The 72,089-nt window shown below is 37.7% G+C and overlaps 2 protein-coding genes and 3 pseudogenes across 3 annotated transcripts in view; 3 read left to right on the top strand and 2 right to left on the bottom strand.

Annotated features, from left to right (window-relative positions):
* Nucleotides 22,823-23,772, bottom strand: Or6c6d-ps1 (olfactory receptor family 6 subfamily C member 6D, pseudogene 1; annotated as a pseudogene).
* On the bottom strand, nt 36,267-36,390 carry LOC120093984 (small nucleolar RNA SNORA17; annotated as a pseudogene).
* A 9,237-nt stretch (nt 36,391-45,627) lies between these two features.
* Or6c3b (olfactory receptor family 6 subfamily C member 3B) lies at nt 45,628-46,566 on the top strand. Its single transcript, NM_001001075.1, has one exon. It carries the CDS (start codon nt 45,628-45,630, stop codon nt 46,564-46,566), a length of 939 nt encoding a protein of 312 aa, NP_001001075.1.
* Nucleotides 52,769-53,904, top strand: Olr1021-ps (olfactory receptor pseudogene 1021; annotated as a pseudogene).
* Or6c211 (olfactory receptor family 6 subfamily C member 211) overlaps nt 67,963-72,089 on the top strand; it is a 6,041-nt gene continuing 1,914 nt past the window's right edge. The window contains exon 1 of one of the 2 annotated variants that reach the window (XM_017594695.1): nt 67,963-68,879. In XM_017594695.1, coding sequence (XP_017450184.1) covers nt 67,963-68,879 — 917 coding nt within the window. Of the gene's footprint in view, nt 68,923-72,089 lie in introns of those variants that run through there. The other variant, NM_001000069.1, reaches the window with a different exon arrangement.

Genomic DNA, 72,089 nt, shown 5'->3' with positions numbered 1-72,089 from the left:
ACAAATTAATGTACAATTATCTTTATCTAAATACATTGGACAAACTAATGTAAAGGGAACTACAAGAAACACAATAGTGAATATTTCCCCCCTTAATCTTTTCCCCTATCATTATAATTTTAAATGCATATGCAAACAGTAATGGATTTCATTATGGCATATTTATAATACATATGTGCAATTATAGGTTTTCATAATTAATCTCCACACTGCTCACCCATGCTTTTGCCTAGTCTCCCTCATCTTCACAAATAGTCCTGTATTACTTAGGATTTCTATTGCTTTGTTAGAAACGCCATTACCAAAATGCAAGTTGGATGGTTAAGTGTTTATTTCTGTTCTATGTCCACAGCACTGTTCCTCACTGAAAGAAGTCAGGACAGGAACACAAACAAGGCAGGCTTCTGAAGACATGGGTTGATGCAGAAACCATGGAAGAATTCTGCTTACTGGTTTCACATGGCTTTCTCAGTCAGCTTTCTTATAGAATCCAGGACCCCCAACCCAGAAATGGCACCACTCATAATGAGCTGGATATCCCCCAACTGATTGCTAGTTGAGAAAATGCTTTAGAGCTGGAACTCATGTAAATATTTCCTCAACTATAGCTCCTTCCTTTATTATGACTCTAGCTAGAGTATACTTGACACACAAAACCAGCCAGTACATGTAACCCCTTGTCAACTTAACACACAAACACATCACTATTAAGCTACAGTGCTTCATTTATTATTCAGCCAAAAGTTCTCACGTTGAAAACATAAATAACTTTAAAAGGCATTAAATTTCAGTCCCTTTATAATAGGGAATCTTTTTACAATCCAAAGTCTTATAGAATTAAAATTTCCTAACTATGGTTTAAGCAATCCTTCTGGGATTCATTCAGGAAATCTGGAATCATCCAAATGTTTAGATGACCACTCTAATTCTATACTCTACACCACACAGAGCTGTTTTCCGAGGGCCCTGGCAGGTTCCACTCCACTGGTATTGCTACTTTTGGTAATTGTCGCATGGTAGTGGCATCTCCAAAACTCTGAATCTTCTGCTGCAACTGATTTGCACTTTCCTCAATAACTTCTCATAGGCTCTCTTCATGATGCCAAGCTTAGATATCACTTACTTTTCTTTTCTTTCCTTTTCTTTTCTCTTATTTTCTTTTTTTTTTAAGCTGGGGACTGAACCCAGGGCACTCTACCACTGAGCTAAATCCGCAATCCCTAGATATCACTTTCAAACATGGCTGCTTCCTTGTACAAAATAACTTTACCTTCATTGTTAGAGATTAAAGGTGTGTACTAACAGTGTGACTGTGTTCCAGGCAGATCATAGCAAAATTCTGGGCATGCCTACATTCTGGCTAGATCATGTCTTTATATGTTATCATTCTCCAGAGTGGCCTGTTGCTGTATTAAATACTTCTACAGAATTTTCATTCCCTGCTGACCAGAATGACAGAACCTTAATGCGAAATAGCAGATGGTCACGATAGAGTCTTTAAATTTCACTCTGAAGCTTCACACTCTAGGCCTCCATCTCCTGCACTACTCTCAAAATTCTTATCTTCCAAGTTTTTAAAGAGCATCCCACTTAGCTCTCAACACACAGTGGACTTTCTAGCCCAAAGTTCCAAAGTATTTCCACAATTCTCCCCAAAATGTGGGCAGGACTGTCATAGCAATACACTACTACAATAGTACCAATTTGTTTCAGGGTTTTTATTTCTGGAATGAAAAAGTGAGTTGGAAGGGAAAGGCTTAGTTTTCTTATTCTTTCACAGCACTCTTCATCATGAAGAAAATCAAGATAGGAATTCATACAGAGTAGGATCTAGGGAGCAGGAGTTGATGCAGAAGCCATAGAAGGGTACTACTTACTGGCTTGTTTCACATGGCTTTCTCAGCATCCTTTCTTATAGAACCCAGGACCAATACCAAGGGATGACACCACTCACAGTGGGCTTGGTCCTTCCTCACTGATCACTAATTGAGAAAATGCCTTACAGGTGAATCTCTTGCAAGCATTTCCTCAACTGAACTTCTTCCCTTCTGATGACTGCAACTTGAGTTATATTGTAACACACACACACACACACACACACACACACATCTCTCTTTTGTTTTCAAGGCTCCCGTTCTTTATTACTCATTTTTCCCACTTCACGTAAGTTCTCAAAATCTTTTCTCCAGTCACTCCACTGATACTCTCATGTCCTTTAGTAATGAAATGAAATATCTACATTTGATATTTCACTCACTGTAGATACTCTTGTCCCTTATGGAAATTTAATTGAAAGAAAATGTTCAATTTTCATGTTATATATAGAGTTACTGAGTTTACATAAAAATTTGAGAAATCCTATTGGGACCAAGCAGACACCACACAACCCACACATATACCAATCTCAGTCTGAGCTGATCCATCAGAGACGCATACCAGACTCAAGAGCTGACTGTGATCAAAAATATTTCCCCGAGGCAGTTTATAAAAGTAAAAACCACTATAAGCTTATGTGCAGGTTCAGGGAGTGCTTCCCAGTGGTCAGCTCTGACTCAAGCTATTTGGGCTAGGTATACATAATGGTTCTAACTGACCTTTATTTTGATTGACCCTAAGTGGAGCTTATGGTTGTGGAATTTCTTAGGATTAGCAAACACCTGAAAATAGCAGGGTAGGTGATTAACCTGACCCTGCTCTGAGTCAAGCTATATTTCTTTGTCAATATCAATATGAAATTATTGGCATCTATGGAACAAAATGGCTACAGCTAAACTTTGGGAGCAGGCTTCAATCCCTTCCATGATATATTTGATTCCCTGTGCTGATTGGCTGTGTTAGCCTGTGTGTTGCACCTCTTTGTTTGACAGATCTCTTTACCTTTTGGCACTATATTGCTTTTTCTTCTTTCAGAAAATCACAATGATTAATATTACTTCAATTGTAGAAAATAGTTATAATGCACTGTCAACTCTTTTAAAACTTTATCTTTCCAGAATGTACCATTGCAGGGGTATGAATTGATTGTCTGCCAAGCAGGGTTTCACTCAATTCTTCTACAAAGTTTTAGAAATAATCCCTAGAAGGAAATGGAAGTCATGGAAATGAAGAGGACAGTATGGGCAGTAATGGCAGGCTAGGAAGCCAACTGTGAAAAGGTGAGAATGAAAACTCAATTTAGATGGTACTAGCTTAAGGGCCACAGGAAGGGTCTAGCCTGATCTCAGTCATAAAATAACAAAGAGAACATTTGTGCTATTATGTATATCCAGTAAGGTTGTGTAGCTTTGGGAATCCTCAGATAATATGAGGGTAATTTAGATATTCTATTTCAGTCCTTGATTATTGGAGCTTGGGGAGCCCCTGACTGTAAGGATCATTTGAATTAGTAGCCACTTCCAGTCCTGGTTGTAGGATCTTGATATGGCCTGGCCCAATCGGCGATATTAATCAGTTCCAATTCCCAGCTTTCTGGATGGGAGAATGGGTTTTCCATTTTTTGCATTGGAAATAATCTTTCACTGCCATTGCTTAAGACCCTTCCAGTGTAGGGGAATGTCAGGGAGATGGGAAGGGGGTGGGGTGGTTGGGAAGGAGAACACCCTTATAGAAGAAGGGGTGGAGGATGGGATAGGGGTCTTATGTCCGGAAAAACAGGGAGGGCAATATCATTTGAAATGTAAATAAAAAATATCCAATTAAAAAATATTTATGGTTTCTCTAGAAATCTGTGGATGCAAGTATCTTCATGCTGTGCTCCCAACATGAAAGGACCCATTCCAATTCTGTCGCTGATTATAAGAACCCATCCCATTGAAATTGGAAAGTGATTTGTTTGTTACTACAGTAGACAATGTTCATCCTCCTTTTGAAGAACTCCTGGGTGTGGAATCTGAAAAATTTTGACAATGTTTAGGATTTGGACTAGAACTTTGCCAGGGAGTGAAGTGAGATTATTGGGAAATGACAGTGATATTCAGTAATGTCTGAGTGTTTGCTAATAATTTTACCCCAAATATAAATGCTTCCCAAATTGAAAACGCACCATGGATGTTATATTAACTCATCACCCTGGATATAAAAAGCAAGTCTCCTCTCTATCTATCACTACCAAATTATATACCAAATGCACCATCTGAAAAGACTGGCAGAGAAGCACTAGGAGAAATAGATGCTAGGAAATAGCTTTCAAGCTCCTCCCCCTTCTTTAAGAGGAAGTTCATAAGTGACACTGATGTGTTAGCATGAAGTTAAATACAGGGTCTGTGAAAATACCTCAGGTTGTAGTATCAGAAGTTACAATTCATACTTCTATCATTGATCATGTCTATGTTGGGGAAGGGCAAAAAATATGGACTTAATTTTTATTTCTCTACAATTTGCTTCTAATAAATAGGAACATTTGAAATTCAAACCATTATGATTAGTCAAATTCAGAAGATGCAGTTACAATGCTTCAAACCCCTTTGAAGCCTTGATTGAAAGACCAGATTCTACAAGATGTCATCTATAGTTTATTGGAAAGAATCATTACAAAAGTATAACACATATATTACATCATTTCATGTTTCTTTTACTTATCTGGAGATAAACCACATTCATACTATAAAATCTCTCAACTCCCAGAGAAAATAGGATTCATTTTCAAGTTCTACAACAGATTCTTTCCAGTCAGTAATTTACATACCCTGTGGAGAAATGTATAGGTTTATGTTTGATATTTTTATTTGATACTTTAATATTCCAAAGCATTGAGATTTGTAATCTTTGCACATATTGACATAAAAATTCTCTGAGAGAGTAAATCCTTATAATTTCATTGATCATAGAATGTGGTCAAAACAAAGCTATAATACTTGTAGGTATATATTAGGATACTAAATGCATAATAATGGCCTCGATAGGTAGCTCAGTAGGTACAAGACTTGCTTTGCAAGTTTGAGGAACTGAGTTCAAATTACCATCACCCAAATAAAAGTTGTGTTGGTACTGGGGGAGTAAGGACATGTGGAACACCAGTAGCTTGCTAGCCCATCATCTGCCATAAACTGTAAGCTGCATATTCATTGAAGAAACTATTTCTAAAGATAAGGTTAAAAAAGACTAGAAGACACCTGACTTCTAGCCTCTCTTTATACATGCTCAGGTGAGCACAGTCATACTTAAAAGTAAACACAAATATGAAGATCCTCCTCACACACACACAGTCAAAATGTATAATACAGGATTTTGCATCTTTAAAAGACCAATGAGATTTTTGTTTCTTTTTCTGAGAAAGAATTTATTTATATCTATTATATTAACTTTTACTGAATTATACATGTATAAAGAATATTCTAATTAGTATAATTCCTTTCATCTTAATCTCCTTCCTACTCTTTTCTTAATGTTTACAAAAGTTAGATTCTAGTGTTTATTTATTCTCTCATAGGAATAAGCAGTTTTTTTAATTGTTAAAATTTCTTCATTATTAAAAATCTGCCCCTTGTGAAAGGAGACCATATGTGCCTTCTGACCTCTTCTTTAGCTTCTTAAACACAAGGAGGAAGAATTGATATTTTATAAGGTTTTAATGACAAATCCTGATCTTCAATGAAGGATGCTGTGCATCTACCCTCTATCCCTGATGCCCAGTGAAATCATGAAGAAGGTTGTTGGAAAAAAGAATTGTTTGCACTCACAGGCACTCCCAGAACATGTGAATCTGGGCCTTGGCATGGAAATTTTGACTTTCCTCAAACTGCTTCTCCCATGGAGACAGGAGGAGAACCTACAGCAACATCCTGGGATCTCACAATTGCCAAGGACCCCTTTATTTCCAGTCAATGTCCTAGATTCTATAAACTGGAGGCTCTGTTTGAATGGGAGTAATGACTTGAGTTTGTGTGTGTGTGTGTGTGTGTGTGTGTTTACGTGTGTTTTTGTTGTTGTTACTGTTATTATTTTTGTTGTTGTTGCTTTTCTATTTATTAAATTGGGTATTTCTTATTTACATTTAGAGTGCTATTCCCTTTCCCATTTTTCTGCCCTTCAGCCCCTTAACTCCTCTCCCTCCCCTTCTATATTGGTTTCCCTCCCCATGCATCCCCCTCTCCTCCTTCCCCCACAGTCCCCTGCACTGGAGGTCCAACTTTGGCATGACCAAGGGCTTCCCCTCCCACTGATGCCCCAACAAGGCTATTCTGCTACATAAGCAGTTGGATTCCAGATTCAGTCCATGTATAGTCTTTTGGTAGTGGTTTAGTCTCTGGATGCCATGGCTGGTTGGCATTGATGTTCTTACGGGATCAAAAAGCCCCTTAAACTCTTCATGAAATTCATAGGCAAATAGATGGAACTAGAAAATATCATCCTGAGTGTGATAACCCAATCACAGAAAAAAAACACATGGTATGCACTCATTGATAAGTGGATATTAGCACCAATGCTTGAATTACCCAAGATGCAATGCAAGGACCACAAGAAACTCAAGAAGGATGTCCAAAATGCAGATGCTACACTCCTTCTTTAAAAGGGGAACAGAAATATCCATAGGAGGAGTTAGGTAGGCAAAGTTTAGAGCAAAGACTGAAGGAACAGCCAGTCAGAGTCTGCCGCACATGTGGCATATAACCCAGAAGATGTCCTGTCTATAAGATCTGTAGGGGCAAAGATGCAACAGACAAGGTGGTAATGGCCAATCAACGACCAGTACAAATTGAGAGAAATCCCATGGACGAGAACCAATCCCTGACACTGTCAATGATATTCTATTACACTTTCAAAAAGATACTAGCAAAACTGCCCTCTGAAAGGCTATACCCAGCAAGTCATGGAAGCAGATCCAGACACCCAGAGCCCACCACTAGATGTAGTTGGAAGTGTTGGAGAAATGATTGAGGAACTCAAAGAGGATAGGGACTCCACTTGAAGACCAACAGTGACAACTATGCTGGGCACTTAGGGGCTTCCAGAAACTGAGCCACCAACCAAAGAGCTAGTACAGGCTAGATCTATGCTCCCCACACATATGTAGCAAATGTGAAGCTTGGCCTTCTCCAACAACTGGAGTTGGGCCTGTCTCTGAATCTAGTGCCTGACTCTAGGTCCTGTTCCTCTAACTGGGCCACCTTGTCTGGCCTCAGTTCGACAGGATGGGCCTAGTTTCCTACATAAACGTGATATATAATGGCGAGGTGATACAGGGGGTAAATATCCCCCTTTCCCGGAGGATAAGAGGAGTAGGGAACAATTGGAGGTGGTATGGAAAGATGGGACTGAGAAAAGAAGGAGGACTGATAAAGGTATACAAAGTGAATAATAAACTAATGAAAATAAAAGTATACTTATTCAGTAAAATATATTTGTTAAATTAATAAAGAAATAGAAGTTTCAAAATACCTACACCCTGATCCCATTACCAACACATTTTCTTAAAATTAAAAAATAGAGACTAGAGTGAGAGAGAACATAAAGACCTCATATAATTTTGTTTCTATTATCAGTACACAAAAGATCATATTTTCAGTAATGATTGTAATCTTACATATCATATTTTTCCAATGTGATTATTACTAGAATTTTCTTTTTTCAATTTAATTTTACTGTTTTTTTAGTAAGTATTTTTTATTAGATACATTTCTTTACTTACATTTCAAATGTTATTCCCTTTCTTGGTTTCCTGTCCATAAGCCCCCATTTCCTCCCCCTTCCAATATGGGTGTTCTCCCTATCCATCCCCTTTACTGTCCTCCCACATACTCCCCTGCACTAGGCATCCAACTTTGGCAGGATCAAGGGCTTCCCCTTCCCCTGGTGCCCCAACAAGTCTGTTCTCTGCTACAAATGCAGTTGGAGCCCAGGGTCAGTCCGTGTATAGTCATTCAGTAGTGGTTTAGTCCTGGAAGGCCTGGTTGGTTGGCATTGTTGTTCTTACGGTGTTGCGAGCTCCTTTAGCTCTTTCAATCCTTCCTCTAATTACCCCCAAAGGGGTCTTGTTCTCAGTGCAGTGGTTTTCTGGTAGCATTGGCCTCTGTATTTGACATGCTCTGGATGTGTGTCTCAGGAAAGATCTACAACCTGTCCCTTTCAGCATGCCTTTTTTAGCTTCATCAATCTTATCTAGTTTTGATGGCTGTATGTGTGTGTGTGTGTGTGTGTGTGTGTGTGTGTGTGTGTATATATATATATATATATATATATATATATATATATATATATATATATATATGTCAGTCACATGCGGGGTGGGCTCTGAATGGCCATTCGTTCAGTCGCTGCTCTAAACTTTGCTTCCATATCTCCTCCTTTTCCTCCTTTAGTTATTTTTCCCCTTTTAAGAAGGAGTGGGAGCATCCGAATTTTGGTCATACTTCTTTTTGAGATTCTTGTGGTCTGTGTATTGCACCTTGGGTAATTGAGCTTTGAGGCTAATAGCCACTTATCAATGAGTGCATACCATGTGTGTTTTTCTGTGATTGGGTTATCTCACTCAGGATGATATTTTCTAGTTCATTCCATTTTCTTATGAATTTCATGAAGTCATTGTTTTTATTAGCTGTGAAATATTCCATTGTGTAGATATACCACATTTTTTTAATCCATTCCTCTGTTGAAGGACATCTGGGTTCTTTCCAGCCTCTGGCTAGTATAAATAAGGCTGCTATGAATACAGTGGAGAATGTGTCATCTTTGTATATTGGAGCATCTTATGGGTATATGTCCAGGAGAGGTATAGGTGGGTCCTCAGTTAGTGGAATTTCTAATTATCTGAGGAACCTCCAGATTTATTTCCAGAGTAGTTGTACCAGCTTGCAATCACACCAACAACACATACCTATTTTAAAGGGATTAGAATGAATCAGACATAGAGGAAGGAAAGACTGAAATTTTAAATGTATGATTTTGGAGGAGGTGGAATAGAGATTAGAAGACCTTTAACAAAATAAGAATCTCCAAATAAATCCAATCTAAAGCTTAGGATGTTGCCTTGTGACAAAATTTCAGGATGACAGTCCATAGAAATGCCAGATGAAGAGGCTCTGTTGTTGTAAAAATATATTAATAAAAAAGTATGGTTGTTTTTTATCCCACTAGGTCCCCACTATGGTGCCCTAGGTTATCTGCTAGATATCTTCGTGGAAACACATTCCAGCTGCACACTTTACTACACTCAAACCCTCACATAAAAGAACACACAACACAATAATCTTTGACCCAATTGATAAGATATAATTGCCCACTTAAACATACAAAGCCTGGTACCATCCATCCCTTGAGAACATTGATAACAACCTGTAAATACACAGAGCAGAATCTTAACATCACCTGCCATGGCTTCTCCCCTCTCTCCATCTCCTGTCTCCCTTCTGTTCTTGTCTCCTCCTCTTCCTTCAAACTTCTCTCCACCCATTCTTCCTTCTCCTCCAATGACAGGCCTCCTTCTGTCCTGTACCTGCCCCTCACCTGTACTTTCCAAATTCAATGGCAAGGTTCTGGTGAAGTCACCAGATTCTTGAGTATGTGACTAGGCAGCTGTCCTTGGGGCAGTGGAATTAGCATCAAAATACAGACAACTTCAGGACAAACCACAACATTTCCCCCTTTTTGTCCAGTTAAAAAGCCTTTTCACTTACATATAAATTGAGTACAATTATTACCATTCTACAATATATAAAGCATATGATTTTCTCAACAACCTAGTCCATCACTATATCAGTTAGACAGAACATTTATTTCTTCATTCTAGCTTAAGAAAGGCTTAAAATCTATATTATATCTTGGCTAGCTTGTAAACTATCTGATAACTCTCCAATAAAATATGTATATTCAGAGTTATACAGCCTGATAAGCTATGAGGCTATAATCAGTCTTCAACCCCATCAGAAATCTGAGAGTGAACAAATATTTATACACATAGGAAGCCTAACACGGCTTCTAGAACTGAGAGGTTGTAGAGACAAATCTCCACTAGCACAGTCCCCTGTTAGCAACATGTGAGTGCAAGTCTTCAGCCTTCTGGCCCAAAATCAACTGAAAGACTATTGAAATGTAGATTTTGAAGGGCTGATCACCCTGTCTTGGCAGGGTTTATCAATCAACTATTCTGCATAATTTGTCCTTTTCTGGACAGTATTAGTCTGCAGATTAAACAGGCAGATTTGTCCAGTGGCTGCCTCGCCACAAAGTATTGCCTCACCTGGAGGTAGAGATGTTCACATTCTTCATTAAATCCATCAAAGGGTAACGGCTAAGAGCAGATATGTCTCAACAAAAGATAAATAACTTTAAATCTCAAATTTTGTGGATTTCTGACGTTTTTGAAAAACATCTACCTTTATAAGACAATCTGTACTATTGTCTTTATGTCTTTTTTTTTCTTTTCTTTTTTTTTTTTATTAACTTGAGTATTTCTTATATACATTTCAAGTGTTATTCCCTTTCCCGGTTTCCGGACAAACATCACCCTTCCCCCTCCCCTTCCTTATGGGTGTTCCCCTCCCAAACCTCCCCCCATTGCCACCCTCCCCCCATAGTCTAGTTCACTGGGGGTTCAGTCTTAGCAGGACCCAGGGCTTCCCCTTCCACTGGTGCTCTTACTAGGATATTCATTGCTACCTATGGGGTCAGAGTCCAGGGTCAGTCCATGTATAGTCTTTAGGTAGTGGCTTAGTCCCTGGAAGCTCTGGTTGCTTGACATTGTTGTACTTTTGGGGTCTCGAGCACCTTCAAGCTCTTCCAGTTCTTTCTCTGATTCCTTCAACGGGGGACCTATTCTCAGTTCAGTGGTTTGATGCTGGCATTTGCCTCTGTATTTGCTGTATTCTGGCTGTGTCTCTCAGGAGCGATCTACATCCGGCTCCTGTCGGTCTGCACTTCTTTGCTTCATCCAACTTGTCTAATTGGGTGGCTGTATATGTGTGGGCCACATGTGGGGCAGGCTCTGAATGGGTGTTCCTTCAGTCTCTGTTTTAATCTTTGCCTCTCCCTTCCCTGCCAAGGGTATTCTTTTTCCTCATTTAAAGAAGGAGTGAAGCATTCACATTTTGATCATCAGTCTTGAGTTTCATTTGTTCTAGGCATCTAGGGTAATTCAAGCATTTGGGCTAATAGCCACTTATCAATGAGTGCATACCATGTATGTCTTTCTGTGATTGGGTTAGCTCACTCAGGATGATATTTTCCAGTTCCAACCATTTGCCTACGAATTTCATAAACTCGTTGTTTTTGATAGCTGAGTAATATTCCATTGTGTAGATGTACCACATTTTCTGTATCCATTCCTCTGTTGAAGGGCATCTGGGTTCTTTCCAGTTTCTGGCTATTATAAATAAGGCTGCGATGAACATAGTGGAGCACGTGTCTCTTTTATATGTTGAGGCATCTTTTGGGTATATGCCCAAGAGAGGTATAGCTGGATCCTCAGGCAGTTCAATGTCCAATTTTCTGAGGAACCTCCAGACTGATTTCCAGAATGGTTTTACCAGTCTGCAATCCCACCAACAATGGAGGAGTGTTCCTCTTTCTCCACATCCTCGCCAGCATCTGCTGTCACCTGAGTTTTTGATCTTAGACATTCTCACTGGTGTGAGGTGAAATCTCAGGGTTGTTTTGATTTGCATTTCCCTTATGACTAAAGATGTTGAACATTTCTTTAGGTGTTTCTCAGCCATTCGGCATTCCTCAGCTGTGAATTCTTTGTTTAGCTCTGAACCCCATTTTTTAATAGGGTTATTTGTTTCCCTGCGGTCTAACTTCTTGAGTTCTTTGTATATTTTGGATATAAGGCCTCTATCTGTTGTAGGATTGGTAAAGATCTTTTCCCAATATGTTGGTTGCCATTTTGTCCTAACCATAGTGTCCTTTGCCTTACAGAAGCTTTGCAGTTTTATGAGATCCCATTTGTCGATTCTTGATCTTAGAGCATAAGCCATTGGTGTTTTGTTCAGGAAATTTTTTTCCAGTGCCCATGTGTTCCAGATGCTTCCCTAGTTTTTCTTCTATTAGTTTGAGTGTGTCTGGTTTGATGTGGAGGTCCTTGATCCACTTGGACTTAAGCTTTGTACAGGGTGATAAGGATGGATCGATCTGCATTCTTCTACATGTTGCCCTCCAGTTGAACCAGCACCATTTGCTGAAAATGCTATCTTTTTTCCATTGGATGGTTTTGGCTCCTTTGTCAAAAATCAAGTGACCATAGGTGTGTGGGTTCATTTCTGGGTCTTCAATTCTATTCCATTGATCTATCTCTCTGTCTCTTTACCAATACCATGAAGTTTTTATCACTATTGCTCTGTAATACTGCTTGAGTTCAGGGATAGTGATTCCCCCTGAAGTCCTTTTATTGTTGAGGATAGCTTTAGCTATCCTGGGTTTTTTGTTATTCCAGATGAATTTGCAAATTGTTCTGTCTAACTCTTTGAAGAATTGGATTGGTATTTTGATGGGGATTGCATTGAATCTGTAGATTGCTTTTGGTAAAATGGCCATTTTTACTATATTAATCCTGCCAATCCATGAGCATGGGAGATCTTTCCATCTTCTGAGGTCTTCTTCAATTTCTTTCCTCAGTGTCTTGAAGTTCTTATTGTACAGATCTTTTACTTGCTTGGTTAAAGTCACACCGAGGTACTTTATATTATTTGGGTCTATTATGAAGGGTGTCGTTTCCCTAATTTCTTTCTCGGCTTGTTTCACTTTTGTATAGCGGATGGCAACTGATTTATTTGAGTTAATTTTATACCCAGCCACTTTGCTGAAGTTGTTTATCAGCTTTAGTAGTTCTCTGGTGGAACTTTTGGGATCACTTAAATATACTATCATGTCGTCTGCAAATAGTGATATTTTGACCTCTTCTTTTCCGATCTGTATCCCCTTGATCTCCTTTTGTTGTCTGATTGCTCTGGCTAGAACTTCAAGAACTATATTGAATAAGTAGGGAGAGAGTGGGCAGCCTTGTCTAGTCCCTGATTTTAGTGGGATTGCTTCAAGTTTCTCTCCATTTTGTTTAATGTTAGCAACTGGTTTGCTGTATATGGCTTTTACTATGTTTAGGTATGGGCCTTGAATTCCTATTCTTTACAGGACTTTTATCATGAAGGGGTGTTGAATTTTGTCAAATGCTTTCTCAGCATCTAAGGAAATGATCATGTGGTTCTGTTCTTTCAGTTTGTTTATATGATGGATCACATTGATGGTTTTCCGTATATTAAACCATCCCTGCATGCCTGGGATGAAGCCTACTTGATCATGGTTGATGATTGTTTTGATGTGCTCTTGAATTCGGTTTGCCAGAATTTTATTGAGTATTTTTCCGTCGATATTCATAAGGGAAATTGGTCTGAAGTTCTCTTTCTTTGTTGGGTCTTTGTGTGGTTTAGGTATAAGAGTAATTGTGGCTTCATAGAAGGAATTCGGTAGGGCTCCATCTGTTTCAATTTTGTGGAATAGTTTGGATAATATTGGTATGAGGTCTTCTATGAAGGTTTAATAGAATTCTGCACTAAACCCGTCAGGACCTGGGCTCTTTTTGGTTGGGAGACCGTTAATGACTGCTTGTATTTCTGTAGGAGTTATGGGGTTGTTTAACTGGTTTATCTGTTCCTGATTTAACTTCGATACCTGGTATCTGTCTAGGAAATTGTCCATTTCCTGAAGATTTTCAAGTTTTGTTGAATATAGGTTTTTATAGTAAGATCTGATGATTTTTTGATTTTCCTCTGAATCTGTAGTTATGTCTCCCTTTTCATTTCTGATTTTGTTAATTTGGATGCACTCTCTGTGTCCTCTCGTTAGTCTGGCTAAGGGTTTATCTATCTTGTTGATTTTCTCAAAGAACCAACTTTTGGTTCTGTTGATTCCTTCTATGGTCCTTTTTGTTTCTACTTGGTGGATTTCAGCTCTGAGTTTGATTATTTCCTGCCTTCTACTCCTCCTGGGTGTATTTGCTTCTTTTTGTTCTAGAGCTTTTAGGTGTGCTGTCAAGCTGCTGACATATGCTCTTTCCTGTTTCTTTCTGCAGGCACTCAGCGCTATGAGTTTTCCTCTTAGCACAGCTTTCATTGTGTCCCATAAGTTTGGGTATGTTGTACCTTCATTTTCATTAAATTCTAAAAAGTTTTTAATTTCTTTCTTTATTTCTTCCTTGACCAGGTTATCATTGAGTAGAGCATTGTTCAATTTCCACGTATATGTGGGCATTCTTCCCTTGTTGTTATTGAAGACCAGTTTTAGGCCGTGATGGTCCGATAGCATGCATGGGATTATTTCTATCTTTCTGTACCTGTTGAGGCCCGTTTTTTGACCAATTATATGGTCAATTTTGGAGAAAGTACCATGAGGAGCTGAGAAGAAGGTATATCCTTTTGCTTTAGGATAGAATGTTCTATAAATATCCGTTAAGTCCTTTTGGCTCATGACTTCTCTTAGTCTCTCTACGTCTCTGTTTAATTTCTGTTTCCATGATCTGTCCATTGATGAGAGTGGGGTGTTGAAATCTCCCACTATTATTGTGTGAGGTGCAATGTGTGTTTTGAGCTTTAGTAAGGTTTCTTTTACATATGTAGGTGCCCTTGTATTTGGGGCATAGATATTTAGGATTGAGAGTTCATCTTGATGGATTTTTCCTTTGATGAATATGAAGTGTCCTTCCTTATCTTTTTTGATGACTTTTAGTTGAAAATTGATTTTATTTGATATTAGAATGGCTACTCCAGCTTGCTTTTTCTGACCATTTGCTTGGAAAATTGTTTTCCAGCCTTTCACTCTGAGGTAATGTCTGTCTTTGTCTCTGAGGTGTGTTTCCTGTAGGCAGCAGAATGCAGGGTCCTTGTTGCGTATCCAGTTTGTTAATATATGTCTTTTTATTGGGGAGTTGAGGCCATTGATATTGAGAGATATTAAAGAATAGTGATTATTGCTTCCCGTTATATTCATATTTGGAAGTGAGGTTATGTTTGTGTGCTTTCATTCTCTTTGTTTTGTTGCCAAGATGATTAGTTTCTTGCTTCTTCTATGGTATAGCTTGCCTCCTTATGTTGGGCTTTACCCTTTATTATCCTTTGTAGTGCTTTACTTGTAGAAAGATATTGTATAAATTTGGTTTTGTCATGGAATATCTTGGTTTCTCCATCTATGTTATTTGAGGGTTTTGCAGGATACAGTAACCTGGGCTGGCATTTGTGTTCTCTTAGGGTTTGTATGACCTCTGTTCAGGATCTTCTGGCCTTCATAGTTTCTGGCGAAAAGTCTGGTGTGATTCTGATAGGTCTGCCTTTATATGTTACTTGACCTTTTTCCCTTACTGCTTTTAATATTCTTTCTTTATTTTGTGCGTTTGGTGTTTTGACAATTATGTGATGGGAGGTGTTTCTTTTCTGGTCCAATCTATTTGGAGTTCTGTAGGCTTCTTGTATGCCTATGGGTATCTCTTTTTTTAGGTTAGGGAAGTTTTCTTCTATGATTTTGTTGAAGATATTTACTGGTCCTTTGAGCTGGGAGTCTTCACTCTCTTCTATACCTATTATCCTTAGGTTTGATCTTCTCATTGAGTCCTGGATTTCCTGTATGTTTTGGACCAGTAGCTTTTTCTGCTTTACATGATCTTTGACAGTTGAGTCAATGATTTCTATGGAATCTTCTGCTCTCGAGGTTCTCTCTTCCATCTCTTGTATTCTGTTGGTGAAGCTTGTATCTACAGCTCCTTGTCTTTTCTTTTGATTTTCTATGTTCAGGGTTGTTTCCATGTGTTCTTTCTTGATTGCTTCTATTTCCATTTTTAATTCCTTCAACTGTTTGTTTGTGTTTTCCTGGAATTCTTTCAGGGATTTTTGCGATTCCTCTCTGTAGGCTTCTACTTGTTCTCTAAGGGAGTTCTTTATGTCTTTCTTGAAGTCCTCCAGCATCATGATCAAATATGATTTTGAAACTTAGTCTTGCTTTTCTGGTGTGTTTGGATATTCCGTGTTTGCTTTGGTGGGAGAATTGGGCTCTGATGATGCCATGTAGTCTTGGTTTCTGTTGCTTGGGTTCCTGCGCTTGCCTCTCGCCATCAGATTATCTCTAGTGTTACTTTGTTCTGCTATTTCTGACAGTGGCTAGACTGTCCTATAACCTGTGTGTCAGGAGTGCTGTAGACCTGTTTTCCTGTTTTCTTTCAGCCAGTTATGGGGACAGAGTGTTCTGCTTTCGGGCATGTAGTTTTTCCTATCTATAGGTCTTCAGCTGTTCCTGTGGGCCTGTGTCTTGAGTTCACCAGGCAGGTTTCTTGCAGGGGAAAAGTTGGTCCTACCTGTGGTTCCAAGGCTCAAGTTTGCTCGTGAGGTACTGCCTAAGTCCCCTCCGCTGTGGCAGCAACCGGGAAGATCTGCGCTGCTCTTTCCGGGAGCCTCCGTGTACCAGGGTTCCAGATGACGTTTGGTGTTTTCCTCTGGCGCCTGGATGTGCACAGAGTGCAGTCTCTTCTGGTTTCCCAAGCGTGTCTGCCTCTCTGAAGGTTCAGCTCTCCCTCCCACGGGATTTGTGTGCAGAGAACTGTTTATCCGGTCTGTTTCCTTCAGGTTCCGGCAGTGTCTCAGGCGCAGGGGTCCTGCCGCTCCCGGGCCCTCCCCTACGGGAACCCAGAGGCCTTATACAGTTGCCTCTTGGGCCAGGGACGTGGGCAGGGGTGGGCAGTGTTGGTGGTCTCCTCTGCTCTGCAGCCTCAGGAGTGCCCACCTGATCAGGCGGTGAGGTCTCTCTCCCACGGGGTTTGGGAGCAGAGAGCTGCTGCGGGCCGGGATCCAAGGGTGTGGGACTTCCGGTAAACACAGGAAGTGCCCGGTCTTAGAGGAATTTTGCCTCTGTGTGTCCTGAGTTCACCAGGCAGGTTTCTTGCAGGGAAAAAGTTGGTCCTACCTGTGGTTCCAAGGCTCAAGTTTGCTCGTGGGGTACTGCCTAAGTCCTCTCCACTGTGGCAGCAACCGGGAAGATCTGCGCCGCTCTTTCCAGGAGCCTCCGTGCACCAGGGTTCCAGATGGCGTTTGGTGTTTTCCTCTGGCGTCTGGATGTGCACAGAGTGCAGTCTCTTCTGGTTTCCCAGGCGTGTCCGCCTCTCTGAAGGTTCAGCTCTCCCTCCCACGGGATTTGGGTGCAGAGAACTGTTTATCCGGTCTGTTTCCTTCAGGTTCCGGCGGTGTCTCAGGCGCAGGGGTCCTGCCGCTCCCGGGCCCTCCCCTACGGGAACCCAGAGGCCTTATACAGTTGCCTCTTGGGCCATGGATGTGGGTAGGGGTGGGCAGTGTTGGTGGTCTCCTCCGCTCTGCAGCCTCAGGAGTGCCCACCTGATCAGGCGGTGAGGTTTCTCTCTTTGTCTTTATGTCTTAATAATATCTAGAAAGCACTCTCACAACGTCAGTAATATGTTTGCTATTTGAACCTTAACTCACAGGTGTAATCAACTCATAAGTATGTAATGAAACAATAGAAGGACTGGCTCTAAACCTTGTACTTTTAAACTTTTTTGACAAATAAATTCTATACCAAAATAATGATTTAAGCTTAGTTACCAAATGAGATTATGACTGTACAATTCAATCTAGCTAATTCCTCCCTGTTAAATTACAATCATTTCTAAATTTCTCATACAAACAACTTTAGAATAATCACTTTCTGCCCCCCAAATTCCAGGGAATTGGGGCAACAACTCCTCCATAACTTCTTCAAGCTGTACAACGGCGTTGAGATATTTTTGGGGGTAGGGGGTAGAAAGAATGAAGCAAATGCTGTAGCCGATGTGTCCTGACTGGACCCAGCTGAAAGACCTTGAGACCAGGAATCCAAGTAGGCACACTCTGTAAAATACAGCTCTCAAGATAAAAGTTTAAAATCAAGATATCTTTTTGTTTGGTTCTCCTGAATAAATTTTTCAGGCGGTCTACCTCTATCAAATCTGATCAGTATGACTCTGTGAGGTTTCCAGAGCCTAATCACACTTTTTAAAAAAACAAAGACAAAATCTTTCTCCCAAAATACTGTGTTCCTTAGTCTGAAACCAGAAAAGCTTGTATGTTGCACTCTCTCCCAGAGTAATAATATAATCATAAAACTCAAAGTCACACCCATCATGAAGACTAAACAAATTTTTGAAATGGCAGTAAGCTAAACAATGAGCCTGATAGGCTTTTGTACTCTATGACATTAGGAAATTAAGCCAAAATTTCCGTGTAGCCCACGTTAAGAGAATTTGCGCTTCCCGTTGTGGTAAGTATCAAAAGTAACCACAAACCCTCGCTAGCCAGCATCAACGAGCCATATGGCCTTTAGCAGGGTAAACAAAACAAATACCTTTTATGAATTACAGTATCAATAAGCAACACATCAAACCAGGCCTTTAGCCCAAAATATCTCAATCTGTCAAATTCTCTACTCGAAGCCACAGATTTTTATTTAACCTTAATAACTTCTATAATATATGCCTGCATTCACTCTCCCTGGTGTTACAGACATTAATCACAACTCTCTACTTGGAGTTAGTGACCAATTTTTCCCTATCTAAGTTCCGAACCACAGATGAAAATCCCCAAATGATTTCACCACGTGATTTGGGTAATCTCTGTACTCTCCTTAAAACAAACTTAAAAACCTTCTATCAGTTCTAAAACCAACAAAGAACTTAAAACTCAGGACTTTAGCCCAAAATATATGCATCTTTAAGCTCTCTACCCGGAGCCACAGATTTTTCTTTAACCTTAATAACTTCTACAATATATGCCTGCATTCACTCTCCCTGCTGTTACAGACATTTCATCACAACTCTCTACTTGGAGTTACTATTTTTAAAAATAGTCACTTGGAGTGACTATTTTTTCCCTAAGTTCTGAACTGTAGAAGAAAATCCCCTCCTGATTCAGGTAATCTCTTTACTCTCTTATTTCTAAAAACAAACTCAATCACCTTTTAATAATACCTGTAATTAAGAAGTAGCTTGTCTAACTAGGATTTCAACCCAAAATTCCCTTGGAGCCCACGTTAAAAAAAAATATGAGTATCCTGAAAGACTTTCTAAACAACTTTTTTAAAAATGCAGCTTTTAATCTCTAACTCTCTGATCTGCCATTTCTTCTCACACAGCAGGGGATCTACAGCCTGCTAGCCCAGGTGGCTTCCCCATTTCTTTGTTTGAATTCCTGCACTTAAGATATCACATGATCTAACATGGCACTGGCCTCCTCTTACTTAGAAAATAAAAACTTTCTCTCAACTCTCAGGATTACTAGTGGATATTTGTCCATCACCTTGGCTCGCCATCTGTTGTTGTAAAAATATAGAAATAAAATGGAATAGTTGTCTTTTATCCTGCTAGGTCCCACCGTGGTGCCCAAGGTATCTGCTAGATATTTTGGTGGAAACACATCCCAGCTGCACACTTTACTACACTCAAACCCTCACATAAAAGAACACACAACACAATAATCTTTGACCCAATTGATAAGATATAATTGCCCACTTAAACTTACAAAGCCCAGTACCATCCATCCCTTGAGAACATTGATAACAACCTGTAAATACACAGAGCAGAATCTTAACATCACCTGCCATAGCTTCTCCCCTCTCTCTATCTCCTGTCTCCCTTCTGTTCTAGTCCCCTCCTCTTCCTTCAAACTTCTCTCCCACCCATCCTTCCTTCTCCTCCAATGACAGGCCTCCTTCTGTCCTGTACCTGCCCCTCACCTGTACTTTCCAAATTCAATGGCAAGGTTCTGGTGAAGTCACCAGATTCTTGAGTATGTGACTAGGCAGCTGTCCTTGGGGCAGTGGAATTAGCATCAAAATACAGATAACTTTAGAATAAACCACAACAAGGCTCCAGCTACAATCCAATATAATTTGACTTGATATTATATTTATATTGTCAAGGATCAATCGCTAGGTGAATGCCAATATTCTTAAGAATGCAGATTATATTTGATAATGGCACATTGGAGTGATGTAACACAATAGATTGTGTGTTTTATTTTGCAGAGATTAAAATTTAAAATATGTTCATCTGTTAGTACATCATACAATTGATTCCTATTCAGGATTTTAATGGGCTTCTGCCTTAAAGTTCTGACAAGGAATATTATGCAATTTCATATTTAATGGAGATGATGGTTATCTTGAAGATGATTTTGTAGATTGAAGCTGATGGTGTTCCAACATATGTTTTCAGTAGACTGAAACACTTTTTTAGACATTATGACATAAAGCTTGTTACAAATATATCCTACAGATCAAACAATTGTAAATATCTAACTGTAGGTGTAATGTTATTCACTGTGTAAAAGTTATCCTTGTGTTACTCAAATGCTGACTTCTCTCTCATCATATCTTGTTTCAAATCAGACAAAGCATTGCAATGCATTTTTCTGGAATCTCCTATCTTAAGTTTGTGAAAACAATTCTTACCATGTATTCTCTGTCCTGTCTTAAATGCTGATAACCCAATGGTTGGGCAAAATAAAAAATATGGTAGAAACTTCTGCCATCCACGGGAAGTTCAGATGAGCCATGAGGAAAGGGTGTGAGAAGACACCATGGGGAAGAACATCTGACGCTAGAACAATATTAAACTGCAAGTATCATGAGGATCAGAATGGTAGAAAATCAGATTCGCTTAGATGTTAATGTAAATCAATAACTGTCCAGATATTGAGGTGAAGCTTGAAATAAACCTTGGTTTATCTGTGTGGTTCTTGGGGAATACAGCTTCTAGATTAATTTATAATATAATAATCCATTTACATCTAACTACACTATTAAAGAAATGTTCATAGAACAAAAGGGGAATATGGGTTCTCCCAGAAATGGATCAAAGAATGTTTTATTGACTTTACATTTTTTATATGACAGTGAGACAGGAAGCATATGTGTTGTAAAACACTGGTTTTGAGGAAGAACTGCTGAGTTAAATGAGCCTATATTTGATCACCTCAGAATGTAAGTCAGGAACTGTGTTGCATTAGGGAATAGGTTTTTCTCTTTTTCCACAGGAGAAGAAAAGTTGTGAATTCCTTCAGAATTAATAAAGATTAAATTTGACTAGAGAAGACCTCCTGAAAACCTTGTCTGTACACATGAAGAATGAAGCTAAGAACAACACAATAGAAAGCATGAATGCTGATCAAACTACATTGGAAAAGCTCTGAGAATGCTGAGACATATCATTTTACAGTCAACAAATCTTTTGGCTATAACATCCTCAGGATATATTATTACATGTCACCAGTTTATACAGCATAGATGGAAATTTATATTATAGTTTGGCTATGCATCTAAATGGAGTTACAAATTTGATGCCTTCCAGCTGCTCAGAGTGAAGAGATTTATCTTTAGTGGATATATGCACATTGCCCATTTCATACATATGTTAATGGAGATATATATGTTATATTTAAAAATTTATAGATTTTTCAGAGCAAAATGACAAGAGACCAATGATCTAGCCTCACAGAGTGACTCAGTAGCTGTTTCGTCAAAATTCTGAATCCAGGACAACTTCAAAGTGCTAGCTCAATAGTTCAGCCTTACAAACCAAAAATGATTTGATTCAATAACTATCATGTGAACAGCTTCATATTTTTAATCTTAATTAAGCTTTGATTTATTTCTCCTAGTGATCTGACTTTGTTTGTATGCTTGTTCCACCATGGTTTACATACTCCCTCATAAAAAGACAGATGCTTTAGAACTATGACCCTCTTCATCCCTACCCATTCTAATACGACTACATATGATTTTATTTTGCAGAGTAATCACTCTAAAATTAAGCGGGTAACACTGATATGTCAATCTTTCACACAATTTCAGTAGCTTTTCTAGAAAACTAGATACAGAACATCTTTCTAGATATAAGGTACATATAAAATATACATACATTGATGATGCCTCAACAAGAAAAAGTAGAAATGAAAATTTGAAATGCCAAAAAGAAATGAAAAATGTATGAGGTAATAAATATATGATTTGATGATTTGCTGCCAATTGTTCACATTTAATATCATATCTGTACCAAAAAGCAAATGCACAACGGTTTACCAATTTAAAGCAAAACAAGAATAATTCAATTTTTTGGCAACCTTTTACAAATATATGTGGACATTATTGACATGATTGGTTTAAGTCTGCACTCTTCTGAATAGCAGATCCTGTCATGATTTGATCTGTCCATCTCTCCTGTCTTGTTGCTTTAATCTTCATTAACACATTAAGGGAACTGTGAGACAGATTATCTATGTGTCTTTACATGTTCACCTATATTATCACATCAAGGGAGTTGTGAGACAAGTATCTCTATGTCTTCAGATGTTCAGGTGTTATCTTTATTGACTGGTCCATAATCCTAATAAAGTGTACTCACTAAACAACACTGTGGGCTACTTTTCTCCTATGTAATACATGAAGAAGCTAGGGCAGAACTGGTTGCCTAATTTGTACTGTGTGTCTGGTAAGGTGAAAAGAGTGGAATGTGTGATGTGGGGATGTTAAGTGCATGTGCACCCATGTATGGAAGTCAGAGGAAATCTCCTGGGTAAAGTTCTCACCATGGTTTCTGGGAATCAAACTCAAGTGCAATGATTTCTGCAAAGAGGTATGCAACAAACAATAATATATACCCATAGAGGTACTTTTAGGAAGTAATTGGAGGAAGATAGTTATTGCAGACTACAATATTTCATGGGAAAGTAGAGGGAAAGGTAGAATAGAGTTAGAGGGCTCCTCCAAAAAAACATATTATTTATAAAATAACTGCTGACATAGGAAAACAATCATGAAAATAGATGAACTAGAGTTTCATTTTTAATGCATGGCTGCAGTTTATAATACAATTTTAAAAGTTGTTTTTTAAAGATCCCATAGTCTTTTGTAATACATCCCAGAAGACTTCTTTCACCTGATGGTTTCTTAGTGTATAAATGAAGGGTCTCAGAAGAGGGGCTACTGAAGTATACAGCAAAGCTACACCTTTAGACATGGCCACTCTCTGCCTTGCAGATGGTTTAATATACATGAAGATGCAACTACCATATGTTGTAGAGACAACAATCATGTGGGAAGTGCAGGTGGAGAAGGCTTTGGTTCTTTGCTGTGCAGAAGGGAATTCATAATAGTCTTAATGATGAAAGAGTAAGAGAGACTTACTAGTACCAGCGTAACTGTGAGTGTCACCACTGCTAAGGCAAAGAACATCATTTCTAGGATATGAGTGTCTGTGCAGGAGATCTGCAAAATAGGAGAAGTTTCACACATAAAATGATCAATTACCCTGGAATCACAGAAATCCAGCTTCAGACCCATTGCCACTGGGGGAAAGATGATCAAGAACCCAGTCATCCAGGAACTGAGGACAAGTTGACAACACACACTGCTGTTCATGATGATAGGATAGTGTAATGGTCTGCAGATGGCAACATATCGGTCATAGGACATGGCAGCCAGGAGATAAAATTCTGTAATTCCCACGAAAAGATAGAAAAACAACTGAGATTCACAACTATTATAGGAAATAGTTTTGTCTCCAGTCACAATGGTTGTCAAGAATCTGGGAATATACACTGTTGTGAACATGATTTCCAGAAAGGAGAAATTATGGAGAAAGAAATACATAGGAGTTTTGAGGCGAGGGTCCACCAGAGCGAGGAGTACAATGATTAAGTTCCCCAAGAGGCTGGTTATGTAATTGAGAAAGAGAAAGAGAAAAACCAAAATTTGCAATCCCAGGTCATCTGTCAATCCCAAAAGAATGAAATCAAGTTCCATTGATTGATTTTTCACCCTCATCTGTGAGCCTTAGCAAACAAACATAGGAAACTAAAAGCAAAATATTTGTGTGCATTAGAATTTATATACTTACACTAAAGCAGAAAGGCTATATGTCATAAAATCCATTTTCAAGTGTTTTCTAGCCTTAAATTTCAGGTAAGACATAATTAGACATAGGTCAATTATAAACTTGTCCTAGTCTGTTTTTTTTCTAAACATTGTTCAAATAAGCCCCATATCTCCCCCTAAAAAACAGATAGTGTTTTTTCATTAATTTGCATGAATGCTAATTAACAGGTTTACTTCCAAATGGCCCCTACTATCAAGCAGGCCAGAAGATTCTGACCCCTTTCTTTTGCTTGGGGCTCTGAAGTAACCGGGATTATAGACCTGTCCCACTGCTTCTTGCTTATTTATGGAATTTTAAAAACACTTTATTTTTGAAGTTATAATTTAATTACAATGTTTCCACTTTCTGTTTTCTCTCTCTAAATTTATAATGTACCCTGTACTCTTGCTCCCTTTCAGATTCATAGGCTCTTTTTTCATAAATACATGTATATACATGTATTCCTAAATATATTAACTACAACCTGCTTAGGTTTTATAGTGTTACTTGTGTATGGTTTCAGGGGAGACAGTTGGTGTTGAATAACCAGTTGGTGCTCTCTTGCCTTTAATCTATTAGCATGCCTTCTTTCCTATATTTATTTCTTTTTCATTTATCTTATCAAAATTGATTTCCTTTCTATATGCTAACTTTAAAAAATAATTTTGTGGAAAAGCAACATAATAGAATTTTACAAAGATCAGTATTAGTGAATAATTTTAAGATTGAATTCTTAAGATGTTCAGGTTTTAGTTACTAAGTACTTATAAGATTTCTTCATTTGTACATATTTAATGTTTTCCTGTTATCCATAATGCATATTTTTCAAGATGGCTAGATAGTTGCCTTTACTGATTGATGTAGGCTTAGCAGAATTAGAATTATGGTATCACCAAATCACAATAATTGCATATTAAGCATTTTCACATTATTTTATAGAAAAGTCAAGGAAAAATAATTATAGATATAATAGCATAAATATAAAATATCAATTTTTTAAACATAATCTCAAAATACCTTACACTCAGAACATTTTATAAAATATAAAAAATTCAGTGCTCCAAACACAATTACCTTAATTGGGCTTACTTAGTTTCACATTATAAAATTAATTTAAAATTACCACAGACTCACTTTTTTGTGTACATTAACCATTCTGCTTTGTTAAAGATAATTTCAGTTTGTGTGATTAATTTTGTCACACAAGGCACAATACATAGTACACTTCCATGAAGATTGTCCACATTCCTTCAAACTCACATTTACTATGGAATGTTGTGATTATGGTGATAATTTTATCATATGCCATCTGATAGGCTGAATTTTCTAAAATTTAGCTTTCAGTGTTTAGATTGCTGTCACTCCAGTGCTACAATTAGATGTTGTTCTATATCTAAAAAATCTGGATTAATAAGAATATGAACTCATTGCTGAAGTGTACAGAGCTCTTAGATCAAAGAGATGCCTCATAGCCAACTCCGTACTTAAAAATGTACTAGTTTCACTGCCTCCTACTTCCAATTAACTGAAGGGATCTACTGAATTTACAGCAAACTACTCTAGGGATGCCTGCTACAATGTACTCATTAATAGTAATAAAAAAAACACCAAGGTCTATCAGAACTTTAGGAAAGCATCCCGGAGGACTGTCACAAATGACTTAGAAAAGTCAAGAAAATGCTTTTCAAAAACATAAACAGTTCACTGTAGTTGCAACACAGTTCAAAAATTAGTCACCTTTTGGGGTTTATATATTTTTTTAACTTAATTAACTTGAGTATTTCTTATATATATGTTTCGATTATCATTTCCCTTCCCGGTTTTCAGGCCAACATCTCCCTAACCACTCCTTCACCCCTTCTATATGGGCTTACCCTTCCCATTCTCCCACATTACCATGCTCCCCCCAAAAATTGCATTCACTGGGGGTTCAGTCTTGGCAGGACCAAGGGCTTCCCCTTCCACCGGTGCTCTTACGAGGCTATTCATTGCTACCTATGAGGTTGGAGCCTTGGGTCAGTCCATGTATAATATTTGGGTAGTGGTTTAGTCCCTGGAAGCTCTGGTTGGTTGGCATTGTTGTTCATATGGGGACTCAAGCCCCTTCAAGCTCTTTCAGTCATTTCTCTGATTCCTTCAATGGGAGTCCCGTTCTCACTTCAGTGGATTGCTACTGGCATTCACCTATGTATTTGCTGTATTCTGGGTGTGTCTCTCAGGAGATATCTACATCCGGTTCCTGTTGGCCTGCACTTCTTTGCTTCATCCATTTTATCTAGTTTAGTGGCTGTATATATATGGGCCACATATGGGGCAGGATCTGAAAGTGTGTTCCTTCTGCCTCTGTTCTAAAATTTGCCTTCCTATTTCTTCCCAAAGGTATTCTTGTAATCCGGTTTAAGAAGGAGTAAGGTATTCGCATTTTGGTCATCCTTCTTGAGTTCCATGTGTTCTGTGCATCTGGGGTTATTCGAGCATTTGGACTAATATCCACTTATCAATGAGTGCATACCATGTGTGTTTTTCTGTGATTGGGTTACTTCACCCAGGATGACATTTTGCAGTTCCATCCATTTGCCTATGAATTTCATAAAGTCGTTATTTTTGATAGCTGAGTAATATTCCATTGTGTAGATGTACCATATTTTCTGTATCCATTCCTATATTGAAGGGAGTCTGGGTTCTTTCCAGCTTCTGGCTATTATAAATAAGGCTGCTATGAACATAGTGGAGAACGTGACTTTGTTATATGTTGGGGCATCTTTTGGGTATATGCCCATGAGGTACAGCTCGGTTCTCAGGTAGTTCAATGTCTAATTTTCTGAGGAACCTCCAGATTGATTTGAAGAATGGTTGTACCAGTCTGCAATCCCACCAACAATGGAGGAGTGTTCCTCTTTCTCCGCATCCTCGCCAGCATCTGCTATCACCTGAGTTTTTGAACTTAGCTATTCTCACTGGTGTGAGGTGAAATCTCAGGGTTGTTTTCATTTGTTTCCCTTATGATTAAAGACTATGAACATTTGTTTAGGTGTTTTTCAGCCATTCCTCATTCCTCAGCTGTGAATTCTTTGTTCAGCTCTGAACCCCATTTTTTAATAGGGTTATTTGTCTCCCTGCAGTTTAACTTCTTTATTTCTTTGTATATTTTGGATATAAGCCCTCTATCTGATTGGTAAACATCTTTTCCCAATCTTTTGGTTGTTATTTTGTCCTAACAACAGTGTCCTTTGCCTTGAAGAAGCTTTGTAGTTTTATGAGATTCCATTTGTCGATTCTTGATCTTAGACCATAAGCCACTGGTGTTTTGATCAGAAAATTTTCTCGAGTGCCCATGTGTTCAAGATGCTTCCCCACTTTTTCTTCTTTTAGTTTGAGTGTATATGGTTTGATGTGAAGGTCCTTGATCCACTTGGACTTAATCTTTGTACAGGGTGGTAAGCATGGATCAATCTGCATTCTTATACATGTTGACCTCCAGCTGAAGCAGCACCATTTGCTGAAAATGCTATCTTTTTTCCATTGGACAGTTTTGACTCCTCTGTCAAAATTCAAGTGACCATGGGTGTGTGGGTTCATTTCTGGGTCTTCAATTCTATTCCACTGGTCTATCTGACTGTCTATGTACCAATACCATGCAATTTTTATTACTATTGCTCTGTAATAGTGCTTGACTTCAGGGATAGTGATTCCCCCTGAAGTCCTTTTATTGTTGAGGATAGTTTTAGCTATGCTGGGCTTTTTTTAATTCCAGAAGAATTTGCAAATTGTTCCGGATAACTCTCTGAAGAATTGGATTGGTATTTTGATGGAGATGGCATTGAATCTGTAGATCGCTTTTGGTAAAATAGCCATTTTTACTATATTAGTCCTGACAATCCATGAGCATTTTTCCATCTTCTGAGGTCTTCGTCAATTTCTTTCTTCGGAGGTTTGAAATTCTTATGATACAGATCTTTTACATTCTTGGTTAAAGTCACACAGAGGTATTTTATATTATTTGGGACTATTATGAGGGGTGTCATTACCCTAATTTCTTTCTGGGCTTGTTTCTCGTTTGTGTAGAGGAAGGCTACAGATTTATTTGAGTTAATTTTATAGCCAGCCACTTTGGTGAAGGTGTTCCTCAGGTTTAGTAGTTCTTTGGTGGAAGTTTTGGGATCACTTAAATATGCTATCATACCATCTGCAAATCATGATATTTTTGACTTCTCCTTTTCCAATGTGTATCCCCTTGATCTCCTTTTGTTGTCTGACTGTTCTGGCTAGAACTTCAAGAAGTATATTGAGTAAGTAGGGAGAGATTGGGAAGCCTTGTCTAATCCCTGATTTTAGTGGGATTGCTTCAAGTTTCTCTCCATTTAGTTTAATGTTAGCAACTGGTTTGCTGTATATGGCTTTTACTATGTTTAGGTATGGGCTTTGAATTCCTATTCTTTCCAGGACTTTTATTATGAAGAGGCATTGAATTTCTCAAATGCTTTCTCAGCATCTAATTAAATAATCATGTGGTTTCATTCTTTCAGTTTGTTTATATAATGGATCACATTGATGGTTTTCTGTATATTAAACCATCACTGCATGCCTGGGATGAAGCCTACTTGATCATGGTGGATGCTTGTATTGATGTGCTTTTGGATCCAATTTGCCAGAATTTTATTGAGTATTTTTGTGCCGACATTCATAGGGGAAATTGGTCTGAATTTCCCTTTCTTTGTTGAGTATTTGTGTTGTTTAGGTATAAGAGTATTTGTGCCTTCATAGAAGGAATTCGGTAGATCTCCATCTGTTTAAATTTTGTGGAATAGTTTGGATAGTATTGGTATGAGGTCTTCTATGAAGGTCTGATAGAATTCTGCACTAAACCCATCTGGACCTGGGCTCTTTTTGGTTGGGAGACCTTTAATGACTGCTTCTATTTCCTTAGGAGTTATGGGGTTGTTTAACTGGTTTATCTGTTCCTGATTTAACTTTGGTACCTGGTATCGGTCTAGGAAATTGTCCATTTCCTGCAGATTTTCAAGTTTTGTTGAATATAGGCTTTTATAGTAAGATCTGATGATTTTTGAATTTCCTCTGATTCTGTAGTTATGTCTCCCTTTTCATTTCTGATTTTGTTAATTTGGACACACTCTCTGTATCCTCTCATCAGTCTGGCTAAGGGTTTATCTATCTTGTTGACTTTCTCAAAGAACCAACTTTTGGTTCTGTTAATTCTTTGTATGGTCCTTTTTGTTTCTACTTGGTTGATTTCACCTCTGTGTTTGATTATTTCCTGTCTTCTACTCCTCCTGTGTGTATTTGCTTCTTTTTGTTCTAGAGCTTTTTGGTGTGCTGTCAAGCTGCTAACTTATGCTCTCTCCTGTTTCTTTCTGCAGGCACTCAGCGCTATGAGTTTTACTCTTAGCACAGCTTTCATTGTGTCTCATAAGTTTAGTTAAGTTGTACCTTCTAAATTCTAAGAAGTCTTTAATTTATTTCCTTATTTCTTCCTTTACCAGATTATCACTGAGTAGAGCATTGTTCAACTTCCTTGTATATGTGGGTGTTCTTTATTTATTTTTATTGAAGACCGGCTCCAGCCTGTGGTGGTCTGATAGGACACATGTGATTATTTCTATCTTTCTGTGTCTCTTGAGGCCTGTTTTATGACCAATTATATGGTCCCTTTTGGAGAAAGTACCATGAGGTGGTGAGATGAAGGTATATCCTTTTGTTTTATGATAGAATGTTCTATAGACATCTGGTAAGTCCATTTCGTTCATGACTTCTTTTAGTCTGTCTATATCTCTGTTTAATGTCTGTTTCCTTGATCTGTCCATTGATGAGAGTCGGGTGTTAAATCTCCTACTTTTACTGTGTGAGGTGCAATATGTGCTTAGAGCTTTATTAAGGTTCCTTTCATGTATGTAGGTGCCTTTGTATTTGGAGCACAGATATGTAGGATTGAGAGTTCATCTTGGTGGAATTTTCCTTTGATGAATGTGAAATGTCCTTCCTTATCCTTTTTGATGACTTTTCGTTGAAAATCGATTTTATTCGATATTAGGATGGCTACTCCAGCTTGCTTTTTCATACCATTTGCTTGGAAAGTTGTTTTTCAGCCTTTCACTCTGAGGTAGGTCTGTCTTTGTCTCTGATGTGTGTTTCCTGTAGGCAGCAGAATGCAGGGTCCTCATTGCATATCCAGATTATTAATCTATGTCTTTTTATTGGGGAGTTGAGACAATTGATGTTGAGATATATTAAGGAATAGTGATTATTGCTTCCTGTTATATTCATATTTGGAGGTGAGATTATGTTTGTATACTTTTCTTCTCTTTGTTTTGTTGCCAAGACGATTAGTTTCTTGCTTTTTCTAGGGTGTAGCTTGTCTCCTTATGTTGGGCTTTACCATTTATTATCCTTTGTAGTGCTGGATTTGTAGAAAGAAATTGTGTAAATTTGGTTTTGTCATGGAATATCTTGTTTTCTCCATCTATGTTAATTGAGAGTTTTGCAGGATACAGTAACCTGGGCTGGCATTTATGTCCTCTTACGGTCTGTATAACATCTCTTCAGGATCTTCTGGCTTTCATAGTGTCTGGTGAAAAGTCTGGTGTGATTCTGATAGCTCTGCCTTTATATGTTACTTGACCTTTTCCCCTTACTGCTTTTAAAATTCTTTCATTATTTTGTGCATTTGGTGTTTTGACTATTATTTGATGGGAGGATTTTCTTTTCTGTTTCAATTTATTTGGAGTTCTGTTGGCTTCTTGTATGTTTATGGGCATCTCTTCCTTTAGGTTAGGGAAGCTTTCTTCTATGATTTTGTTGAAGATGTTTACTGGTCCTTTGAGCTGGGAGTCTTCACTCTCTTCTATACCTATTATCCTTAGGTTGATGTTCTCATTGAGTCCTGGATTTCCTGTATGTTTTGGAGCAGTAGCTTTTTCTGTTTTATATTTTCTTTGACCATTTTGTTTTTGATTTCTATGGAATCCTCTGCTCCTGAGATTCTCTCTTCTATCTCTTGTATTCTGTTTGTGATGCTTGTATCTATGGCTCCTAGTATCTTCCTTTGGTTTTCTATATCCAGGGTTGTTTCCCTGTGTCCTTTCTTTATTTCTTTTATTTCCATTTTTAGTTCCTTCACCTGTTTGATTGTGTTTTCCTAGAATTCTTTCAGGGATTTTTGTGATTCCTCTCTATAGGCTTCAACTTGTATTTTGTTTGTTTGTTTATGTTTTCCTGTGTTTCTCTAAGGGAATTCTTCATGTCTTTCTTGAAGTCCTCAAGCATGATGATCAAATGTGATATTAAATCTAGATCTTGCTTTTCTGGTGTGCTTGGATATTCAGTTTTTTCTTTGGTAGGCGAATTGGGCTCTGATGATGTCATATAGTCTTGGTTTCTGTTGCGTGGGTTCCTGTGCTTGCCTCTTGCCATCAGGTTGTCTCTGGTGTTACCTTGTTCTGCTATTTCTGGCAGTGGCTATACTGTCCTATAGGCCTGTGTGTCAGGAGTGTTGTAGACCTTTTTCTTGTTTACTTTCAGCCACTTATGGGAACAGAGTGTTCTGCTTTCAGGTGTGTAGTCTTTCCTCTCTACTGGTCTTCAGCTGTTCCTGTGGGCCTGTGTCCTGAGTCCACCAGGCAGGTCTCTTGGAGCAGAAAAGTTGGTCTTACTTCTGTTCCCACGGCTCAAGTTCCTCGTGGGCGGCTGCTTTTGAGCTCTCCCTGAGGGCGGCAAGAAGGATGGCCTGCGCCTCCTTTTCCCGGAGTCGCTGTGCACTGGGGTCCCAGATGGTGTTAGGTATTTTCCATTGGAGTCAGAAATGTGGGCAAGTGTATTCTCTTTTGTCTTCTCAGGCGTGTCTGTCCTTCTGAAGTTTTAGCTCTCCCTCCCATGGGTTTGGGTGCAGAGAACTCTTGACTGGTTCCTTCAAGTCAGGGCAGTGTCTGGACTTCTTGGGACCTGATGCTCGAGGGCCCCTATATTCCAGTTCCCAGAGGCCTTAAACAGTTTCCTCTTGGGCCAGGGATGTGGGCAGGGGTGGGCAGTATTGGCGGTCTCTCCCACTCTGTAGTCTCAGGAGTGACCACCTCTCCTGGCAGTGAGCTCTCTCTCCCAAGGGGTTTGGGAGTAGTGGGCCAGGATCAGCGAGGTTGGGGCTCCAACTAACAATGGGAAGTGTCTGGTCCCAGAGGAATTTTGCCTCTGTGTGTTCTGAGTCCACCAGACAGGTTGCTTGGAGCAGAAAAGTTGGTCTTACCTCTGTTCCCGCAGCTCAAGTTGCTCGTGGGGTGCTGGTTTTGAGTTCTCCGTGATAGCAGCAACCCCAGAGGGCCTGTGCCACCTTTTCCAGGAGCCCCTGTGCACCTGGGTCCCAGGTGGCATTAGGTGTTTTCCTCTGGAGTCAGAAATGTGGGCAGAGTGTAGTCTCTTCTGGCTTCCCAGGTGTGTCTGCCCCTCTGAAGTTTCAGCTCTCCCTCCCATCTGGGTGCAGAGAACTGTTGACTGGGTCCCGTCAGGTCTGGGTGGTATCTGGACGGCAGGAGACCTCTGGGTTTTAATTTATATAAGATATGCTTATATGCACTATCTTCTTATTTTGTTGGGGTTTTTGTTTGTTTGTTTGTTTTGTTTTATGTTGGTGTAATCTTATTTGCTTTTTGTTTTTGCTCTGTGTCTTTGGTATCACACCTTTCTAATCATCAATGAGAACTGTGTAACTAGGATTAGAAAGATTGCTGTATGATTAAGAGTTTTGACTTTCTTATGCAAGACCTGCATTCGAATCCTAATGCCCATATGACATCAAAACAGCATGCAACTCCAGTCCCCGTAAATATAACACCTTCTTCTGGTCTCCACAAGCCCAGAACATATGTGGTATACAGACACACATGCAGACAGAACATCCATACACAGAAAATAAACAAAAAAATTAAAAATAAAAAATAGCAATGTGAAGTTGACCTCCAAGTTTTCTTCCAAGATTTTAAAATTATCAAGTATTATATTATTATATTTATATAACTCTCCTAAACTTGAGTTTTTTTGTGATATAAATCAAGTATATATTAATTTATTTCTTTGTGAATATTCACATTTATATCTCCAAGGTTCCCAGAGGTAATAATGTATGAGAAAAACCATAAATATCCAAGAGAAATAAGTTTAAGAGATGCATTATATTCATTGAACAAACCAATAGCAATTACTTTCTTCCTGGTGCCTGTGACTTCATTTGCCATGAGAGTTTGTCTGAGTTCACAATAGCAATTTTAAAGCATGCCCTCTGTCTTCCTCCTTGAGTGATTACTAAACCCATAATAATTCAAGCCACTATTGCTATAGCTATTATACCTTGTGTGGCACTTTTATAATATCATGCAGGGTCAATGGCTGAAGCTTTGCTTTCCTTGCTGCTTTCATTTGGATGTTCATAGTATAGCTTCTAGTTGTACAGATTAGGCATGGCCATATAGGTCTTGCTCTTGATATTTATAACTACAAAGCCATCGTTTCTGATAGTATTTCTATTGTCTGCCCCTATTATCAAGAAAGTAAAAAAATCTGAACCATGGTGATGAGAACAGGCTTTGTTGGAAAAATTTTAACATTCTCTAAAAGTTAATATGTGTTGGTATCGTAGCAGCTTCCACATTCATCCTAGTAACTGCAAAACTATGTTTTACTATTTTTGTTTTATTATTTCTTTCTTTATTTCATTTAGTTAGCTTTGGAGTGTGTGTATGTGTGTGTATCTAAATGTAAGTGAGTGTTTCCAAAGCCCACATATGAAGGTCAGTGGACAACTTTTGGTTGTCATTTTTTTCTTGCTACCTGTGAGATTCAAGGGATTAACTTAAGTCATCAGGCCTTCACACAATTAACTCTAATTACTGGACAATGTTGCTGGCCCCACCAGTATTTACAATCAAAAGATGTGACACCATAGACTTACTCTCTTCCCAACTCCTTTATTGGTGATCCTTTATTGGTGAAAAGGAAAATATTAACTATTGTAACTGTGTTTACAGGTCAACAGAATAGGCTGTGAACTATTGTTAGGGAAATACAACAAAAGAAGAAGACAAGGATATTCATCATGTAGATAAGATCAAGATTCAAAAGAAATAATGGATAGAAGAACTTTCAGTGATCATAGATTAGTAGAACTGATGTTGATTTAGTTATATTGCCAAAAGCAGTCTACTGACAATACAATCGCTCTCATAATCCAAATGACATTCTTTGTGGAACTTGAGAAAAAAAAAACAAATAAATCCATACTCCAAAATGAAACATAAAAGAACTCTCTGAGGGATCTAGCTCTCATCAATTGTTATATGCATAGTGTCCCATCTTTTATTGAAAGAAGAAAATGTATTTTTGTATTTCCTGTACACCTATAGCTTTGCAAATGTGGATATAATTACATAAAACATCCTATACACAGGATTTCTAGGCTAGGACTATATTCATCGTAAATGCTGCTGGCTTCTACTCGTGCAAACTATCTGTTTCCATATCTGTTACAGTAATCTGGTTAAAATATAATGTTCTTCAAATCTGGATTGATTTAAAGAAGAACAATTTACCAGTCATGGGTAGTCTACTGTTTCCCAGCTATAACTGAAATTAAGAGGACATCTTGACTTAAAGATGTCCTCTTAATTTCACATCAACTTTTATACAGATTGCTCATATTTTTTAAAAAGTAAACTAGAGCATAAAAGGAATGACTATGGAACACGGGACATGAAAGCTGAAGGAAGACTGTCTTGTGAAATGGTAGGGTAGAAAGGGACTAGAGGATAGTGGGGGAATGGGATGAGAATTGGAGTGTATGGATGAGAAGCAAGAATAATGACATGTATTCATAAAATTTCCATGATGAAACCCATTACTTGTGTAATAGCATACAAAATTTACAAATTTCACACTAATGTTCAGAAATAGCACTTACTATTAAATAACACAAAAACAATTGAAGAACAAATAGAACAAATAATAAAATATACTCAGTATCTCTTCTGGAAATTAGTCCTCCCACTCTTATGATCCAAGGACCAGCTCTCCTGCCTGCTATAGATGGTAAATGATGAGACAGAGGTGTGCCACTGCCCAGTAGACAAGAGGCAGAACCAGCTCTCCCACACTCATACACTTAGGTCAGTAGTCACCCATTACTCAGCCATTGGGGTCAGTTCTACTCTTCTGCCCAGTTAAGTTCATGGAATGCTCTCCCACTCTCATGACCCATTTCAGCCAACTCTTTGCCAGTCTTTGGTGGTTATGACAAAAGTCGGGGTAGGGGATTCCTCTCATACTCGTGCAGACAGGCTTGCTCACCCACAACCCCACATCAAGTCCCAACTGCACTGTGCATTCCAAAAGATGTGCATGGTTTGCTTCTCCAAGTTCTGCAACAGGTGAGGGGCAGGGGCAATTCTCCCATTTTGATAACCCAGGGGCCAGCTCTTCTTTGTGCTAAAGGTGGCAACTGGCAGTAGGCTCAGGAAGATATTTTTCCCTGGTCTACATCACTGCCCAGATGAGTGATAAGAACAGCATTCCTACACTGATATCCCCAGAGTTTGGCTCACCTGAACTCCCAGTGGCTCTTCTGAGTACAGCAACTAGCTAGGGGCAAGACCAGCTTTCCCACAGTGCTCATAAGGGGGTGGGACCAGTTCTGCATAGCACTCAAATATCAACATGTCCCCAGATGGCAGCCCAGACCAGGGGTATCTGCCTGGCCCTTGGTGATAACAGATCCCCACTGTCTCAGGGCCAGAGACCCAGATGTGGCAGCACAGGCTAGGACCGCACCATGGTTCCAGGTGACATACCTGTTTACTTTATCACAGTGTTCCTCACTACCCTTGAGTCTCCAGATCTGCCATCTTAATAGTGTCCATGCCCTTTTGTTTCTCTTTCATTTCTCCATCACTTACTTGCTCCTCCTCATGGTCCCTGGAATCTCTGAATGTCTGGAGTCATATCAGGAGTGGACTCAGGAGTGCTAAGCACTGCTCATGCATTATGGCACCTTGCAGAGTCCATCTTGGGAATGATCTGAACCCCACAACCCAGGGCTCCAGTAGTGGGCAACTTGTGGTCGGTCTCAAGCTAGTTTCCTGTCCAGGCCCAATGGCAACATTCTGATGGTCATCTCAGGCTTTCTCATCACTTGGCCTCCCCATGTGACCACATGGAACAGTCCTTGGTCTTGGACTTACTGCCACCGGGACTCACAGTCTCAAGTTCGGTTTGTCTAGCCTCTAGCTTGCTCTTGGTCATGGGAATTGTCTGGGCGTACCTGGCACCAAACTGGTCATCGTCTCAGGATAACTCCTTGTCCAAGCCTCCTGGTGCTGAATTGATACTCTCAGGTTGCTCTTGTTCAGGGATTGTTAGGCTATTAATCATCCAGATATTCATAGATCAGAACACTGAGTGTAGAAATAGCCTTTCTCCTCTCTGTCACTTACATGTGACACAGCAACCACACCTGGAACACTTCTAGAAACAGGCAGAAAATACCAAATTTTAAAAATGTATAATATGCTAAACTCATATTCTCTGTTGTCTTGACAGATGTCATCTGCCATATCTACACTAAGATATATATATATATATATATATATATATATATATATATATATATGCACACACATATGGAGAGTGAGATGGAGATGATAGAAACAGAGATTAAATATATTTAGGAACTGTAAAACCATTCTATATGTCCCTCTATGCTACTATAACTATTTTGTATTCACTTTTATAAATATGTGTTAGTTTAACATTTTATTTTTTAACTTAAATATTCTATTTGATGTTTTGTGTTTTTAAATTAGAACACCAGTAATAGTGTTCCGTCCTACTTCTCTCCCAACCAACCCCAAACTGTACACTTTCTTGCCAAGTAGTTTTCTTCATTTTATGTTATATGTATTCTTCTATGTCTTTAAAGCCTCTTTTCTGACATCAAGTTTTACGGCCTAGACTCATAATCACAGCCTCATATGCATATATGTGCCCTAGACATCTGCACCCATATAAAAATTAAAATAAAGTATGCCTAAAAATTCAATTCTTTTTTTTATTTTCTGAGCCTAAGTTACCTTATCCAGTATAATAATTTTCAGATCAAGTTATCTTCCTACAAACTTTACTATTTAATTTTTTTGTTTATGGTTACATAAAATTTCAATTGTGAGTGTTCTACACATTAATCTGTTATTGAACAACTAAGCTGGTCCCATTTTCTTGGTATTGTGAATTGAGCAAATGCAACAAGAATGCTTCAAGTCAGACCCAGAAATGAACCCACACACCTATGGTCACTTGATTTTTGACAAAGGAGCCAAAACCATCCAATGGAAAAAAGATAGCATTTTCAGCAAATGGTGCTGGTTCAACTGGACGGCAACATGTAGAAGAATGCAGATCGATCCATGCTTATCACCCTGTACAAAGCTTAAGTCCAAGTGGATCAAGGACCTCCACATCAAACCAGACACACTCAAACTAATAGAAGAAAAACTAGGGAAGCATCTGGAACACATAGGCACTGGAAAAAATTTCCTGAACAAAACACCAATGGTTTATGCTCTAAGATCAAGAATCGACAAATGGGATCTCATAAAACTGCAAAGCTTCTGTAAGGCAAAGGACACTGTGGTTAGGACAAAACAGCAACCAACAGATTGGGAAAAGATCTTTACCAATCCTACAACAGATAGAGGCCTTATATCCAAAATATACAAAGAACTCAAGAAGTTAGACCGCAGGGAAACAAATAACCCTATTAAAAAATGGGGTTCAGAGCTAAACAAAGAATTCACAGCTGAGGAATGCCGAATGGCTGAGAAACACCTAAAGAAATGTTCAACATCTTTAGTCATAAGGGAAATGCAAATCAAAACAACCCTGAGATTTCACCTCACACCAGTGAGAATGGCTAAGATCAAAAACTCAGGTGACAGCAGATGCTGGCGAGGATGTGGAGAAAGAGGAACACTCCTCCATTGTTGGTGGGATTGCAGACTGGTAAAACCATTCTGGAAATCAGTCTGGAGGTTCCTCAGAAAATTGGACATGGAACTGCCTGAGGATCCAGCTATACCTCTCTTGGGCATATACCCAAAAGATGCCTCAACATATAAAAGAGACACGTGCTCCACTATGTTCATCGCAGCCTTATTTATAATAGCCAGAAGCTGGAAAGAACCCAGATGCCCTTCAACAGAGGAATGGATACAGAAAATGTGGTACATCTACACAATGGAATATTACTCAGCTATCAAAAACAACGAGTTTATGAAATTCGTAGGCAAATGGTTGGAACTGGAAAATATCATCCTGAGTGAGCTAACGCAATCACAGAAAGACATACATGGTATGCACTCATTGATAAGTGGCTATTAGCCCAAATGCTTGAATTACCCTAGATCCCTAGAACAAATGAAACTCAAGACAGATGATCAAAATGTGAATGCTTCACTCCTTCTTTAAATGAGGAAAAAGAATACCCTTGGCAGGGAAGGGAGAGGCAAAGATTAAAACAGAGACTGAAGGAACACCCATTCAGAGCCTGCCCCACATGTGGCCCATATATATACAGCCACCCAATTAGACAAGATGGATGAAGCAAAGAAGTGCAGACCGACAGGAGCCGGATGTATATCGCTCCTGAGAGACACAGCCAGAATACAGCAAATACAGAGGCGAATGCCAGCAGCAAACCACTGAACTGAGAATAGGTCCCCTGTTGAAGGAATCAGAGAAAGAACTGGAAGAGCTTGAAGGGGCTCGAGACCCCAAAAGTAAAACAATGCCAAGCAACCAGAGCTTCCAGGGACTAAGCCACTACCTAAAGACTATACATGGACTGACCCTGGACTCTGACCCCATAGGTAGCAATGAATATCCTAGTAAGAGCACCAGTGGAAGGGGAAGCCCTGGATCCTGCTAAGACTGAACCCCCAGTGAACTAGTCTATGGGGGGAGGGCGGCAATGGGGGGAGGGTTGGGAGGGGAACACCCATAAGGAAGGGGAGGTGGGAGGGGAATGTTTGCCTGGAAACCGGGAAAGGGAATAACCTCGAAATGTATATAAGAAATACTCAAGTTAATTAAAAAAAAAAAAAAAAAAAAAAGAAGGGGAGGGGGAGGGAGTAGGGGGATGTTTGCCCAGAATCCGGGAAAGGGAATAACACTCGAAATGTATTTAAGAAATATTCAAGTTAATTAAAAAAAAAAACTTTCAACCTCCCCCCCCAAAAAAAAAAGAATGCTTCAAGTCCTTTGGGTTAATACCTATGAATGGGTCATGTGCAATTTTTAATTTTAGCGGTTTAGAAAGGTCCTTATTGATTTTGGTAATGAATGTAACATGTTGTACTCTCACCAGGAGCAAATAAAATTTTCTGATATGTGAAGATATTAAAATGCTTTCATTTGTTTACTTTTTCTGTGCACTTGAGATGTAAAGATGAATAAAATTAAAATACTACTCTTATAAAAGCATCCTTTGCAGTATAGTTCACTCAGTTTCAACTAATCCCCCAGATAATAAAGAACAAATTATGTCCCGAGTGTAGAACCCATGTGTTTATTAGGAAAGTTAAGTTTGGCTGAAGGGAAAGTGAGTTTATTGCATCAGATAATTGACTTACAATATTTTTATCTTCCTATACTGCTGTGATTTCTAAAGAGGTATGTCATGATTGCATCACACCTCCTGAATTAAACTCTGCTTGCTTCCTTCCTTTCTTCAAACTAGTCTCACTGGGATTTTTTTTTTTTTTTTTTTTTTTACTAAAAGCATCCTTTATTTGGGTAGAGGAACATAAAGTATTTTTTTTTTGATATTTTTTTCTTTTTTTTTTTTTATTAACTTGAGTATTTCTTATATACATTTCAAGTGTTATTCCCTTTCCCGGTCTCCAGACAAACATCACCCTTCCCCCTCCCCTTCCTTATGGGTGTTCCCCTCCCAAACCTCCCCCCATTGCCACCCTCCCCGCATAGTCTAGTTCACTGGGGGTTCAGTCTTAGCAGGACCCAGGTCTTCCCCTTCCACTGGTGCTCTTACTAGGATATTCATTGCTACCTATGGGGACAGAGTCCAGGGTCAGTCCATGTATAGTCTTTAGGTAGTGGCTTAGTCCCTGGAAGCTCTGGTTGCTTGACATTGTTGTACTTTTGGGGTCTCGAGCACCTTCAAGCTCTTCCAGTTCTTTCTCTGATTCCTTCAACGGGGGACCTATTCTCAGTTCAGTGGTTTGCTGCTGGCATTCGCCTCTGTATTTGCTGTATTCTGGCTGTGTCTCTCAGGAGCGATCTACATCCGGCTCCTGTCGGTCTGCACTTCTTTGCTTCATCCATCTTGTCTAATTGGGTGGCTGTATATGTATGGGCCACCTGTGGGGCAGGCTCTGAATGGGTGTTCCTTCAGTCTCTGTTTTAATCTTTGCCTCTCCCTTCCCTGCCAAGGGTATTCTTTTTCCTCATTTAAAGAAGGAGTGAAGCATTCACATTTTGATCATCCGTCTTGAGTTTCCTTTGTTCTAGGGATCTAGGGTAATTCAAGCATTTGGGCTAATAGCCACTTATCAATGAGTGCATACCATGTATGTCTTTCTGTGAGTGGGTTAGCTCACTCAGGATGATATTTTCCAGTTCCAACCATTTGCCTACGAATTTCATAAACTCGTTGTTTTTGATAGCTGAGTAATATTCCATTGTGTAGATGTACCACATTTTCTGTATCCATTCCTCTGTTGAACGGCATCTGGGTTCTTTCCAGTTTCTGGCTATTATAAATAAGGCTGCGATGAACATAGTGGAGCACGTGTCTCTTTTATATGTTGAGGCATCTTTTGGGTATATGCCCAAGAGAGGTATGGCTGGATCCTCAGGCAGTTCAATGTCCAATTTTCTGAGGAACCTCCAGACTGATTTCCAGAATGGTTTTACCAGTCTGCAATCCCACCAACAATGGAGGAGTGTTCCTCTTTCTCCACATCCTCGCCAGCATCTGCTGTCACCTGAGTTTTTGATCTTAGCCATTCTCACTGGTGTGAGGTGAAATCTCAGGGTTGTTTTGATTTGCATTTCCCTTATGACTAAAGATGTTGAACATTTCTTTAGGTGTTTCTCAGCCATTCGGCATTCCTCAGCTGTGAATTCTTTGTTTAGCTCTGAACCCCATTTTTTAATAGGGTTATTTGTTTCCCTGCGGTCTAACTTCTTGAGTTCTTTGTATATTTTGGATATAAGGCCTCTATCTGTTATAGGATTGGTAAAGATCTTTTCCCAATCTGTTGGTTGCCGTTTTGTCCTAACCACAGTGTCCTTTGCCTTACAGAAGCTTTGCAGTTTTATGAGATCCCATTTGTCGATTCTTGATCTTAGAGCATAAGCCATTGGTGTTTTGTTCAGGAAATTTTTTCCAGTGCCCATGTGTTCCAGATGCTTCCCTAGTTTTTCTTCTATTAGTGTGAGTGTGTCTGGTTTGATGTGGAGGTCCTTGATCCACTTGGACTTAAGCTTTGTACAGGGTGATAAGCATGGATCGATCTACATTCTTCTACATGTTGCCGTCCAGTTGAACCAGCACCATTTGCTGAAAATGCTATCTTTTTTCCATTGGATGGTTTTGGCTCCTTTGTCAAAAATCAAGTGACCATAGGTGTGTGGGTTCATTTCTGGGTCTTCAATTCTATTCCATTGGTCTATCTGTCTGTCTCTGTACCAATACCATGCAGTTTTTATCACTATTGCTCTGTAATACTGCTTGAGTTCAGGGATAGTGATTCCCCCTGAAGTCCTTTTATTGTTGAGGATAGCTTTAGCTATCCTGGGTTTTTTGTTATTCCAGATGAATTTGCAAATTGTTCTGTCTAACTCTTTGAAGAATTGGATTGGTATTTTGATGGGGATTGCATTGAATCTGTAGATTGCTTTTGGTAAAATGGCCATTTTTACTATATTAATCCTGCCAATCCATGAGCATGGGAGATCTTTCCATCTTCTGAGGTCTTCTTCAATTTCTTTCCTCAGTGTCTTGAAGTTCTTATTGTACAGATCTTTTACTTGCTTGGTTAAAGTCACACCGAGGTACTTTATATTATTTGGGTCTATTATGAAGGGTGTCGTTTCCCTAATTTCTTTCTCGGCTTGTTTCTCTTTTGTATAGAGGAAGGCAACTGATTTATTTGAGTTAATTTTATACCCAGCCACTTTGCTGAAGTTGTTTATCAGCTTTAGTAGTTCTCTGGTGGAACTTTTGGGATCACTTAAATATACTATCATGTCGTGTGCAAATAGTGATATTTTGACCTCTTCTTTTCCGATCTGTATCCCCTTGATCTCCTTTTGTTGTCTGATTGCTCTGGCTAGAACTTCAAGAACTATATTGAATAAGTAGGGAGAGAGTGGGCAGCCTTGTCTAGTCCCTGATTTTAGTGGGATTGCTTCAAGTTTCTCTCCATTTAGTTTAATGTTAGCAACTGGTTTGCTGTATATGGCTTTTACTATGTTTAGGTATGGGCCTTGAATACCTATTCTTTCCAGGACTTTTATCATGAAGGGGTGTTGAATTTTGTCAAATGCTTTCTCAGCATCTAATGAAATGATCATGTGGTTCTGTTCTTTCAGTTTGTTTATATGATGGATCACGTTGATGGTTTTCCTTATATTAAACCATCCCTGCATGCCTGGGATGAAGCCTACTTGATCATGGTGGATGATTGTTTTGATGTGCTCTTGAATTCGGTTTGCCAGAATTTTATTGAGTATTTTTGCGTCGATATTCATAAGGGAAATTGGTCTGAAGTTCTCTTTCTTTGTTGGGTCTTTGTGTGGTTTAGGTATAAGAGTAATTGTGGCTTCATAGAAGGAATTCGGTAGGGCTCCATCTGTTTCAATTTTGTGGAATAGTTTGGATAATATTGGTATAAGGTCTTCTATGAAGGTTTGATAGAATTCTGCACTAAACCCGTCTGGACCTGGGCTCTTTTTGGTTGGGAGACCTTTAATGACTGCTTCTATTTCCTTAGGAGTTATGGGGTTGTTTAACTGGTTTATCTGTTCCTGATTTAACTTCGATACCTGGTATCTGTCTAGGAAATTGTCCATTTCCTGAAGATTTTCAAGTTTTGTTGAATATAGGTTTTTATAGTAAGATCTGATGATTTTTTGATTTTCCTCTGAATCTGTAGTTATGTCTCCCTTTTCATTTCTGATTTTGTTAATTTGGACGCACTCTCTGTGTCCTCTCGTTAGTCTGGCTAAGGGTTCATCTATCTTGTTGATTTTCTCAAAGAACCAACTTTTGGTTCTGTTGATTCTTTCTATGGTCCTTTTTGTTTCTACTTGGTTGGTTTCAGCTCTGAGTTTGATTATTTCCTGCCTTCTACTCCTCCTGGGTGTATTTGCTTCTTTTTGTTCTAGAGCTTTTAGGTGTGCTGTCAAGCTGCTGACATATGCTCTTTCCTGTTTCTTTCTGCAGGCACTCAGCGCTATGAGTTTTCCTCTTAGCACAGCTTTCATTGTGTCCCATAAGTTTGGGTATGTTGTACCTTCATTTTCATTAAATTCTAAAAAGTTTTTAATTTCTTTCTTTATTTCTTCCTTGACCAGGTTATCATTGAGTAGAGCATTGTTCAATTTCCACGTATATGTGGGCATTCTTCCCTTATTGTTATTGAAGACCAGTTTTAGGCCGTGGTGGTCCGATAGCACGCATGGGATTATTTCTATCTTTCTGTACCTGTTGAGGCCCGTTTTTTGACCAATTATATGGTCAATTTTGGAGAAAGTACCATGAGGAGCTGAGAAGAAGGTATATCCTTTTGCTTTAGGATAGAATGTTCTATAAATATGGGATTTATAGTCAAAAGAAGGGAAGGTTGTCTTATTCTTATGTAATATTCATTCTTTACCTTCTACAGAGAACTTAAAATGTCTCACCATACACTTTTCCCTAGAAATTAAAGAATTATTGTGATTCAACTCAGAAAATTTTATAATGCAGTTCCTCGTCATAATTTTGATCATATAGAAGGATTAAGAATATTATATAGAGAGGCAAGCATATCTCTATGAATTCCAGGCCAGTCTGCTCTACATAGTGAGTTCCAGGCCAATCAAAGGTATATAGTAAAACTCTCTCACTACACATATATATGTACATGAATGCCAAAAAACTGAATGCCAAAAATTATTCTGAAGAATATATTAAAATATATTTCACATTTTGGGAAGTTTTAAGATTACATTTTAAATGGAAATTATACACTTCTAATGTATAGCTAAACAATATAAGAAAGGAAAGTTCTGTGTTTTAAATAAGCTCATTCTGTCTGTTATTTAAAATTAATTATTAATTAAATAATAATTTAATGTCTATTAATTAAAATGAACTGGAGAACTTTAATTACTACTTTAACATTTATTCTTAGTAGAAAAAACATTTAATATAGTTCAACAATTTCTCAAATAATAATAAGTTGGCTTTTGACTTGCATGTTTAATGATAAATTATTGACAAATATGTATACTGCAAAAAGTACATCACTTATTATCAAAAACATTACATGGAAAAGTGGAAATGACTAGTAATTTTTATTAATTACCTCTTGCCAAGATGGGCATGTCCTGTTAGAGACAGAGAAAAAAATCACAAAATAATGGAAAACTTATGCCACAGACCTTATGTTGTTTACTGGGTATTAGTATTAAACAGGTCAGCTAGGAGGCCATGTCACTTATACCAGACATGTTCAATAAAGTAAATCTAACAATTGTTAAATTTAATCTGGAGAGTCTTCAAGAAGGGAAGCAATGCTATATTTCCACACAAAGAGCAAAGCTTCCCTATGAATTCCTTTTAGTTCTCATAAAAGTGAGGGTAAAAATACTAAGCAAATATTTAAAAGATCATTTTTAATTAAACTATTTCATATGATAATCATATAAATGTATTGTATTATAATATATTGTATTATTATTATATTTCTGTCTTCTAGATATTTGACAAATGTTACTCTTATCATAACCAATATAATGGCAATCCTACATCTCTCTGGTTGCAAGCACACAGGTACTTGTGGTTATACATGAAAATGATTTTTGTAAGAATGCAAAATTTTACAATATTATGCATTATATATTTGTTCATTGAATTCTATCAATAAATCATATAAGTTTCAAATGGCATCAGAATTGATTTTAAATATTATATATTTCAGTTGTAAAAGCAGATATTGTCAGAAACTAGAAATTAATACATGTGCTTTCCAGGAAGCTATTTTGTGACAGTGTTCAAATTACTGGTAAAGTTAATAATTACCATGGAGCAATCTGTCTTTCCTGGTTTTATTACTCTTATAGAAATTTTGTATGTAAGCAAATGTTTCATATGAAAACATTAAGAAGGGAATTTTAAGCAATGATACATGAGTATATTTCCCTTTTCAATATAGTATATGGTCTCTATTTCAGTAGTAATGAAGAAGTATTGGCTTTGACCTGCATGCTTTGATGATAAGTGAATGACACCTACATATATTATAAAGGAAGACAATACTAATTATCAACATGTTAGTTGAAATATTGCAAATGCACATGTAGTAACTTTTAAAAGAAATCGTTTTGGAGATGGTAATGTCAATATATAGATATTTCAATTTAACCCCATTATATAAACTGTTTGATCACTTTTTCATCATTATATTTTATTAGAAGAGAAAATAAGTATGAAAAACTACACTATAATTACAGAGTTTGTGCTATTGGGAATATCAGGCAATAGAAAGCTTCAGGTAGTAATCTTCGTCTTTTTATTAATAACTTACATAGTAAGCATCATTGGAAACCTAACCATCATAATGCTCACATTGCTGGACTCTCACTTAAAGACTCCTATGTATTATTTCCTTTGTAATTTCTCCTTTTTAAGAAATTATTTTCACCAGTGTTTCCATTCCCAGATTTTAGCATCAATAATTACTCAAGTCAAGACCATTTCCTATAATAACTGTTTGGCTCAGTTATTTTTCTTCATCTTCATGGGGGTGACAGAAATTTTTCTTCTAACCACTATGTCTTTCGATCGCTATGTTGTCATCTGCAAGCCACTTCACTACACCCTCATCATGAATCAGAAAGCCTGCACCCTTTTTGTCCTCACCTCATGGCTAGCAGGATTCCTGACCATCTTCCCACCACTTATGCTGGTCCTAAAGTTGGATTTCTGTGCTTCCAATGTCATCGACCATTTCTGCTGTGACTATTTTCCCCTTTTACAGCTGTCTTGCTCAGACACCTGGCTCCTAGAAGTGACTGGTTTCTATGTTGCTCTGGTTTCTCTACTGTCCACGTTGGCATTGGTGATTTTATCTTACATGTGCATTTTCAGGACTATTTTAAGAATTCCATCAGCCAGTCAGAGAAAAAAGGCTTTCTCCACCTGTTCCTCTCACATGATTGTCATCTCCATGTCTTATGGAAGCTGTATATTTATCTATGTGAAGCCATCAGCAAATGAAAGAGCATCACTCACCAAAACAGTGGCTATTCTCAGCACTTCAGTTGCTCCCATGTTGAACCCTTTTATTTATACCTTGAGGAACCACCAAGTAAAACAAGCTTTTAAAGACTTGGTTCATAAGGTAGGGTTTTACAGAAACAAATGAAAAAAATGTGTTTATATGAAGAGATGTCATTTTACATATTCAATAAAACTTAATCAAAATTTAAACCCTTTATATTTTTTACTGATCTTACAGAGCCTATCTCAATGCTCTCTCACCAAGTTACTCTTGTGCTTCCTCTTTGTAGCCCAGGCTTGGCTGAATCGCTATTTCTTTTTTTTTTTTTAATTTTTTTTATTAACTTGAGTATGTCTTATATACATTTCGAGTGTTATTCCCTTTCCCGGTTTCCGGGCAAACATTCCCCTCCTCCTCCCCTTCCTTATGGGTGTTCCCCTCCCAACCCTCCCCCCATTGTCGCCCTCCCCCAACAGTCTAGTTCACTGGGGGTTCAGTCTTAGCAGGACCCAGGGCTTCCCCTTCCACTGGTGCTCTTACTAGGATATTCATTGCTACCTATGAGGTCAGAGTCCAGGGTCAGTCCATGGTAGTGGCTTAGTCCCTGGAAGCTCCGGTTGCTTGGCATTGTTGCACATATGGGGTCTCGAGCCCCTTCAAGCTCTTCCAGTTCTTTCTCTGATTCCTTCAACGGGGGTCCTATTCTCAGTTCAGTGGTTTGCTGCTGGCATTCACCTCTGTATTTGCTGCTGAATCGCTATTTCTTAAACCTCATTTTCCAAAATAGCTTGGATCACAGACATGATCACACCCTTCAATCTGATTAAAAAAACTATGGCAAATTGTTAGCCCTGAACACACACACACACACACTGAAAAAAGAGGCCATGAATTTGAAAGAGAATAGAGATTATATGGGAGGTTTTTAGACAGAAAACAAAAGAGATTATGTTATAATCCCAAATTTAAAAAAACTAAAAATTTAAAATATGAATGTAATTATGAATGGAAAACTAGTTACTGTAGAACTTAAATTACTTGGCTGATTATTCTTAATAAAATACTTTATATTCTGTTTTTATAGAGATATTACTGCTGTAACAAACACAAACTTTCTCTTCTGTGTCACAAATGAGACAGTTTGTACATGGACTATATTAAAGATCTGCAATAAACATTATTTTTCAGGCCATGTACATTATCCAAATAATTCTTCACTTCTTGAAATTACAAATGCTATCCACTAAGAAGCAACTTGAGTTTCATTGTATTTTTATTTCCTAGATTTGGTGAAATCCTAGATCTTGTTTCTACATCTTCCATGTTTATGTGTGTATGTGTGTTTTATTATTGTTATTGTCCTGCACGTACCATGGTATATAAACTTAGGTCAGAGTACAATTTTTTGGAGTCAGTTCTTACCTTCCATAACTGTGGCAGGGTCTCTCTTGTTTCTACTTCTGTGCTTCTTACTCTTATCTTTGCCTTTAATATTGTGGTAGGCATGCTGCGAACATTGCTGGGTAGCACCAGATCCATCTTTTGATGTGAATCACAGGGGTCCTCATTAGATTGCCAGTATTGCATCATTAATGCTTTTACACTCTGGGATAGCTATCTGACCGAGTAATCTTAATTTTAGTGTTTTATTAGTTTTGCTATTTTATAATCTCACACATGTATACAGAATAATCTTAATACACACAAAGCTTCTCTCTTTTATAAATGTCCTATATTTATCAACACACATCATCCCTACCAGTCTGTTTTCAAGATTTATGATGTTTAGTTTTGACTGGTGACCCATTTAGTTTAAACATGATCATATATGTGACTGTTATATTAGAACTATCACTAATCAAATCAATATTTAGGTACCCACCATTACCATTGTTTTACTAGCAAAACAGTTTTAAATGTGCTATTTTTTTTAAATGATGCATTATGCTGTACTGATGAAGTGCATATGACAAGATTTCATAGTGGATGGGAGCACTGGTTACTTTTGCAGAGGACCTAAGCTCAATTCCCAACACCCATGGGAGCCAACACCTTTTTCTGACTTCCATGAACACATGGTACACATATATACATGTAGGTAGAACATTCATGTTCATAAAATAAATCTTAAGAAATATTTTAAAACTAAATAAAATATGCCAAATAATACAAAATGTTCTAGAAACACTTATAAAATGTCATTTTGAAATATGTATGACCTATCTTGTGTCACATTTAATGTTTATAACTTCATGAAAATCACCATCACTATCTCCTCTTTATAAGTAACCAATGCTCAGGAAACTTGTGAAATTGATTGTAGTCACTGACCAATTTTAGATGATATGATAACTTGATTTACAGAGCAAGCAAGAGAGAGAAAGTTAGCATGGAGCTGGGTGGGTAAGAATATGGAGAGGATTTGAGAAGAGATTGGAAATTGAAAACCATGATTAAACTATATTGCATAAAAATGTTGAAATTAAAACATGAAAAAATAAAACAAAATAAAAAGCAAGCAAAAAGTTTGAGAAATAAGCTTTCCCAGGGAAGAACATGCCAACTGTTATTCAACACTAAATAATATTTATAAAAACATACATAAAAGTAGTATTATACAGACTTCATATATTTTATTTTTATACATACATGTCTATGATGATAATTAATGAAAAAAGAGGCCATATGTTTGAAAGAGGATTAAGTGGAGCTATATGTTTGAGTTTGGAAGGAAGAAAGAAAAGGAGACAAATCATGTAATTATATTATGATCTCAAAAACTAAAAGAAATGATTTTTAAAATTAAATAAAAGCAAGCACACTAAGTAACTATGTTTTATTGTTTTGTACAGCATTTGCTAAAATCTTGCACAATAATACTGAACTTTAATAACAATCTAACGTTAATGTATTTATGGTCTTCTCAAGGAAGATGAAACTAATATACTTGACACATAAATTATAACATTAATTCATTTTCATTGAGCAATTTAGTAAATAAATAAAAGGAACACAAAGTGTAAGTCTTTTTAATGTAGTCAAAAATTTAAAAGTAGGGAGATTTGAAACTACATGTAAAAAAAAGGGATAAATTTCTTCTTTCTGAGTGATCTTACTGTGTTTCACTGGAGAGTGTCCCCAAACTTTTTCCAGTATTGATACTAATACAATTATGGTTGATATTCCCTAGTGTTTTATGTACATTCCTCTGCTGATAATTTTGATTCAGTGAATTGGTCCCTTGAGTCAATTGCAGAGTGAATGGATAAAACTTTAAGTACTCCTTGCAACATAAAATATTAACAAATCATGATTATTTTAAAACATCTCTTGGAATGGTTCATGTCCATCTGCATTCTTTCTTATGTATTAGCAATCAAAGGAGTAAATTCATTTTGAGTAAAATGAGAAAACATAGATGAAAACACTTACAAGGAATCCCAAACTCTTTTCCTGGGAGAGTAAGTTTTTTGAGAAAGAGCAATGGACGATGCATCCACTCCTCTATTAGTTCTGAGAAGCTGTGTGTAATCACAGGTAAGTTGATCATAAAGAGGGAAGTAGAAGTCATTAAAAGTTAAGCATCAATTGAGGGCTCAATTTTGTCAAATTTAAGATTTACTGTAATTATTTTTTGAAATGTGGCATGACTGGTTAGGCTAATTTATACATATTCTGTTGGTTAAAAGCAAAGATTCATTATCTCCACAGATCTCATTCTGTTTTTGACACATATTTAGTGCTCTTTTGAAGAAATAATCTTAATTGTAGGTAATCTGTTGATATCTGACATTTGACATTTGTATAAATTAATGAAAAATACCAAATCCGATTCTCCATTTGAGAATCAGAATAAAAGATTTACCCATGTGTTAGAATGATTAAATGAAATAATTTTAGTAAAAATAAGTCTAATCATTCAGTGAGTTCAGAGAAGTCTGCTAAATACAAATGTAAAAAAAAGGTCTCAAAAGAATCCCTCCGACATGATCCAGATAATTCAGTGAGTGTGTACTTTTATAAAAATATTTTTCTTGTATATTGTTTACTTATTGTTAGCATGTATCTAAATCTTTTGTTCACAATATATTTTGGTCATATTCTTTCCCCTCTCCCAACTCACCCTAAATCCTCTCTACCTCATTATTTAAGTTCTTGTTTATAGAGTATTTTTCACAATTTGAAATTTGAAGCTAAGGTAGATATTACTCACACCTTGAATTTAATAATTAATTTTTCCTATGCTCCAAAATTATAAACAGCTCTTCAATATTGGAATGTGTAAAGAATTAAGAAAATGTGATCAATAAATTATGTTCGCGATGTGCTCCGTATAATTTTTCTAATAACTTTTATCTAATGAGGGTTGATCAAAAATAGATAAGTATAGAGAAAGTTGAGAAAATACTGGCTTTTCAAAGTTAATGTATCATGGAAGAAAATGATCATACTTTGTACCTTATAGTATTACAAAAATATTCAAATACACATACAAAAATTAAAATGCCATTAGTCAAACGTTTCTCTCAAAAGAGCATTATTTTTACCTTTCAGTATCATATAATTTCTAATATGGTTTCTCCCCATTAATTTTATATAAATTATCCATACTTGACCTAATTTATTCTAAGAGTCATTGTTGTTATTTATTTCATTGTAGAGACTTGGAAAAGGCATGATTTGAGAATATTTTCATAAGGAAAATAAATCAGTAAATAAATCAGAAATTTCAGTATTATGATTATTTAAGCATACTTCTAATACTAGTCACACTTTCTGATGTAAATAATTAACATTTATATTAAGGGATAAAGTACATTAATTTTAATGTGAATTACAAAGTGCTACAGCATGTGGAAATTAAAAAAGAATCATTATTCAAAAGTCAGCTCTTCCAGTTCTCTAACAACCACCATAGACTTACTCACATGTGGATGATGTTCAATTAAGGGCTTATATTGTATTGAAAATATGCTTTATCATGAGAGATCATTCAAAGGGCTAGCATAAAGCACATAAAGCATATATATGTGTGTGTATGTATGTATATATATATGAAAATGTTTGTAATTATTTTAATTTTAGTGTCTTTTTAAATATGAGCTTAATATAATTTTACTGTAAGAATGTCAACTAATGATAGGAATCAAATCTTATCTATTTGATAATGAGATACTTTATGAGCTAGAGATTTAACAAATAACAATTTTGACCAAAACCAAAGAAACACTAAAGTCAAAATAATACTTCACAATTTATTTAAAATTATATATGAGTGAATCTTTGTGCATATTCTAGATTCCCTTATAAGCATTTCATTTAAAATTTTTCAAAACAGATTTTTAAACAAGTGATTATGCATATATTATAAAGTAAATAATTGAGAAAACTCACATTACAATACAAATATAAAAACATATATAATACAATTGCACAGTATACCATAGAGAAGAGAATTATGCTAAGTGAATAAATAAAAAGGAACATTAGCTGGACAAACTCTTCCTTTAAGCAACATTATGCTAAGCATAACACATATTAAAATAGCTTTGATAATGAAATCTTTTCCTTTTGTGATTGCACTAAGTCATGTAGGATTGAAAGGAAAGGATAGCATGGTGTGTTGTATTGACAGGAATGAATGTAAGGTTTTACATGTGGAGAAAGCCAGTGTTACTGTTCATGTCATGGAAATGAAGGAGTGAGAAAACGTGATTTGGTTGTCATTACACTGAGCTACATGTACTCACAATCATGATCATGTAGATAATAATATTCAAATGTTTCACATACGTTCACATATCTTAAAGTTGCCCTGTGATACTGAGTTGCCTGCACAAGAAACTGTATATTTACATTATGGGAAATGGAGCAAAAGGAGTTAACTGACTTTCAGGCTAGTAAATGGTAAAGATTGAACATAAGATGTCCTTAAGGTTTCCTGGGTGTTACAAGCTCATTCCACTTTCTATGAAAAGTAAAACCCTGTTTCTAATAGCATTAATTGAATATATACCTTAGAACAGGGCCACAGGAATATATGCTAAATCCATAGTTCCTATTTGGGGAACCTTCATTCTGTTCTCACACAAGTTGTACTAAGTTCACATCATTACTGAACTGTCTTAGATTACTTTTTTCTCTACACACCCCAAGAGAATATTTTTCATAATTTCCTTGCTTATTGAGATGAGAGGTATTGTATTACACTTTTGATTCCAAACCTTTTCAAACTGCCCTGAATGTGGAGTTGTTCTCTGAACAAAGAAATGTAATCAAAGAATCACTAGTATTGAAGAGCTTTAAATTTCCCCTACAGGTGGAAACAGCATACTACTTGAACAATATGACAGTCCCTTGTTTTGATTTTCATGAACCCTCAAATCTACATGATTCTTTCTGGTTTTGTATCTAGATTTGGCAGAAGGAAAAAAAGTAACTGCAGAATAAGCAACCATACAGAACCTATAGCGTTTACTCTTCTGGGATTGTCAGGTGACCCAAAGCTCCAGGTTGTGATCTTCATCTTTCTCTTCATCACCTACACACTCAGCATCACAGGGAACCTGACCATGATCACTCTCACATTGTTGGATTCTCACCTCCAGACTTCCATATATTTCTTCCTCAGAAATTTCTCTGTTTTAGAAGTATCTTTCATATCCGTCACCATACCCAAGTTTGTGGGCACTGTTATCTCAGGGATAAAACCATATCCTTCAACAACTTTATAGCTCAGTAATTTTTTTTCCATTCTTTTGGGAATTACTGATTTTTACCTTCTAGCTGCCATGTCCTATGACCGTTACACTGTCATCTGCAAGCCCCTGCATTAGCTGACCATTAAAAGTCATAAGGTCTGCACCATGCTGGTCTTTGCCTCCTGACTGCACTGATGTTACTTCTACACTGATCTTCCCTGCACTGATGTTACTTCTACAGCTTGATTACTGTGGGTCTAATATCATTGATCACTATACCTGTAATTATTTCTCCCTGCTTCAACTTTTATGTTCAGACACAAAGTTCCTGGAGAGAATGGGGTTATCCTGTGCTGTCTTTACACTAATGTTCACTTTGGTGTTAATATTTCTGTCCTACACATACATCATCAGAACAATTGTGAAGATTCCTTCTACTAGTCAGAGGACAAAGGCCTTTTCCACGTGTTCTTCCCAAACTATTGTCATCTCCATCACTTATGGCAGCTGCATGTTTTGTACATTAAACCCTCAGCTGCCAATAGAGCATCATTGACCAAGATAGTTGCCATACTAAACACTTCAGTAGCCCCCATTTTAAATCCCTTCATTTATAGCCCAAGGAATCAGCAAGACAAGCAAGCCTTTATGAACCTAGCAAGGAAGATGGTGTTTTCATAAGTACATGAAACGATGTGGCTTATGAATGAGAGGTACACTGAAGGCCAAGTAAAATAACAAAATAGAATAAACAACAATATAACAAAATAGCTCTCTATCCTTGATCATCCAATTAAAATTGCTTTCCTAGATAGTTTTAACACAGTTTTACTTTCTTAGGTATTGCCATATTGTATTGGATAATCAATTAATGTTTGCTAAAACATTATATAGATATTACAAATTCAAGTTGCCTTTGAAAGAATGGTTTAAATGCCAAATTGAAGAATACCCATTGTAGCCAACCAACGACTTAAGGTCGAGCAGGGCTCACCTGAAAGGAGCGCTGGAAATGAAAAGGGAAGGGGGTGAGAGAAACACGGAGCTAAGACACTGTTCTGATCAAGGCTCAAAGTTTAATATTTAGCACTAGAGTATATAAATGGAGAGACCACAAAACCCATCCCCAGAACAGTAATGTGGAGGTAGCAACAGCACAGCAGTGGGATAAGTTTCCATATCTTTGCAGCTCATTAATTCCAGATGACAAGACTGCAGCTTTTTAAGTCCAACATGCCAAGGCTGCGTCTTCTTAGCTCTGGCACATCAAACTCACAGCTGCAGCCAAGACAGATGTTTCTGCTCAGGTCGATAAGGCCTATCACTCAAAGTTTGCTTCTGCTTTTCATGGGGATATTCATAGTTTTCCTAGCCTGCCAGGCTGAGATGGTCCCAACACATGAATAAAATGTGTGGTTTTTTTATGTTAGTCAAGACATGCTAGCGGATGCTCATTTTCATAAGTTATGCTTCAGTGATTTGATTATTAATGAGTCATCAAAGACCACTACTCATTTAAACCTTAGGTATTAATGTTAAATAAACATTTATATTATTAAATTCCTACTTGCTCACAATACAAATGATTAGCATCATTTCCCTAAATGTAACCGATATATACAAATACATGAATAAATAGATAAAATAGTAGACACATATTGTAGAAAAATAGTGAAGAATTGGTCCTTATACTCAGGATTCAAATTTGTTTTCACAGAATCTATCAACAGAAAGCCACATTTTGAATATTAGCAGACAAATATTTACCATATATAATTATATTTTTAAGGATTTCTTGATCAAAACTGCTCTAGAATTTGAACATAAAAATAATCAAATATATTATGTATTCATATATTTATTAAAATATGAATATATGGGTATCTATACATATATACACTTCATAGCATACTTTCAAAAAGTTTGAATTATGGTATGTATTTAATTTATAACATTTCTTAATACCATTTAAAACCATGATTTATATAAATAAATATTCAGGAGCCAAACTAAGAATCCAGTGTTTCCAGAAGTCCTGAATTCAGCCCCCAGTACCCAAGGCAGCTGGCTCATAGTCAGTTGTATTACTGGTTGCAAATGTATAAAACTACTGTTTTCTATTGCCCCCTGTACTAATGCACAGAAACCCACACACATGCACATAATTAAAAATAATAAAAATGGGGGTTGGGGATTTAGTTCAGTGGTAGAGCGCTTGCCTAGGAAGTGCAAGGCCCTAGGTTCGGTCCCCAGCTCTGAAAAAAAAAAGGAAAAAAATAAAAATAATGAATCTTAAAACATTTGTAAATATTCCATATGCATAAAGTTATTGTTAGTGTTGTGATATGACTAAAAGTTTCATGTGCTGAAGGGTTGGTTTCACAATGAAGTTGTTTTCAAGGAATGAATAGATCTCAAGAAATGTACTGGAAATAGATTGATCTAGTGAAGGTTTCTGGATAGCGCAAGCAATCTACCAAGACTGAATATGTTACCAATTATTATGGGATCCCTCCTGCAGGTGCTTTATCTTCTTTTCAGAAAAAGAAGAAAAAGAAAAAATTTAGAAACATAAAGATCCTTAAAAGAATAGCAGAGGAGGTTGTAAGCTTGGTAGATTCTGGGAGGATGGAGATGGATCAAAGTGGGGGAGAGGGAGGGGGAAGGGAGGGAGGGACAGAGAGAGAGAGAGAGAGAGAGAGAGAGAGAGAGAGAGAGAGAGAGAGAGCAGATGGAGGCAGATATTAAGATTACTCTCTGCACATTTACAAGTTGTTATGAATATTCTTAAGGGATGATGTGTATAGGGCTTTGCATGTCTAGATGGGCACTTAAATATTTTCAATTGATTTTGTGTGGTGTGTTCTTTCATGTGGCAATTTAAGTTCAAGAGAGGGTGTGGTGGCTATATATGCTAGCCCACCACGTAATTGGGATATGTATGTTTGGCAGGGCCGCAACCTGCCTCGGGAACTTGATGTGTAGAAGGATTGTTGCCAGACTCAGGCAGTAGCCATTAGCAGTGTGATATGGGATAGAGCAAATCAGGTGAGAATCTTTGCTGACTGAGATAAGGTTATCTAACAGATGTCATGGGGCTCTACTGCACAGATCAAGTGTGGGGTAAAACACAGCATTTTTTTTACAATTTTTTTCTTTCTTTTTTTTTTTTTATTAACTTGAGTATTTCTTATATACATTTCGAGTGTTATTCCCTTTCCTGGTTTCCGGGGAAACGTCCCCCTCCCCCTCCCCTTCCTTACGGGTGTTCCCCTCCCCATTCTCCCCCCATTGCCGCCCTCCCCACAACAGTATAGTTCACTGGGGGTTCAGTCTTAGAAGGACTGTGTTTTACCCCACACTTGATCTGTGCAGTAGAGCCCCATGCAGTTTTTATCACTATTGCTCTGTAATACTGCTTGAGTTCAGGGATAGTGATTCCCCCTGAAGTCCTTTTATTGTTGAGGATAGTTTTAGCTATACTGGGTTTTTTGGTATTCCAGATGAATTTGCAAATTGTTCTGTCTAACTCTTTGAAGAATTGGATTGGTATTTTGATAGGGATTGCATTGAATCTGATGATCACTTTTGGTAAAATGGCCATTTTTACTATATTAATCCTGCCAATCCATGAGCATGGGACATCTTTCAATCTTCTGAGGTCTTATTCAATTACTTTCTTTAGAGTCTTGAAGTTTTTATTGTACAAATCTTTTACTTGCTTGGTTAAAGTCACACTGAGGTACTATATTATTTGGGTCTATTATGAAGGGTGTCGTTTCCCTAATTTCTTTCTCGGCTTGATTCTCTATTGTGTAGAGGAAGGCTACTGATTTATTTGAGTTAATTTTATACCCAGCCACTTTGCTGAAGTTGTTTATCAGCTTTAGTAGTTCTCTGGTTGAACTTTTGGGATCACTTAAATATACTATCATATCATCTGCAAATAGTGATATTTTGACTTCTTCTTTTCCGATCTGTATCCCCTTGCCCTCCTTTTGTTGTCTGATTGCTCTGGCTAGAACTTCAAGAACTATATTGAATAAGTAGGGAGAGAGTGGGCAGCCTTGTCTAGTCCATGATTTTAGTGGGATTGCTTCAAGTTTCTCTCCATTTAGTTTAATGTTAGCAACTGGTTTGCTGTATATGGGTTTTACTATGTTTAGGTATGGGCCTTGAGTTCCTATTCTTTCCAGGACCTTTATCATGAAGGGGTGTTGAATTTTGTCAAATGCTTTCTCAGCATCTAATGAAATGATCATGTGGTTTTGTTCTTTCAGTTTGTTTATATAATGGATCACGTTGATGGTTTTCCGTATATTAAACCGTCCCTGCATGCCTGGGATGAAGCCTACTTGAACATGGTGGATGGTGCTTTTATGTGCTCTTGGATTCGGTTTGCCAGAATTTTATTGAGTATTTTTGCGTCGATATTCATAAGGGAAATTGGTCCGAAGTTCTCTTTCTTTGTTGGGTCTTTGTGTGGTTTAGGTATAAGAGTAATTGTGGCTTCATAGAAGGAATTTGGTAGTGCTCCATCTGTTTCAATTTTGTGGAATAGTTTGGATAATATTGGTATGAGGTCTTCTATGAAGGTCTGATAGAATTCTGCACAAAACCCGTCTGGACCTGGGCTCCTTTTTGTTGAGAGACCTTTAATGACTGCTTCTATTTCCTTAGGAGTTATGGTGTTGTTTAACTGGTTTATCTGTTCCTGATTTAACTTCGGTACCTGGTATCTGTCTAGGAAATTGTCCATTTCCTGCAGATTTTCAAGTTTTGTTGAATATAAGCTTTTATTTTCAGATCTGATAATTTTTTGAATTTCCTCTGAATCTGTAGTTATGTCTCCCTTTTCATTTCTGATTTTGTTAATTTGGACAAACTCTCTCTGTCCTCTCGTTAGTCTGGCTAAGGGTTTATCTATCTTGTTGATTTTCTCAAAGAACCAACTTTTGGTTCTGTTGATTCTTTCTATGGTCCTTTTTGTTTCTACTTGGTTGATTTCAGCTCTGAGTTTGATTATTTCCTGTCTTCTACTCCTCCTGGGTGTATTTGCTTCTTTTTGTTCTAGGGCTTTTAAATGTGCTGTCAAGCTGCTGACATATGCTCTTTCCTGTTTCTTTCTGTAGGCACTCAGCGCTATGAGTTTTCCTCTCAGTACAGCTTTCATTGTGTCCCACAAGTTTGGGTATGTTGTACCTTCATTTTCATTAAATTCTAAAAGTTTTTAATTACTTTCTTTATTTCTTCCTTGACCAGGTTATCATTTAGTAGAGCATTGTTCAATTTCTACGTATATGTGGGCATTCTTCCCTTATTGTTATTGAAGACCTGTTTTAGGCCGTGGTGGTCCGATAGCACACATGGGATTATGTGTATATTTCTGTACCTGTTGAGGCCCGTTTTTTGACCAATTATATGGTCAATTTTGGAGAAAGTACCATGAGGAGCTGAGAAGAAGCTATATGCTTTTGCTTTAGGATAGAATGTTCTATAAATATCTGTTAAGTCCATTTGGCTCATGACTTCTCTTAGTCTGTCTACGTCTCTGTTTAATTTCTGTTTCCATGATCTGTCCATTGATGAGAGTGGGGTGTTGAAATCTCCTACTATTATTGTGTGAGGTGCAACGTGTGCTTTGAGCTTTACTAAGGTTTCTTTTACGTATGTAGGTGCCCTTGTATTTGGGGCATAGATATTTAGGATTGAGAGTTCATCTTGTTCGATTTTTCCTTTTATGAATATGAAGTGTCCTTCCTTATCTTTTTTGATGAATTTTAGTTGAAAATTGATTTTATTTGATATTAGAATGGCTACTCCAGCTTGCTTCTTCTGACCATTTGCTTGGAAAGTTTTTTTCCAGCCTTTCACTCTGAGGTAGTGTCTGTCTTTGTCTCTGAGGTGTGTTTCCTGTACGCAGCAGAATGCAGGTTCTTCGTTGTGTATCCAGTTTGTTAATCTATGTCTTTTTATTGGGGAGTTGAGGCCATTGATGTTGAGAGATATTAAGGAATAGTGATTATTGCTTCCTGTTATATTCATATTTAGATATGAGATTATGTTTGTGTGCTTTTCTTCTCTTTGTTTTGTTGCCAAGACGATTAGTTTCTTGCTTCTTCTAGGGTATAGCTTGCCTCCTTATGTTGGGCTTTACCATTTATTATCCTTTGTAGTGCTGGATTTGTAGAAAGATATTGTGTAAATTTGGTTTTGTCATGGAATATCTTGGTTTCTCCGTCTATGTTAATTGAGAGTTTTGCAGGATACAGTAACCTGGGGTGGCATTTGTGTTCTCTTAGGGTCTTTATGACATCTTTCCAGGATCTTCTGGCTTTCATAGTCTCTGGCGAAAAGTCTGGTGTGATTCTGAAAGGTCTGCCTTTATAGTTAACTTGACCTTTTTCCCTTACTGCTTTTAATATTCTTTCTTTATTTTGTGTGTTTGGTGTTTTGACTATTATGTGATGGGAGGTGTTTCTTTTCTGGTCCAATCTATTTGGAGTTCTGTAGGCTTCTTGTATTCCTATGGGTATCTCTTTCTTTAGGTTAGGGAAGTTTTCTTCTATGATTTTGTTGAAGATATTTACTGGTCCTTTGAGCTGGGAGTCTTCACTCACTTCTATACCTATTATTCTTAGGTTTGATCTTCTCTTTGAATCCTGGATTTTCTGTATTTTTTGGACCAGTTGCTTTTTCTGCTTTACATGATCTTTGACAGTTGAGTCAATGATTTCTATGGAATCTTCTGCTCCTGAGATTCTCTCTTCCATCTCTTGTATTCTGTTGGTGAAGCTTGTATCTACAGCTCCTTGTCTCTTCTTTTGGTTTTCTATATCCAGGGTTGTTTCCATGTGTTCTTTTTGATTGCTTCTATTTCCGTTTTTAATTCCTTCAACTGTTTGATTGTGTTTTCCTGGAATTCTTTCAGGGATTTTTGCGATTCCTCTCTGTAGGCTTCTACTTGTTTATTAATGTTTTCCTGTGTTTCTCTAAGGGAGTTCTTCACGTCTTTCTTGAAGTCCTCCAGCATCATGATCAAATATGATTTTGAAACTAGATCTTGCTTTTCTGAATATTTTGAATATTCCGTGTTTGTTTTGGTGGGAGAATTGGGCTCCGATGATGCCATGTAGTGTTGGTTTCTGTTGCTTGGGTTCCTGCGCTTGCCTCTTGCCATCAGATTATCTCTAGTGTTACTTTGTTCTGCTATTTCTGACAGTGGCTAGACTCTCCTATAAGCCTGTGTGTCAGGAGTGCTGTAGACCTGTTTTCCTGTTTTCTTTCAGCCAGTTATGGGGACAGAGTGTTCTGCTTTCAGGCGTGCACTTTTTCCTATCTACAGGTCTTCAGCTGTTCCTGTGGGCCTATGTCTGGTGTTCACCAGGCAGGTCACTTGCAGCAGAAAAGTTGGTCTTACCTGTGGTCCCGAGGCTCTAGTTTGCTCATGGGGTGCTGCCTATGAGCTCTCTGTGGCGGCAGCAACCAGGAAGAACTGCGCTGCCCTCTCCGGGAGCTTCCATGTACTAGGGTTCCAGATGGCATTTGGTGTTTTCCTCTGGAGTCAGAGATGTGTGCAGAGTGCAGTCTCTTCTGGTTTCCCAGGCATGTCTGCCTCTCTGAAGGTTTAGGTCTCCCTCCCATGGGATTTGGGTGCAGAGAACTGTTTATCTGGTAGATCCCTTCAGGTTCTGGCGGTGTTTCAGATACAGCGTTCCTGCTGCTCTTGGGCCCTCCTCTACGGGAACCCAGAGCCCTTATACAGTTTCCTCTTTTGCCAGGGATGTGAGCAGGGGTGGGCAGTGTTGGTGGTCTCTTTTGCTTTGCAGCCTCAGGAGTGCCCACCTGACTAGGTGGTGAGGTCTCTCTCCCACGGGGTTTGGGAGAAGAGAGCTGCTGCGGGCCGGGATCCGCGGGTTTGGGACTCCCGGTAAACACAGGAAGTGCCCGGTCCTAGAGGAATTTTGCCTCTGTGTGTCCTGAGTTCACCAGGCAGGTCTCTTGCAGCAGAAAAGTTGGTCTTACCTGTGGTCCCGAAGCTCAAGTTCGCTTGTGGGTTGTTGCCTACGAGCTCTCTGCGGCAGCAGCGACCAGGAAGATCTGCGCCCTTTTTTTTACAATTTTACAAGTACTCATTTAGTTCAGGTTTACACTGAGACTATAGGTACATGCCATCATTGCAAACAACATATTTAATAATTTCAGTAGTACCTCTTTTTTTCTTGCTCTCTTCTCTTGCTGCTAATCCTCCCTCTCTCTCCATTCCCTCCCACTCTCTCTACGCCTGCTTTGTGGATGGCCTCTATTACCTCTCTCTCTCCCCCCTTTCTCTGTCCCTACTATCCTCTCAACTCACCTTCCGATGCCCTGAATAAACTGTATTTTATACTATAAAAATAATTTCAATAGTAGTATTTTAAGTATTAAAAATATCTTTTAGCTTCGGTCCCAGCTCTGAAAAAAAAAGAAAAAAGAAAGAAAAGAAAATATATCTTTTAGCAGTATGTTTCATGTGTTCTGTGCATCTAGGGTAACTCAATCATTTTGGCTAATATCAACTTATCAATGAGTGCATACCGTGTGTTTTTCTGTGATTGGGTTATCTTCACTCAGGATGCTATTTTCCAGTTCTATCCATTTGTCTATGAATTTCATAAAGGCATTGCTTTTGATAGCTGAGTAATATTCCATTGTCTAGATGTACCACATTTTCTGTATCCATTCCTCTGTTGAAAGGCATCTGGGTTCTCTCCAGCTTCTGACTATTATAAATAAGGCTGCTATGAACATAGTGGAGCACGTGTCTTTGTTATATGTTGGGGCATCGTTTGGGTATATGCCCAAGAGAGGTATAGCTGGGTCCTCAGGTAGTTCAATGTCCAATTATCAGAGGAACCTCCAGACTGATTTTCAGAATGGTTGCACCAGTCTGCAAACCCACCAACAATGACTTGAATTACCCTAAATGCACAGAATACATGACAGACAAGAAGGATGACCAAAATGTGAATGCTTCACTCCTTCTTTAAAAGGGGAACAAGAATACCCTTGGCATGGAATAGGGAGGCAAAGTTTAGAACAGAGGCAGAAGGAACACCCATTCAGAGTCTTTGCCAAAAATGCCCCATACATATACAGCCACATAACTAGATAAGATGGATGAAGCAAAGAAGCGCAGGCCGACAGGAACCGGATGTACATCTCTCCTCAGAGACACAGCCAGAATACAGAAAATACATAGGCGAATGCCATCATTAAACCACTGAACTGAGAACGGGACCCCGGTTGACGGAATCTTAGAAAAGACTGAAAGAGCTTGAAGGGGCTTGAGATGCCATATGAACAACGATGCCAATCAACCAGAGCTTCCAGGGACTAAGCCATTACCCAAAGACTATACATCGACTGACCCTGGGCTCCAACCTCATAGGTAGTAATGAATAGCCTAGTAAGAGCACCAGTGGATGAAGAATCCCTTGGTTCTGCCAAGACGGAAACCCCAGTGAATGTGATTGTTGGTGGGAGGGTGGTAATGGGTGGAGATAGGGAGGGGAATACCTATAAAGCAGGGGAGGGGGAGGGGTTAGGGGGATGTTGGCCCAAAAACCGTGAAAGGCAATAGCAATTGAAATGTAAATAAGAAATACCCAAGTTAATAAAGATAAAAAAAATAACAGTATGTTTCATTAAAGGTTACTGTAAGAAATTTGATAGTGCCTCTATAACGATTGAGAAAAAGTATACGCTAATCAAATGGTTTCTGTTAATGTTTCTCTATCATCCATAAAATATTTATTAATCATCACATACTATGACTACTATAGGTTGTATGAAACATACAAACTAATACAACACTGAAAAATTTTTACTATGCTAGGGAAATTTATAGAATGGATTAGGAGAAGTAAAAACATCCTTTTTGGATGCCAAGTTTTCACTGAGAATCCCTCTAGTTTCCCACAATTGCAAAGGAATTTAAGATCCAGATATTTCAGAATTACCAACCACGTGGCAGAGGGTGACAGGGGTCAATCAAGGTAACCTTGGCTTGGATGTGTAGTAGTGGGGATGTGGAACCTGTGGGTACTTTCTGTGGCTGGGAAGGGACCCAAGTAGGGAGATGGGGCACCAACCGACCCACAAAATTTTTACCAAAAATTTGTCCTGTCCAAAAGAAGTACATGGAGAAAGATGAAACATAGACTGAAGGAATGTGCAACCAGTGACTGCAGTGACTGGCCCAACTTGAGACCCATCACATGGGTAAGCACCAATCCCTGACACTATTGATGATGCTTTATTTTGCTAGAGACAGGGGTCTGGCATGAAAGGCTCAACCCAGAATCTAAGTGTTACAGACACAGACCCATAACCAGATATTGGATGAAGCTATTGCCTGTGTGTCAAGTTCCCTCCCCTGGCTAGGCTGCCTGGGCTGGCTTCAATGGGGGAGTGTGTTCCAATAAGAAAATCAGAACAACAGTTACTTAGAAAGCTGGAAATCATTCTACCTAAAACACAACTATACTACTTTTGGGCATATACATAAAGGTTATATCACCCTACCACAAGTACACCTGCTCAAACATGTACATTGATGTTCTATTTATAATAACCAGACACTTGAAACAACTTAGATTTGCCTCAACTGAAGTATGGAAAATATATGTGATTCATTTACACAATGGAATATTATTTAGCTATTATAAAAGATGACATCATTAAAGGCAAATGAATGAAACTAGAAAAGGTCATCCTAAGTGATGTAACCAAGATAGAGACAGATAAATATCCATTTATATGTAAATATTAGCCATTAGTAAATGACAATTAGGCTAGAATCTGTAGACCCTAAATATCAAGGCACAGAAGAATGGACTATGGATCTTCTGGATGCTTGGGTCTCCCAGGGTGGGGGAAATAGAATAAAAGAAATAGGAGCACTCATACACTAATGGAAGAATTGATTGAATAAATATAAAGAATGTATTTTGTCTCATTAGGGGTTGGGAATTTAGCTGGGGTTGGGGATTTAGCTCAGTGATAGAGTGCTTTCCTAGGAAGCACAAGGTCCTGGATTTGGTCCTCAGCTCCGGGAGTGGGGGGGAACTACTGTTTACCTTTGATTCAGCAATTCCATTAATGGGAGTTGATTACAGTGATGATAACAAAATTTAAACGTTGAGTAATTTAGCAATTTATGTTTTTTAAAAATACATCACAAAATATTCCCACACAATTTTAGACGTTAATAGTGTTCGAGTTATTAAAATTGGAAACTTTTGACTGACCTCTAAGAGAATAGGAAAGTAATTTGAGCCTTACAAAGAACTTTCAGCTGAAGTCACATTTGAAGTGCTTCCACGTGCTGACATGATCCTGTGATTGACAGTAAATGCTTTTAAATCAGGGATTTGTAGAGTAAGACATTTATTTTAGAGTTAATTTGTATACAACAGGTTTGTATGTTCATGTTTATTTGTATAGGCAGCACTTCTACCACATACAATTTGTCATCCCTTAGGAAATTATGATGTTAGCTCTAGTTACCATGAGAATTGTTTGTTCCTATTTAATGTTTTCCTATAAGAAACAGAAGCATAAATTCTTCATTATTTCAGAGATGGTGAGTTTCCATATTATGGTATATTTTATATTGAATAGGATTTTATGTACTTTAAATAAATGAACTGTATGACTGTAGAAATACAACTTTCATGAAGCTTCCTATCATTCATTAGATTAGTCCAAAATAATATCTCTAAGACAGCATACATATACACAAATCTGTAATATATTTTAGGATAAAATTAAGAAGAAGGAATGGTCCACTGTTTGTTCACCTAGATAATAACTGGGATATGAAAGCACAATTTCGACAGAATTTACATGTTCAACTGAAGAAATCTGTGAAACTAATAAGGGATAAGGTGTTAATGTTTTAATATCTGCTTATGGTGACTCATAGAGAGATAATTGTTAGTGATTACAAAAATATTTTAATATTAGAAAACCTTTTAAATGTGTGTGGTATTTATAAGATCTACAAAACTAAATGAAATTGTATTTCTTGGCCTGTGGGCCATATAATCCATAATGTGATTTGTGTAGTTTCCCCTTATAGTGTGTACATATTATGAAGGTATTTGGTGTGTGTAATTGTTAAAGGAAAGGAAAACAATAATTTCAAGAGAGGAAAATTTATTGTAAGTATAATATAATTAAACATTTATATCAGTGTTACCAGTGGACAGATTTTATAAATGATAATATTTTCTGATATATTATTTTATAACATCTGCATGTCCTAAAGAACATTGATAAGCACAATGTTTAAGGATCCTTACAATGGTTTATGGATCAAGGATATATATATATATATATATATATATATATATATATATATATATATATATATATGTTTTCCAATTAAAGATTGTGTGATGCATTATATTTTCTTAATCCCAGTCTGCTTTATCTGGCTAAAATATCCAATCTCAAATCTTTAGTTCCTTTACAACCTATCTAAATAGCTAAATGTTCATATATATCCTTTTATATATCTCTGTAAACAGCAAAGAAAAAATATTAATTTTTTTCAATTAACCTTTGATTCTTTTATGGACTTTTTTGCATTTCTAATGTTGTAAACAGTAATTAAATAGGCTGGAATTAATTCTTGTAGCATTCACAATGCAGAACATATGGTCTTATCTATTTTCTCCTTTAAATTGTTTTAAAAATTACATTATGGTTCTTTAGAACTCTGGTAAATGTTATTTTCTAGAGATGTTACTAATTCTTTATTTAATGTGTTCATTATGTTGACTTTTGATTAGAATTTGAATAAAATCTTACAGAAAAGCTTTTATAAAATAGAAAAATTTTAAAATCATGATGTTTGAATACAGCCCCAGTTAGTGAATGCTAGTCACAATACTTTATATTTGATATTATTTATATCATATCACACTGTCTTTCCTTAGTATGTCATAAAATACTTACATGTTTCTCTATTTATGCAATAGCTTTCCAGACATTTCACATCAGTATACTCTGCACTGCATCAATACCACAGAAATGAGAAAAAGTTATGTTGCTCCCTGAAAGAGCATTACCAAAGTACTCATAATGAAAGAACGTCTTGGAATGTGGAACGAGAGACAACCCAGAAGCTTGAAATGAAAAGGAAACTAATTCAGCATCCTTTGGAAATTGAAAACATCTGAATACCAGTATTACTAGCCATACAACAAAATCACTGATGAATCAGGTGTTCCTTTTGATGACTGGATGAAATAGTAGCAGTGAACTAACTATAATTACTGACATGTGCTAGGTTTGATACTGTGGGTGTGTATATTCATTTCCGCATACAGGTTATTGTTTATAAGTTACTTGGTTCTATGATACAGTGCCTAAAACTAACCAGGAAATTAACTTTTCACATCGTACATAACCTGCATTTTTAAAGCTTTAAGTATATAAGAATTATTCAAAATAGATACTCCATTTCTTTCAAAATTCCTTATGCATATGTGGTTATAAATTGAGTAGAATATATAAGATTTAATATTAAATCAAAATATTCCATAAATACAAAGTGTCTGTCTTGCACAATTATTTTAAAATAAAATTACTCTTACTTGAAACATTGGCTTTATATTTATAGGTTAAACAATAGTTATTTCTTTTTTTAATACAGGTACTTTTCTCTATTCAATACTGTCATGAGAAAGAGGACAGTAATGGGAAATCCTACCAGTAAAAGAGTTTATGGTAGCAAGTTCAACTGGTGACTCAGTGTGTTGTTCATGTTTTCCAGTTATTTTCTAGGAACTGAGCTCTGATTATCACCACACCCACCTTGTTAGAATCTCATATCATAATAAAGGTACTTTTTTCTTTAGAGATTTTCTTTCTTAGAAATATCATATATGTATATATCTATATCGAGAAATACTATGACTACTGGTAATACCACCCTTTACTATAAATACTGTAAGACTGATGTGGCAACTTAAGAGATTTATTTGAGAAATTTTCAAATACCACACATGTGAATATTTTATTTAAATAAATTACTGGAAAGACAAGTACAGGCAAACAATAATGAAATTAAGGGACAATTTCTTACAAATGGCATGCCTCATGTAAGTATGACAAAAGGACCCTGCTAACTTTGAGTTAAGTAAGATTCTGAGTGTGACTAGCCTTGTGTCATATTGAAACAAGCCATAGTCATTTGGACAGAAGGAACCTCAATTGAGAAAATGTCCCCAACAGAGTAGAGAAACCTGTTGCATTTCCTTGACTGATGGGTGATGTGGAAGTGTGGTCCTGGGAACAGTCTGGGAAAGCCAAATGAACAAGTTAGCTAGTAAACAGCACTCCTCCATGGCTTCTGCTTCAGTCCCTGCTGCCAAGTTTCTTCCCTGAGTTCTTACCCTGAAGTCCCTCCCTGACAAACTTGTAAGCTCTACTGTGAGTCCTTTAAAGCATTTCCTTTCCATGTAAACTTAGGAGATGGTGTTTTTTTGTTTTTTGTTTTCCAAAAATAGGAAACTAAAATAGATGCCAATGAGGTGTAATATATGTTTGTGAGATGAAATATAAACTCATTAACTATTTTTATTTTATAAATAAAATTCTGAAAGTGGTTATATTGAAATGAACTTTGCTATGATTATAAATCAATGAACAACTATCATATTTAATTATTTATGTTAGTTGTTTGTGTTTTTCTTTACTCTTTCTTTATATTTTTACTTTACAATTTTTATTTTATTTTATTTTATTTTATTTTATTTTATGTAGACTTAGTTGGAAAAAAAGAGAAATGAAGAACCAATCGGTGGAGATTGTGTTCATTTTGCTTGGACTGACAGATGACCCTCAGCTACAAATTCTGATTTTCCTGTTTCTCTTTCTCAATTATATCTTGAGCATGATGGGGAACTTAGTGATCATACTCCTTACCCTGCTGGATCCCCACCTAAAGACTCCAATGTACTTTTTCCTGCGGAATTTCTCTTTCTTGGAAATTGCATTCACAACTGCCTGTATTCCACGGTTCTTAATGAGCATTCTCACTGGAGACAGAACAATTTCCTATAATTCTTGTGCAGCTCAATTCTTCTTCTTTTTTCTATTACTAGTCACAGAGTTTTACCTTCTGGCTGCCATGTCCTATGATCGCTATGTAGCCATCTGCAGACCACTGTACTACCCTATCATAATGAACAGCAAAGTGTGTCACCTGCTGGTCCTCAGCTCCTGGGTGACTGGGTTCTTCGTCATCTTACCCCCTTTGATGCTGGGACTCAAACTGGATTTCTGTGCTTCCAAAACAATAGACCATTTCCTGTGTGATACTTCTCCTCTCCTGCAGCTGTCTTGCACAGACACGCGGTTAATAGAATTGATGGCTTTTGTCATAGCAGTCATGACACTTGTCATCACCTTGATCTTAGTGATTCTGTCCTACACACTCATCCTCAAAACCATCCTAAACTTCCCTTCAGCTCAACAGCGAAGAAAGGCTTTTTCTACGTGCTCCTCACACATGGTTGTTGTCTCTATTACTTATGGGAGTTGTATCTTCATGTACATGAAAACATCAGCCAAGGAGAGGGTGGCTTTAAATAAAGTTGTTTCTGTGCTCAACACATCGGTGGCCCCTTTGCTAAATCCTTTTATTTACACCCTAAGGAACAAACAGGTGAAGGATGCTTTCAAGCAGGTGCTTCACCGACTGTATTCTTCTCAGAACAGTGAATTAAGATTTAGACCTAAATAGTATGCTGCTGAAACATGAATGAAATGGGGGATATAATTGCCAAGTGTGTCAGCTATTATCTATGATTTAAGTCTCATGTTCTCTATTAACTTTTTACTTCTCAGCTCTGTTACAGTCCATCCTTCCTCTCTCCAGTCATTTCTCTGATTCCTCCTACATCAATTATTATGAAATTGAATCAAATGTCAACAGATGATTTTTCATTCACATTGAGAGGATTATCTCTTCTGGAATTTCATATAAAAGAAATTCCTCACTTTGAACTTTATTTTTCGATTTTCTTGCTCCACATAAAATTTTGAGGTCCTTCATGCTACAATTAGTTCAGGATGTCAATTTGATATAAAATCCTATCTGCTGTACTTTTCGGGGGAAATAAAAACTGGGAAAAACTTAGCTTAGCAGTTAAGAATATTTCTTGCTTTTGTACAGAAAATTTTTGCAACCCAGTACTTACATGATCACTCCCCACAATCTGATGCCTTCCTTTGTCTTTCAAGGCATTACATGTACTTGTGATACCAACATAGATGCAGACAAAACATTCAGATAGAGAGAATAAAGATAAATATATTTTTAAATTCCACCATGGATGTCATATAAACTCTTCACCCTCTGTGCAAAAAACAACTGTCATATTACACTCTCAATCTTTTCCTAAAAACCTTCTCACTGAGCAACAGCAAATTGGAAAGAGAGAAAAAAAAAACAAGTGTCTTTCTGCTTCTCTCCTCTCTTCAGTTGAGGACATCATGTGTGATGTTGATGTGTCAGCATACAATTCTCCATGAAAAACACTCAGCAATTATATTCTATACATTCTCACTGTCTTGAATCAGTGAATGATATCAGTATTGAAAATTGGCTTGGAGAAAGGAATATCATCTGCATCTTTCTATACTATTAGCTTCCATTATGTATGAGTATTTGAAATAACTTCACAATCATGAATGGTCAATCTGTAAGATCCATTAATATTCTTTGAAATGTCTCTGATGCATTTGTTAAAAACATGACTATAATCTGGTATAGAGGTAAAATTAAGAAAGAATAATAAACTTTAGAAAATACATGGCAGTATTTTAATTAATTAATTAATTAATTAATTAATTAGTTTGTTTGTTTGTTTTACATCCCAAGTGCTGCTACCTCTCAGACACCCTCTCAGAGAAATTCTCCCCTATATCCTCTCCCGTATTTTTGAGAGGGTGGTATTCCCCTATCCTGATCCATCAAGTCTCTACCAAATTAGGCACACACTTTCCCATTGAAGCCAGACAAGGAATTCTTGTTGGGGAACAGGTATCACAGTCAGGCTACAGCTTTAGGGATAGCCTCCAATCCAGTTGTTGGGGGCCATATGGAGAACAAGCTGGATGTCTCCTACATATGTACCAGGGGTTAATTCTAGCTTGTGTGTTCTTTTTCTGGTGGTGGCTCAGTCTCTGAGAGCTCTAAGAAGTACAGGTTAGTTGATTCTGTTGGTCCTCCTGTGGGGAATCCCACCCCCTTAAGGGCCTTCAATCCTTCTGCCCACTCTTTCATAAGCATCGCCAACCTCTATTCCAATGTTCGGTTGTGGGTAACTATTTCAGTCAGCTGCTAGACAGATCCTCTCAGAGGACAGTTGTGTAAGACTTCTGTCTGCATGTATAACAAGATTATTATTAATAATACCAGGATTTTGATGCTTGCCTATGGGATAGGTTTCCAGTTGGGCTGGTTATTGGTTGGCGATTCCTTTAGTCTCTTCTCCATTTTTGTCCCTGCATTTCTGTAGAACAGGACAAATTTTGTGTCAAAAGTTTTGTTGGTAGGTTAGTGTCCTTATGCCTCCACTGGGCATCTTGCCTGGCTACAGAAGGTAGCATCTTCAGGTTTCATATCCCCACCAACAGGCATCTCAGCTAAGATTAACCCCATTGACTCCCAGAAAATACCCTCATCTCAGGTCTCTCAGAGTTCCGAAAGATTTCCCCCACCCCACCCCAACCCTGGCAGCTACAGATTGGCATTCATTGTTCAGGCCACTGGGTCTCCCCTGTCTCTCCATAAACCTATCTCCCAAATCCCCTCATGTCCTTCTCTGACTCACTTCTCTCCCTTCCTCCCTCTGCCTTTTATGATTATTCTGTTTCTACTCCTAAATGTGATCCAAGCATCTTGCCTTGTGCTTTCCTCCTTATTTACCTCTTTGTGTGTCTATGGGGTATAAATGTTATGGCTAATCTCCAATTACCAATGAATACATATGACATATGTCTGTTTTTGTCCGGGCAATCTAACTCAGGATGATATTTTCTAGTTCTATTCATTTGTCTATGATATTCATGAAGTCTTTCTTTTTAATAGCTGAATAGTATTCTATTGTGTAGATGCACTACATTTTCTTTATCCATTATTCAATTGAGTGATATCTACATTGTTTCCAGTTTCCAGCTATTATGAATAAAGCTGCTATGAACATAGTTGACCATGTGTCTTCATCTTGTCTACAGGAATGCAGGCATAGGTGATGCAGCAAAAAGTGAGGGAATGACAAATTAATCACCAGACCAACTTGAGACCCACCCCATCAGCAGGCACCAAACAGGTGACACTCTGTTCTGCTTGCAGACAGGAGCATATTGTTCTCTGAGAGGTTCCACCAAACAGCTAACTCAGTCAGATACAAACACCCACAGCTAAACAGTGGATGGAGCTTGGGGACTCTTGTGGAAGAATAGGAGGAAAGATTGCAAGTCCTGAAGGGGAAATACAAAACTTGACAGGAAGACCAGCAGTGTCAGCTAACCTGTACCCTTAGGCCTCTTCAAATCTGAGCCAAAACACACACATACACACACACACACACACACACACACACACACACACACACACACACTGGACCTAGGCCTCCCCCACTCATATATAGCAAAGGTGCAGTATGTTCTGCATGTGGGTCTTAAACAACTGAAATAGAGGCTATCCCAAAAGTTATTGATTATATGTGGGATATGTTCTACTACTTGGGCTGCCTTGAATAGCCTCAGTGGAAGAGGAAGTGGAAGTGGAAGAGTTCATGTTTGTCTTGCTCAAACATGAACTGCAAGGTTTGGGGAGATGACCAGTGGAGGGGAAGTGGGGAGATAATTGGGTGAGGGGGACACCTGGAGTGGAGCAGTGAG

The sequence above is a fragment of the Rattus norvegicus genome, chromosome 7 (genome assembly GCF_036323735.1).
Source record: "Rattus norvegicus strain BN/NHsdMcwi chromosome 7, GRCr8, whole genome shotgun sequence".
Classification (NCBI taxonomy): Eukaryota; Metazoa; Chordata; class Mammalia; order Rodentia; family Muridae; genus Rattus; species Rattus norvegicus.
This window is presented reverse-complemented; position numbering and strand designations above follow the sequence as displayed.

Coding starts and splice junctions, on each gene's coding strand:
- Or6c3b (NM_001001075.1), top strand. CDS start 45,628: ATGAAAAACTACACTATAATTACAGAGTTTGTGCTATTGGGAATATCA.